This window comes from Lathamus discolor, chromosome 3 (assembly GCF_037157495.1).
Source record: "Lathamus discolor isolate bLatDis1 chromosome 3, bLatDis1.hap1, whole genome shotgun sequence".
NCBI classification, from domain to species: domain Eukaryota; kingdom Metazoa; phylum Chordata; class Aves; order Psittaciformes; family Psittacidae; genus Lathamus; species Lathamus discolor.
This window is the reverse complement of record NC_088886.1, coordinates 90,725,843-90,797,931: the sequence shown is the minus strand read 5'-3', so window position 1 is coordinate 90,797,931 and position 72,089 is coordinate 90,725,843. Positions and strand designations below refer to the sequence as shown.

The 72,089-nt window shown below is 35.2% G+C and overlaps 1 protein-coding gene across 17 annotated transcripts; it reads right to left on the bottom strand.

Moving 5' to 3' along the window:
- Positions 1–15,996: 15,996 nt before the first annotated feature.
- On the bottom strand, positions 15,997–71,017 carry LOC136011117 (sodium channel protein type 2 subunit alpha-like). Of its 17 annotated transcripts, XM_065672787.1 has the most exons (27): positions 70,751–71,017; positions 67,210–67,328; positions 66,235–66,324; positions 64,558–64,686; positions 63,774–63,865; positions 62,660–62,932; positions 62,304–62,367; positions 61,267–61,408; positions 60,915–61,121; positions 60,638–60,641; positions 60,248–60,531; positions 56,149–56,496; positions 54,546–54,678; positions 51,826–52,064; positions 48,752–48,925; positions 47,149–47,505; positions 45,576–46,061; positions 35,133–35,253; positions 34,394–34,548; positions 33,271–33,444; positions 27,318–27,440; positions 25,153–25,434; positions 22,324–22,377; positions 21,228–21,365; positions 19,444–19,548; positions 18,080–18,350; positions 15,997–17,189 (listed from the first exon to the last, which is right to left on the bottom strand). In XM_065672787.1, exons 1-27 carry the CDS (start codon positions 71,015–71,017, stop codon positions 15,997–15,999), a joined length of 6,024 nt encoding a protein of 2,007 aa, XP_065528859.1. The 17 variants fall into 17 exon arrangements, with proteins under 17 accessions (XP_065528859.1, XP_065528850.1, XP_065528854.1 ...); XM_065672778.1 differs by lacking the exons at positions 60,638–60,641; positions 63,774–63,865 and adding an exon at positions 63,962–64,053 and having other exon boundaries at positions 56,119–56,496; positions 60,248–60,547; XM_065672782.1 differs by lacking the exons at positions 60,638–60,641; positions 63,774–63,865 and adding an exon at positions 63,962–64,053 and having other exon boundaries at positions 56,131–56,496; positions 60,248–60,547.
- Between the last annotated feature and the right edge of the window lie 1,072 nt (positions 71,018–72,089).

Genomic DNA, 72,089 nt, shown 5'->3' with positions numbered 1-72,089 from the left:
CAAATGCCATAAAATAATTTGAGAGGATGTAGAAAGTGGGGCAATGTCTTCATCTCTCATTTTGACTCATTAAAACAACTACATAAGTTGTTGATAAAACTGGCTGCATATGTTTTACCAAATGCTAGATTGGAATTGTAGATACAAGTGATTGTTTTCTTGGAACAATTAAGAAGGTTGGCAAAGTGGCACTTGGTCACAGAAACCTCTTTTTTGGATCTGAAAGAGAAACAACAAACTTCAAACTTAGATACCATTGAGAATAATTGGTCTTGGATTCTATGAGAAAGGAGATAGCTGCTTCCTGTTTAGTGAAGTGAGGAGGGAGGATATAAGCAGGAAGATAGTGCCAAGGTGATCGTTTACTTGGGGAGAGTGATAGGTAAATTATAGCCTGTGGGACATGAACATGTTTCACTTGGAGTCAGTAGAGAAGCCAGAAATAACTTATCTTGACCTTTAAATTCTGTTTCCAGAATTAGAATTTGGAAAGGAAGGGAAAGGAACAAAACAACACAATTTAGTGAATGATTTATTTAAGTTTACTTGATTTGCAATCTGAGTAAATGTAACATGCATCAGAAGTACTGAAGCAATAATATTATTTTAGTGCAATTTTAAACTCATTTTCATCAGTGAAGGTTTGCAGTTGATCAAATTGATCTGAAATATATTTTATGTATTGTCTGTTAATTTTTTGCAGATAAAATACAAGGCTGTTGAATAGGCTGAAATTTCTTGTTTTGGTGTGTTTTGGGGATTTAGGGGTGGTTTGGGGTTTTTTCTTATTCTGGCAGAGATGTTCTTGATTACATTTGTCCTCTTATAATACTGTTGCCTTGCTTTAGAGATTATGTATCTTGAGTATGTGTATCACACATAGACCCCCTGAAGTCTTTTGAAATCAGAGCAGTTAATAGTTAATGACAGTTTATTATGCATTGTACTGTAATTCTGACTGCTGATCCTATTTGGAGAAATCTGTTTTGGGCTAAAAGTAGTTAACTTCATGAACCATGTTGATTTTTCCTTTACATTTTTCCTTTACAGCTGTAATGGTGGTATTTATTTATTTTCTCAAAAATTCATAATGTATGGTAAAAGGCATTGAATTAGAAAGTCATTTACACTGTTCTGTTTTGATACTGCTATTGAGATTTTACTAATGTTGTTACACTTGTTCAGGGATGATTTGGTTTCAAAATTTTTTGGCATCAGTTTCATACCTTTTCTTAAAAAAAAAAAAAGAAAAAACTTTTTTTGTTTTCTACATAGCTTGCTGTTTCTGTGTGCCAGAGGTTATCATGCACATCGCCTTTAGAATATGTTTACAATACTTAAGATAAGTGTTTGGGGGATGGATGTGGTGTTTTTGTAGCTCATCAATAGTAGAACTTACTGAAATTACAATATCTCTTGATAGAAATGAATCTGAAGTACACAGTATGACTCGGTTATTTGGACAGCCCTGGCTCATTATTTGCAGAGGAATAATCCCACATAATATACTGCAGATAGGGCCTAGCTATTTTGGAGGTTATTTCTCTTCTTTTGATTCATACAAAACTGAATTCACTACCTGTTTGCCATGGCAACTATCTCTCAATATACCTGTTGCCTTATCTGTATGAGTCATTCTTGACAGGAGTGATCTGACTTGTCCTAAATGGTGTGGAAGCATCCTTACACTACGTGATGGTTAGGCATGAGGCATGCTCACATGTAAAGTGGCAAGATAAACAGAATCCCTATATTCAGGTTACAGATTCAGATGTAATGTCTGTTTTGACCATGGGCAGATACCCATATATTCTCTACTACCCCTAAATGAGACATTGTTGCCACCTTTGTGTAACACTGTTGAATCCCTGTATATAAATTCTCTAAACTGTATTTTGTATATATAATAAATGTACATAATAAGGAAAGACAAATTTATAGATAGCTAAGGAAATTGATCTAGTTTGGTATCCTGTGGGAATTAGTTTGGTAAACTGTGGGAAGCGTTTTAAGAATATATTTATATTTATATTATATTTATATAATTATATATTATATATTTTATATATTATTTATATAATATATATAGATTATTTCTATTTATATATTTATATATATATATATGTATATATATTTATATAAAGGTATCACACCAAAATCAGTGTAGGATGCCATGATTGGTACAGGGAAATGGTGAGAATTTATATTCAAAATCATAACCCATATACAGAATTTGGATTTGCAAACAATACTTCATTTTTAAAGTGAACTGAACCAAAGTCTTAGCAGTAATTCCCTGGGATGATTTGTAGCTCAAAATCAATGTCTTTTTCAGTGTCTTCTTCTTTTTCTTTTCCATTTCTGATGATACTTAACTGAAATTAGGCAATGCCCCATGAAGTAACTGATAGAACACTCATGAAGTGTGGAGGAAACAATCCTGGGGGATTGTACAAATAAATTGTACATTTCTGCTGTGTCTGCCATACCTGAATTTGTATATCTCTTACAGCTTTTTCTTCTTTAAAAGTGAAAAAAGGAATCCCTGTCTTTGACCTGACTTGTATAATCCTTTTTTGCATGGGTAAGGAAGAATTTTGAGTGAACAGTCTACCAGGCTACTCTGCCATGGAAATATTTACTGTCATCGTTAAATCAAGCTTCTCTTGTTTGCTTGTGCCACTGCCTCCAAATCAGCTACACTGGAGGTGAGAGGTTACCCAAATGAGGTCTTCTGCTGATCTTGTCTTCCCTTTCATATAGTTTTTATACTAAGCCAGATTAATTCAAGGATTCAAAACCAACAGCATACCTTCAGTGTTGTCTTGTCTACCTTCTGCTAGGATTGTTATCTTTGGGTAAACAGTCAAAAGCTCTGTAGACTGTTTTCTCAGTCTGAAAATATATCCAAAATGTTCATTACAAAGTTATTTTCTTTCATTTTTTAAAATAGCTTTGTTTGTTTGTTTGGAAGGACACAATAAACTATTCAGCCATACTTTCTGTTGCTGTTTCTTCAGCCTTTTTTCTCACTCTCTTGAGTGAAGCTGACTATTTTGCTTTAGCCTATAATGATTCTGGGTTTTTAACCCAAGAATGAAGCTGATTCCTCAATCCTGTGTACGAAAAAAGTGAGTCTCTTCCACAGTTACACCGGTGACACACATCATGGCTCTAACTATCATGGTTTAAACCATCATTTGGGTAATAGATTCGTAGAATCATAGAATACCAGCTTGGAAGGGACTTCAGGGATCATCTGGTCCAACCTTTCTAGGCGTAACATGACCTAGACTAGATGTCCCAGCACCCTGTCTGGCTGAATCTTAAATGTGTCTAGTGTTGGGGAATGCATCACTTCCCTGGGGAGATTCTTCCAATGGCTGATTCTTCTCATCATGAAATATTTTCCTCTAGTGTCCAACTGGAATCTTCCTGGGATTAGTTTGTACCCATTGTCTTTTCAATGTGACTCATTGTAAAAAGGGAGTCTCCACCTTCTTTGTAGCCACCCTCTTAATACTGGAATATGGTGAATAGGATGTTCTCCCCTAAGCTTTCACTTCTCAATGAGTTTGTCTTATTGCTTTAATTTAAGTAACCTAACTACTTTTTAAAAACATAACCATAATTTTGATTTCTAATTGTTCAAAAAGTGAAAGGTATTAGACGTGTGACATCTCAATACCTAGAACATTACTCCTATCACTCCTGTGAAAGCATGACAGAAGACTGATAGCTTTGCAAATAGTAATTATGATCAGAGATGAGGAAAGGTGTCTTATTGAAAGGATTACATTGAGATACCTTATCTATATTTAAAGTAGAATCCATGTTCTACTGTTATTTTTACATAGAGTTTCCACGAGTCACAGCTGGAGAGATTTTTCATTAGAATGAAAACAAATAATGCATGTGAAGTATGATAGCAGTTTGGGAATTCCTGCCAGGGACCAAGATTTCACAACACTGTTGAAACTAGTCACCAACAGAACTAATGCAATTTAATGACATTGTTATGTACTAATGTAACAATATTCCACACAGGAAGGAAAGAAGGGCTGTTTGCATTTTAGAGCAATATTAAAGCACATCTGAGAATTTATCTTTTTCTTTGGTCGTAACTTTCTGACAGTTATATATATATGGACAAATCCTTTTGCTGTTTGTACCGTTGCAGATGTCATTTGGACTCTACTTTTGCACTGATGCTTGTTCTATGCCACATCCTATTTAACTGTCAGCCAAAGCAATAACAAAGTTTTTACCCAGCAACTCACAAAAGTGCACTTTACAACTTGGGTTAGGACTAAATGCAATAGTAGTTCCAGGTGGATTTAATTTATTAATAGGTAAGTTTATTAGCCAAAAATAAACCCAGAGTCTTATTTAAAGCTAGATAAAATTCATTGCTAGGTTTTCATTCCATTTCACATCGAAAAGATGACAGATTTTCTTGACTGATCTTTTTTCCTGTGTTTGGAAGAAGGAGTCTGACTTGTTTTCATCTTTTTCTTTCTTTTTTTTTTATTATGCTAATTTATATCATTGTTAAATCATTGTTTTTAACTGTATTGTTCAGAGTGACCAAGAGTCTAGCCTAGAGTGTCTGTCCAGCTAGAATTAGTACTGTATCTTGGGCAATGTAGCTCTGTGGTTACTTCTTCAGGGTGTATAATACTCATTCTGTATGTCTTAGCTACCAGATGGTGAATTGTATTTTCATCTCTCATTTTTCTTTCAGAAATATTTTACTGTCTAGTCTTAGGCAGTTAATATATAAATACAAGATACTAATTTGTCTGTAGCAAACAGCATAGTAGATAATAAAAAAGAGGTGTATTGTGGTATATACCCACAAGATGGCAGATTAACTTTAGCATATGTGACCTTCAGCATTTGCTGAATTTTGGTTTTACATATGAAGCCTTAATGTTTTATTGATTCCAGAAAGCCTCTGCCTGCCTGTTAAAGGGGTATATGCTGGAAATAGAGTGCATAGCACCTCCCCTTTGTGCAGTGGTATTAGTAAAAATTTAACCAATAACATATCTGAGAGCACTAAACAATTCTTTTTTCACCTAGCTACATCAAAACTCTGACTTCTCTGCTAACAATTTAAAATGGTAAAGTGTTTACAAATCATGTAGTAAAGGATGGAAGAACATCTAACCTGATTTCCTTTTATGACAAGGTGACCTGTTTAGTGGATGAGGGAAAGGCTGTGGGTGTTGCTCACATAGACTAGTAAACCTTTGACACTGTTTCCCACAGCATCCTCCTGGAGAAACTGGTGGTTCATGGCCTGGAAGGACATATACTTTGCTAGGTAAAAAACTGTCTGGATGGCCAAGTCAAAGGGTTGTGGTGAAGAGAATTAAATCCAGTTGGTGGCTGGTTAAAAGTGGTGCTCCCCAGGGCTCAGTATTGGGGCCAGTTCTGTTTAATAACTTTATCAACTATTAGGATGAGGGGATTGAGAGCACACTCAGTAAATTTGCAGATGACATCAAGCTGGGTGGGACTGTTGATCTGCTTGAGTGTAGGAATGCTCTGCTGATGGATCTGGACTGGCCTCAGTGCACTGATTCAGCCTAGTGTATGATGTTCAACAAAGCTTATTGCTGGGCCCTGCACCTGCATCACAACAACTCCATGCAATGCTACACTGAAAACCCCTAGCAGCCTGCATTTCTTTCCTGGGGAAACAAAGTATTCTGGGAAGAGAATGAGATAGTCGCTGTGTCTTGTCCAGTGTAAGGTCAAGCTAAAGCAGGGTCATACTTCCTCATCTGAGAGCTATGAGGTCCTGCTTAATTCCACAATGTATGTATAACCTGGAGGGATAGCCTAGATATATAGGATAAGAAGGAGGAGTTCTGTTTAGGCTGTCTCCTGTCTGTGCTGGGATGCATTTTGCCTGCTTATTTCATTATTTATACTGTTTACTTCTTCCCTTCACTGAGTGGTACCATGATAGTAGTTTAGCCAGTTTCTCTGTGATTTTTGATCAGCTGATGTTTAGAGTCTCATAAACGGGCAAAATGCTGCAATCTGGACACTCTTAACTGCAGGTGAACAGTATATAATTTCTGTGTGTTTCCCTTTCAATAAAAGCCATGTGTAATAACAATTGCAGCCCATTATAAAATCTGTTTCTGTAATGCCTGTGTTTTGTATGTTTGGACATAAAACATCCCTTTTATGATTTTTATGCTCAAAATTGCATTTTGAAGGACATGAAACATACATAAAACACTGGGGGTTTTAATTCATTTTCATAAGCCTTTATTAATTAATCTGGGACTTTCTTCAGATTTTATATCTTGAAAACTGTTTTCTTTTCATTGGTTTCTGTTTGGATCAGGTTATTTGGAAATGTGCTGTATGCATTCAGCAGCAGTAGCAAAACAAAGCTTTGTATTCTGGCTCATCGCCTCCATTGCAGGGGCAGACAGGTGGTGATGTCCTGTCACCATGACTACATGCAGCCTTTAGGGAGGGCTCTTGTAAGATGATAGTAATTCCTGAGTGGGGGAAGGGCATCAAGATATACTCCTCCTAGCTGTGGGCTCTTTTGTATGGGTTGCACTTGATAACAAGCCTACCCCTGTCGCATGCGTGTGTGCTCCCTGAAATGCAGGAATCAGAGAGTATGCATCACTGCAGACAGTGTAGGAGGGGCTGCTCACATTTACTATTTACAGTAAAAGTCTTTACATGGATTAGAAAGGCAAAAGAACAATTACAGTCACACTGTCTAAGCTTCTGCATTGTCTTACCCATAGATTTTCCCAGAGTTAGGCACTTCAGAAAGAAAGGTATACCGGTGCTGAGGTGAAAGGTTAAAATCTGGCAGTGGTTTAGGGCATTGGCCTAAATGGGAAGGAAGGGCTCTGTGGCTGTGACTACATCTAGTGACAGAAAGTAGCCATGCAGTAGTGGGAAGCGTTAGTGAGGGTAGATGGAAAAAGTCCTTCAGCTCTGTTCTCCCTCAGTGAGTCCCGGCGATTTAGGTAAGTAGAACTAAGAAGCTGTGCCTGGCACCCACAGACCACCAGCTTTCACTTGTGAAAGAGGTCTAATAATATTTGCAATGATTAAATGCGGTTTGACCTTGTTGATGTCATAGCTGAAAAATGGGATTGCCTCATCTTTGGCTTCAGATTTGAATGGCTTAAAAAATAATTTTTAAGTGGATTGCCAGTATTGTCCTTTTACATGTTTTTATGCATCCTGACCTGGCACAGCCTTATTTAAAATTCTGAGATCTGCCAAGACCACAGCTGGAGTTGGTGTTGCTGCAGGATACTTGTCATTTCAGTTCTACTGCTCCCCTGCAGCAGCACAGGTAAATGTCTCTGCTACTGGAGTGTTTGAGTAATGTGAGAGAAACTTGAGAGGGATGTAAAAGAGTTAAATAACATAAACCAAAAAATCACTACGGTCATAGAATTGTTTGGGTTGGAAAGGATCTTAAAGATCACCTTGTTCTAATCCCTCTGCCATGGGAAAGAACACCTTCCAGTAGACCAGGTTGCTCAAAGCCCCATCCAACCTGGCTATTGGACTTGAAGGGACAGAACAAGAAAAATGAAAGCTGGCCTTGTAGTTCAGAAGGGATTTTTTTTTTTGTTGTTTACATGACTGAAATTTTACTTTTAGGAAAATGCAGCTGTCACTCTATATGTCTACATGTAATACCTGGTTAAGATGAGTTCTGGAAAAGAGTTTGTAATCTGTGATGTTACTACTGTTATTCAGTGTTGGGATTTTCAGCCATAAATTCAGCCAGGAATGCTGTAAACAGAAAAAAAGAGAAGGTCTCCCTGATTCAAATTTAATGTGGGCTGACAGAAGGAATGAGAGTTTAGTGCATGAGGAGTGTAAAGAAGGGAAGAAACCCTTCCATTTGAATGGAAATTACATAGAACTGGCTAAAGAGAGGAAAAGACTAGTTAATCCTTCAAGTGTATAAGTCCCCATAGTGAGTGAATAAGAGTTACCACCTGGATTTTAATTTCACAAGGGAAGAGACTCTGTGTATGTTTTCAGTGCTGTGGAGGAGTGCGGGAGCAGTGGTGAACTGCAGAGAATGATTGGTCTCCTTTGTACTCCATTCTCAGATGCAGCAGTTCCTTCAGTCTGCTGTTTGCTCCTAATGATTCAAGAACAGAAAGAAGCAGTGACCTAGAAAACATAGAAATATCATCTTACTGTAAAATGTTTACAGTCTCTAGCTTTAGCTAGACAAATTCTGCAGAATGATGAATTGGGAACAGCCTTGCTAGTAAAGTGTCTTTTAAAATTATCAGTTACATATTTTAATCTGAAGTACAACAAGGAGTGTTCTTATATAGGCATATAATCTGAAAAATAGAAGTAGAATGATTAGAACAAAAAATACAGGCTTGCCAAATAGCTTTGACAATTTAGTAGCTCAGCCATCAAATTGCCCTGCCTACTCCATTGACAATTAAATAGCATAAGTTACCTGTCTAAAAAAACATTACTTGTTCTGGGCCAGTATTCTGAAACTAATAGAATAACGGGGGGCTTTGTATTTTAGTTACTTGCTAAGTTTTAGGACTTGTTCTTGCATGTCTGTCATGAAGACATACAAGGTGTCAACATAAATTCTGATGCACTCAAATCATGGTATGCAAAAAGTCTATAATCGTGCTGGGTCTGAGCATGAGCATGGGGAATTCCACTATAGGGCTGCCAAATGGAGGCCAAGTACCAATGGAGGCAAGGCCCTTTGCGCTCAGTATATATTTCTATGTGTATGGCCAGCCAGTGGAATTTTGCTTTATGTCTGCATTTGGAACTCTTGAAATTCTTTTGATGTATATCAGAAATCTGAAGGGCATGAGCAGAGGATGAAGGTAATTTAAATACCACTGCTGCCTTTCTGTATTTCCTACTGCACAGCTTGGACAAACCAGATAATTTATTCTCATTCTTTGAAAGAAAAGAAAAATAAAGGAAAACAAAATTGTGCTAAATGGACCAGTTACAGGTTTTTGTAAAAAATATATAAATGAAAATGCATGTGTAAATTAAGCATTTTAAAATATAGACTGGGTTAAAATGCTGCCTTATGAAATGAAGATAACAGTAAAATAAAAATAATTGCTTGTCCTCATTTCTGCACAAACTCTGCAACACATGAATTAAGGATGTGCCTGGTGCAGATGGGAGATGTTAGTAACATCCTTTCTACACAGCACACATTCATGGAAGTAGCATATGCTCTGCCAGTTTTGTCCCTTGTCACTTTCAGAATTTGAAAAGAATGTGCTGTTCCCTGATGCCTGGAGTTGCAGCAGCAAAATCCCATCCAAAAAATGAATGATACCTATGATATGTGTCCCACATGTTAGGATCTGACTATGCCAATTAAAGCCACCATCCCTTTATTCTTCTATAACTTTTTGTCCGTAAGTCTTTTTTTTTTTTTTTTTAATGTTAGTTAAGAGAGAATTTATACAGCTTTCCTGTTGCATACTTTCACAAGCTTCTCAGATCTTTATCTGCTTATTTGCATGAAGGGGTAGGATAAAGCCTTTGGTATTCAGCAGAGACAAAAAGCTGTTATTTTTTTCTGGGTCAATCAATTTTCTTCCTTAGATCAGAGCTGGGATCTCTGAAGTGTATACTGGAACTGAGCTTCCTGCTGTTGTAAGATTAGACCCATCACTGTCATCCCCCTGTAATAGCAACAAGAGAGAAAAATGTGAACAAGTGTATGTTTTTGTGACTGATGAACTCAGTCAATCAGTTTCAGTTCTCTGGGAAAGAAACTCATAATACAAACACTTAGAGTGTGTGTATGACATAATTAAAAAAACTGTGCATGTTATCTGTGAATATGACTGCTATTATACAGCATGCTGTTAAACTGCTTCTTTTGGTCTGCTGGATTTAATATCACTGCATTAGACTGAGGGACAAAACGTCATGACCCACTTTGGTTTAGGATGGCCAATTTCACTCATTAAGACTGTACTTTGCTTTCAGAAGGCATAGCCCCAGGTATGCGCTTACAGCAAAGCACAAGCAAACCCAACAGTGCTACATCAGAAAACTGGTGGGACAGAGTGTTTGTGATCCATGTACAGTCTATACAGGTTTTATAGTAAAGAGTAAATAACCCTCTGATACTGAAATTCTCATAAGGCTTGCAGTCTTACAAAAAAACTGTGCCATGTAGGGTCTAGTAAATGCATTTTGTATTTGTAATATGTGTTTACTATAACAATGAACGATACCTTTTAGGGCTGATAGCATTTTTCCTTTTGCCCCTTAATGTAGGTTATGAGAAAAAAAAAACATTAAATGGCTTTTATTATACAGGAATTCTACTTGAAGTGTAGAATACTTGGGAATGGATGCCTGCTTTACTGCTATAAATTGTTCATGATATGTCTTTTCTTATATGCATCAAACATAGCACTTGCTGCAGAGATGCATGTGATTCGTCTTCTGGGAGATGATAATTTGCTTCAGTCTACCTAGGCTACTGCTGTACAATTTATTTTCTTAGCTTAACTGAGGCTCATGTTGCATCATGTTTTCTTCTATGGGGGTGAAGTATTTAATTTGTAAAGTGGTGGAGAGTATGTGTTGCATTACAAAGACAGCACATGCCTGCTCTGTGGTGTTTAGTGGAAACAGATCACAGCACTCCACCATCCCCATTTACCTTATCCTCTTGTTATTAAATTGTACATGAACTAATTATAATCTTTTAGAAAGCATCCGATGTAACTTGCTCAGTAATTTGAACACATGAGTAATGAACTGTGGTTACTATTTGCTTTTGTCTATTTATAATGATTTTTTTCTGAGGTTTTCAGCTTGAGTCACATGGTGTTGTTTCTCTTTTATCTCTGGATAACCAAACATTCTTCAAACAGGCAACAAATAAAAATAATGAAAACATTTTACGTACTGGGTTTTGTTGTTACTTCAGTGTTTTGGTTTTTTTGTATTCTTTTTTTCCTGCTCAGATTTCTCTGTTTTTTTTAATTTATCTATCTAGATGAAGAACTAAAGAGATGAACATAAAAAAATCACAACAAATAGCACTTCAAGAGAATTAAGCTCTTCAATTTATAAATATTCAATGGTAACAATTCTTGTGGCAATAATAATAATGTGCCATGCAAGCCGTATACTGGAGATGAACCCTGAGTGAGGGCTTTCTTGATTTTATTAATTCCTATCATAAGTGTACTATCTAAATGATTGATTTTTTTTTTCTTTTTTCAATAAAGAAATTAATAATTGGCTAAGAAGTGCTGAGTACTTACAGTTTCCTTTAATGGATTAATGAGTTTCACAGTAAATACATTTGACTGCTGGGGATGTTAACTTGTCATAATGGCAGTCCTGTTTATTATAACTGTGGCCAATCTGCTCCTTTTTGGAGGAAGTGTTGGGGGGGTGGTGGGGGTTTGTGTGTGACTGGTTTTTTGGGTGGGTTTTTGATTTGGGTTTTTGGTTTGGTTTTTTTTTTTATGTTTTTGTTTGGTTTTGCTACCATGTACTGAGCTTCCTTCCTTTGTTAATATTACTTCAGTGCTGAATTAGCTTCAGTTAATTCTGCAGGCTCATTACTCTTTTATGAGTGTGCACATGTTAGTACTGCTGCATTAGCTCATGTGAGGCACTAGGACTTCTGGGAACACTTGCTTGGGAACACATTAAGCTGTGCTGCCTTGTGAATTAATTTGCAATGTACTGAACAGGAATATGTTTCATTTCTGGGCATCCATGTGGAAATTTTTTCATTTAAAAACTCGTTAAATAAAAGTAGCAAGTAATGAATTTATAAGAGTGACCTAGCTCTACTGTCAGCATTACTAATATTCTCATTATGGCAATACATAACAGATAAGAGGTTTAATACAGAGAAGAAGGCATTTTGTTTGGTTGGACACATTGCAAATTCACCTGTTCATGGACATGGATCAATAGAGTCATGAGGATTAAGTCATGAGGAATTTAGGAGCCAATAAGGGATATTCCTTTGACTGGAAACTGTGGAGAAGGGACTACACACACAATGGTAGTGGCAGTGTGGAATATAAAACCACACTTGAGTGGGATAACCATCACTACTGGATTGCTGAGTAGCATGGAGGGAGTTCTTTCAAATAGCATTTCTGTTCAAATGGTCTGGAAGCGGAGGAGTATGTAATGTGATATTTAAATTATACAAACTATTCGAATGAAAAAAACCCTGTTGATATATTTCTGTGGAAAAAGGAAAAGGTAGAAGGCAAGAAGTTCACAAAAACAGCAAAGGGTAATTAAAAGGACAGACATGCCCTCAAAGCAGTGAGCCTATTTATAGTCTAGGTTAAACCAAGACCCTCAGCTATTCCTGCTGGTCCAGGCCAAAAGCAGTGTCAATGTCTTCCCACATACAGTTCTTGGTAATGAAGTCGGGTACAGTAATCCTGCAGAGTACTGTAAGAGACTCCACGTTTCTGAAATCAATGATGAACTGTCATTCCTCATCAGAACACTTGCTAGCATGTTCACAGAGCAGAAGTTCTTCAAATTTTAGGTGATTTGAGCAGTGATATGAATAGGTATGAGTAAAATGGAATTACTAATTGTGAAGTCAGGGACCAAAGAAGCAGAAGAGCTCTAAAAGTCTCTGGAAGTAAATTGAATCATTTATGAGGTTAGATAAGGTAGTTAGAAGAGTGTTGGAATAAATAATGCACATAACTTTGAATTCAAAGATTTTCATATTGACATTAACAGAATGTGATTAGATGATTCTCTAATTTCAGCCTAGAGGCCAGGTACTTTTAAGGATGCCTGTGGAAGACAGTGTCTTGAGCTTTAATCCTGTATTCTTACAAGGCCAGGGACCAGGTCCAGGAACTAATCATATGAGCAGGCTAGGCAATTCCATGTGTTCTTGGTAAGGCATTTTTCTGGTGCAGGTAAAACCATTCATGCAAGCAAATACAAGTTCCCTATTTCATAGTGTACCAGCTCAGAGACCCGGCTGCAGTGATTGTTGATGCTTATCATATCAGAGATCTTAAGATTTAATATTTAGCCAAAGTATGGCTTATATGGCATAGTATCCAGAGATGATGAAAATGCTGAAAATATGGCAGTAAGCAAACTCCAGAAATATTCTACTTATTGCTAATTTTAAACTGTGTTATTTTAAATCAGATGATGTGTTTCAATGTACTACATCTTTCTGTCCTTGAACAGCATGAAGTCAAAAGTTATAGGGTCAAAATAAAAGTTGAGTCAAAAGTTATGGTATAGTATCTGGGCATTATGACTATGCAAAATACTTAACACAGCTGAGTTTCAGTGCAGACCCCTTCTTGGGAGATCAAGTGAAATGGTATTTATTACTTTTGAGAATTGCTGGAATAAAAAGAATCATGGTACAATTAAAACCAATTTTCATCTCTTTGTGGTGAGCCCTTTGGTTGAATGTTATAGAGGACCTAACAGATGAACTCTGTTGGAGAGTTTGTTTGCATATTTAAGACTCATAAAGTGTAAGCAGCTTTGGTAGCAGCAATGTGGCAAACTAAAACAATACCTTAGATAACAAGCACTGCCTTTATGCTTCAGAAGGGCTCTTGAGGGTTGACAGAAAGGCTGCTGGGGCAGAATGTGTAGGTGTCCTGTGTTATCCCCAGATGGCATGCTGGTGGCAAAGAAGTCAAAATCAATGGGGTGTGGTCAAAATTATCAGATTTTTTGTTTTACATAAAAATTAAAATGTGAAGAATAACATATTTGGTTCTAGTGATAAAGAGAACATTCTTTATTTGTACCAAAGCCAGTTTTTATCTTGCTTTAACCAAGAGAAGGACAGAGACAAAGAGGAAAAGAAAAAAACCCTAAACCAAAACCAAACAATAAAAAAATGAAATCTTTATTTTTTGGCTCATCTGTAATATTGTTTACGCTGTTTATGGTAATAGCAATTTCCTGCATGCATTTCACCAACACATTACAAGTCAAAAACATTTGTGAAAGAAAGATTCTACATTTAATGTTAGCTTGTGTATGAAACACAAAATGTCCTGATGTCCTTAATTATACAAATGTGCCATTTTGTTCTTGGGAAATATTGTGGATCCTAGTTTTACAAGTCTAGTGCAGCATGATTCAAAAAGAATAAGAATAGACTATGTAAACAGACACTGCAAGATAGCAATGATTTAATGAACAATGAGACTATCTTGGAACTTCTGATTCAAACAGCGCTAGAAATTCGCACATTCCTCTAATACTTTCCTTGCTATGTCCTGTTACCAGATATAACTATTTGGAAACAAGCTGGGTTCCAGATTTACACAATTTACTTCACATTGAAATATATTCAAATATAATATTAAAACAAGATAGTCTACGAATACTCATTTTTCTTCTCATAGTGTGATGATGCCAGTTTGAAATAACTGTGGTTAAAAAGTGAATGAGGAAAGAAATATAAGAAACAGTGATCTAAACTTGAAGACACTTTTCTTATATACAAAACTGTTGCCAATGTTATTTCTTTACATTATTTATATATGCTAACCATATTTTCAACAGGTTAAACAGTTTGCAGTACGGCCTGTACAGTCTGATTCTACACCATATAGTAGCCACTTCAATTTTAAAATGCAAAACTAAAGAAGCTCATAAATAGCTGCAAACTATTGCTTAATGATTTGAAAGAATGAGGTCTGCTTGGACAATTTGATTCACTTCACCACTGACACATGGCTTCCTATAGTGGAGACTGTCGGCAGTGGAAGGAGCAAGATACAGCAGCAAAAGCATTGACATGCATCAGTGATACTCTCCAAACTAACTATAATGACACAGAAGACAACATGTCCCATTGAGCTCTTGCAAATTACCCATACTGTGGTACATATCTGATGCAATTCAATGTGGCAAAGACATTTAATTCTATGCTCAAATATGCACAACAGTATACCATTAATATTTACATGGAAAAGGGTATTATTGATTCACTGGATGTCAGCTATAATGAAAGAAGGCAGTAACTCAAGTGTAATCCAGGAAAAAAATCCAGCTGTTGAAAAAAAAAAAAAGAGAAGAACTCTCAAGTATATGTTGGCAAAGCTGTTTTTCCAGTGCAGAAACCACACAATATTTTTTAACAGAACCAAGAACTTGTGCATGTTTAATGATTTGCATAAAAATAAGTCATTGCAGATTCCTGTAAATTAGGGGAGACTTTCCAGGCACATTAATCTGGATGCAGTCATACAAGTACTTAGAACACCTCAAGTTTAAGAGCAACCCTGAAACTTGGAAGTTCTTAAAATCTTTAGCTTTGTGCAATGTCATATTTTCATTTATGCATGATTGACAAGTGCAGCGTGCCTATGCAAATCACTTCCCTCTGTACATTATAGAGAATCTGAGAGTAGAACACCTGGTCCTCATACCTCTTTCCCCAACATAAAGCCTACTACAAAAATAGTCACATGTAATAGTAAACAACTTGTGAATTAAAAAATAATAAATACACTAATACTGCTTTTGTAAAAATCTGACAAATGTAGCAGTTGCATTACAAACAGTGAACAGAATTACTGTTCTATGTGTTTGCAGAATGTGAAACAAAAAATTATCGCTTTGCACTCAATTCATGCTCCATGTTCTCTGTGGAGCCACTTTTTCCCTCATTCTTAGCAGTGTCAGCTGTAGTGAAAACAGTAACCGCTTGTCAAGTTTGTTACCCTGATTCACAGAGTCACAGTTTGATGATGAAGGTTCACTGTTCTGTTATAGGCACTGACCTTAAGTATATATATAATGTATATATATGCACACACACACACGCGCGCGCACACACACACACATATATGTGTGTAAAAACTGTCAGTTTGGCATAAATCTCCTGCAGAAGTCCAATTGATGCTTCGTTCTCAAAGACTGTAAACAAGTTGTCCAACAAGCAGAATTCTTAGATCTTTATTTTTTATGTTCCCTGACATCTTTACCTTTGTAGTTCTTTTCTGCTTTGTCTTTTTCATATTTTTCTTTTTCTGGCTTTGTTACACTGTCATAAGAAGGTGGGGAAGTTGTAGAGGAACTCTCATCCGTCTTTTCTGGAGTGGAGTTCCCATTTAGTTTATCAATAATTATCTCTTTTATAACTGGTCCATCTCCTTCTTTGTTTTTATTTCTGTTATATATACTAGACACCTTTTTAACTTTTTGCCTTAAAAGGTAACACCTGTAAGCACGCTGAATAATGACAGCAGATACCTCCTCCTGTTTTCGTTTTAATGTGGTTGTAATTGGTTCGTAGGAGACTTTAGAAGGATTGGCTGCCATAAACCGATCTTCCATCTGTATTCTGAGGGCATCCATCTCCCCACTTTCCCCCAAAACACGCTTTGTGAAAGCAAACAAGATGTCAAGGCAGTGAATTCTGTCGCCGCTTACCATGGGCAGATCCATTGCAATGAGCTGGACTTTGTTTGGTTTCGCGATAAGAAGAGGAGGATCTAGTGAAGCTGCAAAATCTGACAGCTTACTGTATTCTATGAACTGTGTTGCATCGGGATCAAACTTCTCCCAGACTTCATAGAACATCTCAAAGTCATCCTCGCTCAAGGGTTCAGCGCTTTCTTCAGTAGCAACACTGAAGTTCTCCAAAATCACAGCAATGTACATGTTCACCACTACCAGAAATGATATGATAATGTAGCTGACAAAGAAGAAAATCCCAACAGAAGGGTTGCCGCAGTCACCTTTCACTGAGCTCCCTGGATGATCTTTATAGGGATCACAGTCTGGCTCCCCACTGTTAAGAATTGGGGCTAGCAAACCATCCCAGCCTGCAGATGTGGTAATTTGAAACAGGCAGATCATGCTGTTGCCAAACGTTTCAAAGTTGAACATGTCATCAATCCCAACTTCCCTCTTAACATAGGCAAAGTTGGACATGCCAAATATAGCATAGATAAACATGACCAGGAACAGCAGCAGACCAATGTTGAACAAAGCAGGAAGAGACATCATCAAAGCAAACAGCAGAGTGCGGATTCCCTTAGCGCCTTTAATGAGACGCAGGATTCGGCCAATTCTGGCAAGTCGGATGACTCTGAATAGCGTTGGGGACACAAAATACTTTTCAATCATCTCAGCTAAGAACATACCTAGGGAAAAAAAGTGAATATTTAAAATGCAATTTTAAATTCACTGATTCACTGCCCATAGAAAGATTTATTTATTGCTGTCTCCAAAACAATCAGTATAGGGAGCCTATAGTTATAGCAAAACATCATACAGGCCATTCCATTTTGTTGAAAGCACCTTCCTGATGTTGGAATATTATGTAGGAGAAGGAAAATAAGTAAAAGATGACTTGCTTATGGCAAGGTAATTAGGGTCTGCCTAAGTTTTCAGTTATTTCTAAAGCAGCTTGGAAAGAGAAATTTCTGGTTTAGACTAATTAGTTCTTGAAGCTGAGCCTATTACTACCTTCTTTTATGACCAATTATATGACTTAATTTCTGCAAATTAGTAATTTATTTTTCTTTACCTGAGTATCTACACTGTATCAACACAGCCTTGCTCAGGTGTATCACTCTTTAAGTTTTGTCACACAACTCATTCACACCTTGGAGAGTCATTAGCTTTTAGCTGACAGAAATCTAAATATTCACCAAATCCTTAGTTATCAAAAGCAAATAAAAATCTCACCCCATTCACATACTTTTCAGGTTTAGTACTGAAAACAAATTTGTGGTTAGTTCACATATACCACTAAACATTCCCTGATAATCTGATGTGCCAAATAGTTCCTTTATGTCTTCTGATGTGGAAGATGACAGAAAATAGTATAGAAGAGATAAAAATCTTACAAGCAACATTTCATATATTGTATGCTATAATGTATGAAGATCTGAATCAACATTTAAGTCATAAAGGAAACAGAAAAAATCATATTCATAACATTCAATAAAAATTCAATATCATAACATTCCTGAAACAAATGTTCCCTTTTCCTTCCACTAGTTCTTTCTTGAAAGGGAATTGCTCTTACCTACTATGGAGAGAATCACAACCACAAAATCAAAAATATTCCAGCCTAGAGTGAAGTAGTAATGGCGAAGTGAAATCAATTTCAGGACACATTCTCCAGTGAAAAGGATAATGAACACAAGGTTAATCCGGGATAAAATTGTTTCCATTTCTTTACTTTGGTCATCTGTTTCTACCATCATTGTGACCATGTTAAGGCAGATGAGTATCATGATGCTGATGTCAAATACTTGTTTGGTTACAAAATCAAAGACCATGCCTTGGAATTTGTTCTGCAAAACCAGAGATGGGATACAGTTTATAGTCTGAAAATATTTGTCTTTACAAATGCCAAATGGGAAAGCAGGCCCCTGCAAGATTTAGGAGTGCTGAGCAAGACCCGTTCATGACACAACTGTTAATATATACTAAACACATGTTGGTTTGTGTCTCACTCTGTGAGATTGTTTTGAGAGCAGATCAAGAAGTGTACCACTGTTGGCCGAAGGGATGGGAAGGGAAACAATGCAATAATAACAGTAATAACATTGACAATTGATTCTTTTGTTGTAAAAGAGGTGGTATAACTTGAAAGCCAGCAAGAGTACCAGCCAAATAGATACTTTTATTCTTAGCTGGTTTGTAATACTAATACCCAGAGAGGCCTCTCCGCTTTCTTAATCTAATTGTGCTTGGTGAGATCGTTAAAATGCTGAAGTTACATGTCTCCAACACACCATGACTGCAATATCCTAGTTTTTCTTTAGTACTTAGCTAAATGTTTATTGCCATATGTCTCTCCTCAGAAAGACTTATTTTTAACCACTTGGTGCATAAGGTGCAACAAGTATTTTATTTTTTCCAAACACTGTAGGAGTACAGTAAATAACAGTTTCTTATCTCAGAGACAAATTTATCCTAGTTTACGCTTTGTTCCCTAGGGCATCCTTTTATCCTGTAAGATTATCTGCATCTGTCTTTCTTATTAGGTGACCACTGCCCCCTTCTGTCTTCAGCAAGGGCCAGTGCCTCCTCATTTCCTACACATTAATGGGAGGAGAAAACAGAAAATTAAGTCTATCTGGAGGTAACAAGAACCAATAAATAATACAATCGACTGTAATTTTCTAGGACTTAGGGAATTATGAAATTTATAACATAAACCTTATTAAAACCTACAGTTCATATTTCCAAGTCTATGTTTTTAAATGAAACATGAATGTCTAGTCTACTGAATGAAGAAAAGAAGGGACAAATTCTACCTTTACAATAAAATAAATAGAAATAATATTTTCTTTCCAGACATATAACCTTTTCTTGTTGGCTAAAATCATATTTCCCAATGAATATTTAGTATTAGGGGTTTTAAAATCAAATCACTCTTACCACTGGCCTTGGTATAGGTTTCTGTGGCTTTTTGGATCCCAGTTTCTTCATTGCATTATAATATTTCTTCTGTTCTTCTGTCATAAATATGTCCTGACCTCCAAAGTAAACAAATAGTATCAAAACTAATTACTGCCATATCCATGCATACAACATTTAACTACAGTATGTCTCTCTGTAATATAATACTATAGTATGTCTCTTTGTAATATAGTATATTTGATTTAGATAATAAAAGTGTTGTTCAGGTATTTATAGTGTGGATGTTCATATGCATTCGTAAAAAAACAAAACCTCCCTTTTGTCAAGCTGACAGTTGAATTTTTCTTCATGCTCACTTTTGCTGACATGGCTAAAATGTCTATTTTACTATAAAATTACTATACTGATGCTGTTAAATAACTTGCTGATTTGGGGCATACAACACTGATTGGTTCCTCATGTGTCCTTAATTCTAGACAGACTTTGAAGATTACAGATAGCCAGATCTAAAATGGGGTAACTTTGAGGCACAAGTTGTGTCAGGGGACAGTATTTGGGTCTAATCTGAGGGGTTTAACCACCTTTGGTACAAAATTAAAAAAGTAATCCAAAACATGCCATAGCAAATTATTAATTAAAACATCACTAGAACCTTGACTAACTCAAATTAGCCTTTGTTTGCAGATGTGCATGCTGCCAGTTAGATGTGCAACTGACTGTCTGAATTTCAATATAAAGTAAATTGTGCTTACTGGTGAATCTGAACTAAGAAACATAATGCCAAAGTTTCTTTCTGCTAAACTGTGTATTGAAGTTCAAAGCATAACTGATAGAAACAGAGGAAGTAGCCTCAGATGTGTTTATGGCTCTTTTAAGAAGCTAAAGAATATTTTCACGAGGAAAAAATTCTGTAGTTCACAATTAACTTTAACCTTAGATTCTGTTTAGTACTGTTGCTTTCTACTTGGTTACTGGATAAAACCAAAACAAAACTACTTTTTCACAGCATACAGAGATTTAGAATGATCCTGATGTTCATTTTGGCAGCTGAAGGCTGAGAATCATGAGGCTTCAAAATATTTTAAATGTGATTATTTGTATTTTTTTATTTTTAAAATTATTAAAAAAACTATATGCATTATCCATATATTTTTAAGCAGACTTGTATGTCAAATGTATAGAAATAAATCTTCCTTTTATACCTTTGCAGTGTTATTGCTAATAAATTATAGATTGTATTTGTATCTAACAAGTTCATCTAATTTCTTACAAAACTGTTAGAAAAATAGCTCTTTTGTACACTTTTTTACTTGTATCTTTAAGCCTATTCATGTGAAGTCTGTCGAACTTACTATTAACCCACTATTTAATCAGTTTTCAGAACTATTATCTAGTGTATGAAAACAATCCCGTATTATATTAAGTGCCAACAGTTTATAAGTTTAATTAAAATTAATTTATCTTGATTTTTAAAAGTTAATTAAAAGGTTAATATGGCAGATATTATTACATCTAATCAGAAGAATAATGCACATTCCTTTTCTGCATTTTCATTTTAGCTCTTACACAATTTGCAAACTATTATGACCCAACTCCTGAATTGTCCCTTTTCACTTGTCAAAATGATGAAATGCAAAGGTCAAAATTACACGCACAGATTCAACACAGATTGTGTTAAAAAAGAGACATTTTTATTCAAGGACTCAAAATTACCTTTGATTTTTATTAGCTTTACATAAAAAAGTTATTAATTCGTTATAGTTAATAATTTACAGAACTATGGAAACATTTTAAATACTTATCTTCTTTTTTTGCTGGTTGAAGTTGTCTATGATGACACCAATGAAAAGGTTCAAGGTAAAGAATGATCCAAATATGATAAAGATGACAAAATAAAGATACATATACAAGTTATCCTCATACTTAGGTTGATCTTTTACCTGCAAAACATTATAAATTCTATTAACCATGGGAATATTAAATGTAAAAACACAGCGCATATAATTTATGAGTAGGTATATGCTAACTTACCTAGAAAATCTTTAAACTGTACTCAGTTATTAAAAAGACTAAACATGTCCATTCCACTCAATATTTGGAGAACTGGAGGTTGACAGAATGATTGCTGATATGGAATTTTAGACTAAATATGCACACAGATATGTTTATGTATGTACATATACACAAAGTTCCTTGTATAGAATGAAGAACCAATATGGGACTGAGAGCAGTCATTAATACTTAAAATTTTAACAGCACAAATCTAAATATTTTATATTATGTTCAGTATATTTTGATGTAACAGAATCAATCAATTTTACTATCACCTAAATCTCCCTGCAATTCTTTTGGGCTTACATGATTTAGTTCTGTAGCCAAGTTAAAATTCTAATTCCTAGAAAACAGATGTTCTTCAAACATAGAATGTAATTGCACTTAAATATATAGATAAAGGAAGTGCTCAGACCTAAATAAACAATGAAATGTAGTTACATATTATAAAACAAGATTAATATATTCAACATGTAATAATTACATTATATAATCTTAAATTAATACTCAAGATTACCAAAAGAAGTGGTCAAAACCCCTCTTCTTCTTTTCTAATTAACATTAGCTTTTTAAAAAAAGTCCCATTAAGTTAATTTATCTTATTGCCTAAACAGTTAATTAAGTTAATTTATCTTATTGCCTAAACAGAAGGGAGTAGGATTAATTTTTTCCACTACAAATTCTAAGATTCATGAAATTAGATTAAAGTTCCTTTCTAGACTAAATGTATCTAGAAAAATAGGTACTGGTGCTGATTATAATTCTTAATGTTATTGTATGTGTAGTTGTTTAAATTCTATACTCAGAGCATGGCCAACAGATGATATTTGAAAGTCTTACACTTACATCTCGTGAATCAACAGCAGCATACATAATATCCATCCATCCTTTGAAAGTAGCCTAGAAATAAAATACAGTTGTTTGTCTTTCCTATAAAAATTCATAATGTGGAAAATAAATAGGTCACAGCATTTGGGCCTTAACTTTTAGTAAAATAATATTTAAATATGTAAATCACATTTAATAACACAGGTATATTTTTATAATAATACTATTTTTGAGAAGTCATTTTTCAGTTATTAAAAGTCTCTGAAAGTCTCAGCGGGGGCAAAGTGTGTTTGGAGCTGCAGATTCTTGCTTTGCAGATTAAGAAGGGTAGACTTGGATAGACATTAACGCTGGAGCTATTCAAGTAAAATTTACTAGAGCCACTCATGCTGACAAAAATTTTATCAAGTGCACAGTATGAATTGATGGAGTCAGCAATACAACTTCTGAACATAGATATGAACATGCATCTGAATGCTTTTGCTATGGCTAAACTACCATGGTATTTTTAGAAAGGTTTTAATCCCACACAACTAAAAGGAATAGACTCTGTCAAAAAAATTATATACATATATATAATATATGTATATATATATGTGTATATATATATGTATATATATATACACATACATTGTTTCTTGAGGAATAAGATTTTCAGAAGACCAAACAGTGAACTATGAAAGAACTGGGATTAACTTCAGCAAAACTCTGGGCTGAGTTCCTAAAGAGACTTTGGGTAGAATAGAGGAAAATAAGATCTGTCATCATTGCTCTAAGGCAGTGATTTTCATGGACATGGAACATCCACTATCTGAGGAACACCAAAGGTTTGGTGTGACATGGCAGTTGAAAGCACAAGTGCCCACCCATTAGCCAGGGTTTCCAAGCTTATTCACAATAAAGAAAAAAAGAGCCAAAACACCTGTTAGATGAACAGATAAAAAAGACCTCTCCTAAGGAGATTCAGGAGCGGAATTATCCCAAGGGGTATATTTGCATCTGTGCTTTCCAGAAGTAGCTCTGATACTTTGGTACAGCTGTTACTTTCCACATCAGAAAACTTGCATTCCTGCAGTTTTTATGTCCTGAATCTTGCAGTGCAATGCACATATATATTAAGAAGGTATGCTTGAAGCCAGGCTTCATAGCTCTTTGTGGTTCGGTTGACAATTGGCAGCCATTTGGTGCACTTTGCATAGCAATATTAGAAGAGGATTAGAGTTCGGTAAGAGCAATAAACACAGAAGAGTGGAGGGAGAATGTTAAGGGATACATGCTCAAGAATCCTTTAATCTCTGCAGGAAAAGTAAAGGGCAGAAGGGAATATTTGGAAAAGAAAAGAATCAGAACAAAAAGACTAAAAGACAAGAATGAAAGGTTCACAGTTGTGATGTAGTAATTAAAGACCAACACTGTCTGCATGAATGACACGGATGACATTCAGACAGTTTCAAGAGACTAGAAGTTTTCTTTGTATATCATCAGAGTCAAGTATTGGTAATAAGATGGTTTAGTCTCTAGTGCAAGAGTAGAAATGCAATCTGGTCAGAGAATTAGGATCATCATTCAGTACTACTACTCAGCACATGAGAGTGCTGACTTTACAGACTTTGAATATGTAGTAGTAGTTAATACAATATGCCATGCAATACAATAACATCTAATACTTCACAAGGACAATACCAAATTAACATAAGTATATATGATTCTTTAACAAGCATTAATGGAATATAATAGTTATAAATCATTAGTATTTTTTTCATAAAAGTATTTTACATTTTCCTGTTTTAGCCATAGTTTAATGTCTTTGTAGTTTCATGTACTTCTTAATAAAATACATTTAGTTTTGTAGCAAGTACTGTTTATCTGCCGACATCAAGAGAAAGTGTTATATGATTAATCAGACCTAATACTCAAGTAGGATCTGTTTATTAATAACTATCCATATTCTTCCCATGGACAGCTTCTACTTCTCTTAGAGGATTTCAGACCTCTTACACAAGCATTATGATAATAAAGAATTGGCTCCAAGGTACATGAAACATTGGGTGCGCTAATCTCAGATCTTGCATTAGTTATTATTTCTTTCCCCAAACCCGCTTCCAGTTTTGGAAAATCAAGGCTCTATTAAACAAATATCTTCACTGGAGACACTGGGTTGGTATGTTTTTATTTTTACCATCTAACTTACATACTGGTTCCTTACATGAGCATAAGCATGAAGGAAAATCCATTTTACCTTGATCACACTTGAGAAAAGAAAAATTATTTCACAGTGCCAAAGTGCCTAGATTAATGGATTTTAACTCTGAAAGAATTTTGCTGTGGATGTGTAATGATCACAGAATCACCAAATCGTTAGGGTTGGAAGCAACCTCTGGAATTATAAGAGGCATTGGCAGTAATTTCTCAGTTCAGACCAGTTAGTTGTCTGCACTCTTTTAAGTCGCTGTCTGCCCTCCTGTCTTACAAGGTAACAGAGCTCATAAAGGAGGGCAGAGACCTTTTAAATAATTATAGGGACTTCTGAGCCTTGCCCACCATGGCAAGACACATGAAATACATTCCTGAAGTTTATATTGTGCAGCACTAAAAATATTCTTGTACCTTTTACATTTATTATTTTCACATTATTATCATCATGATGAGACTGTGTTCCCTAGCCTTGAAATGGAAAGTTACTTTATTATCATTAATACAAAAAATATAGGTAACAATGCAGTAGAATTATGTAAGCTGTACATCATTGCTATGAAGAAATTATTCCATTCCTTAACAGTCTTAAATTGCCCATTTTTTGCAGACTTCTTTAAAAAGAGCAAAGAGAAATTATATAAATTTACTTACTACTTGAAGAAGAGCAAGATATCCAGCTCCTACATTATCAAAGTTTACTTTCACATTTTTCCATCGGGCACTTTGATTGTTTTTTATGAGTTCCTCACACTGAGTATAATTGTTGACATCACTGACATCAAACATCTCACCAGTTGTGGTGTTGACACAATGATAGAATTTGCCAGCAAACAGATTTACTCCCATGATGCTGAAGATGAGCCAGAATATAAGACAAACCAGCAATACATTCATGATAGATGGAATTGCTCCTACAAGGGCATTTACAACCACCTAGTATACAAATTAGACAAAATAGCCACTTAGTTTGTGAGCAGAAAAATAAAAATACTTTAAAAATGTTTAAACAGTATTAATATGGAATGGACAGTTAAAATGCTACATTAAAAGTTATGGGGAAAAGTTATTTAAGATTTAATAAAAACACTAATGAGATTGCAAAAAGCAAGAAATAAAATAATATGCAAACCAACACAATGCAAAAGTCTGAAAAAAATCAAAAAGCAAATGAAAACCTGTTAGTGGCAAGATGGATTCTTAGAATTTGTGTGCTCTAGAGAAAAAGAGAGAAATAAATGTTAAATTCCAACAATACAAATCAAAATCTATGAATAGAAAATAAACCAGGAAAAGATCAAAGAATGATGATGTGGGAGACTCAATAAAAATGTCTACATGTAAAACTATCATTATGAATTACTTTATTCTCAGAAACTCTCTACATATATTGGCACCAGTGTATTTTAGCCTCTACATACAATGTAACATAATTAAGCATATCTAATTTACTTTTTGTTAACAGCATCTGCTGTAAGTCTTGGGTTTAAATTGCCTGGCTCACTGTAGTTGCTCTTACATTGTTTTTATTTGGTTGCATTTAATACAGTTGAGCTGATCTGTAAGGGCAAGCGCGGTAAAAGATAGATGAAATCCCTTTTACTTCTTGTGATTGAACTAAAAGAAAGCTGCAGATAATCACATGATAATTTCCTATTAAATCAGTAGAGGCTGCAGTAGGTTTTTGTGTATTGTTTTGAAAACAGCAGTATTTTTCAGTATACTAATTTGACTGGAAGTAGTCTAAAATCAATAGAGGTTTTGCCTATTTATTAGATAAAGACTTATGTGTTGTTGGCAATGCAAATCACCCCGTACACTGGCTCCTGTGGCACGTGTAGAATATCTCAGCCTCAACCCAGACAGGAACCGTACTATTTCTTTGGAAACTTAAGACCCATGACCAAACTGTAAACTTGTATTGCAGCATCTGGGTGTTTCGAGGCGAAAGATTAAAAGGAAATTTCTTAGTAACATTACCATATTAAATTTTTATGCATCAATTTTTCCAGGAAATAGCATAGTCTGCATTTTCAGCAGACAGCTTGCAATAGTTTGGGGAGTTGTGGGGTGGGTTTTTTTTGTCAGATTGCCAGAATATGAAGATAATAATTTCCTCAACAGGAAGGATTTAAACTGTGTAGGAAGAGAGGTAAGATGGCAGCAGATGCATTCATATAAAGTAAAGGACACTAGCTGAGAAAATTATTTCCCATCTCTCCTTTTCTATACTTCCAACCTCAAAGTTATCAGAGAACCTTTCCCTAATATTACAGCATTTATTAGGGGATTTTTTTTCCCCAGGCAGGTAGACAGGGAGCCGCAGGAAGGCTAGTTTCTGGTGTGTCACTGTTGTCAGTTTCTTCACCTTTTGTTTTGTTTTGCTTTGCTTTGCTTCGCTTTGCTTTATTTTGTTTTGTTTTCCAGCTAATCCTGTTCCACCTAAACTACCGACAAACTGGAAGAGAATAGAAGTGAGGTACAGAAACGTGTAACATAAAGTTCCCAGCTAAACTGGAGGAAAAACCTCCAACCCTCTGTTCTAAAATTTCTCATGTCTTTTTAATTTTCTATAGAGATCTACAAATCAATGGAAAACATAACTATGCAACAGTCAGCAGGCAAATTTAATGAGCTCAAAGTCTCATCTCCGAATGTAAGCTGTACACATCTTGTGTATAAGGACATGTTGGGAGGCTTTTTCCATACATTTTTGCATGCATTCCCATTCTGGAGTTCTTTGCAGAAGGCATGAGTATCAAATTTCTACATTACGTTTGTATGCATGTATTCATTCAGAATCATTCATTTTATCTCACCCTCATTCCTTCAAATCGTGACAAGGCTCTTAAAGGTCTTAAAGCTCGTAACGTCCGAAGCGATTTAATGGCACCAAGTTCAGAATAGCCCAAAGCATTGGCTATTAAACTAACCAATGAGACCTATAAAAAACACAGAAAAAATATTATTATGAAATTTGTTCTACACTGTTTAGTTAAAAAAATTACAGGCTCAATCAACAGAAATATCAACAGTGACACCATATATTGGAAATATTCAAGGCCCGCCTGGACAAGTTCCTGTGTGATGTACTGTAGGTTACCCTGCTCTTGCAGGGGGGTTGGACTAGATGATCTTTTGAGGTCCCTTCTAACCCTTGGGATTCTGTGATTCTGTGATTCTGTGCTTATAGTGACATTGGAGGCCAAATCCCACTATTTTCATACCTGCTGGAAGGTCAACAGGTCATATGAAGGCATCTTTGAAAAAGCAATATATGCTATTAAATGCCTGTTATAGCTAAGTAGGATTTAACAGTCAGATGGAAGCTCACTGTTGGTGAAGAATATAATTTTCAGTAGTACTTAAAGACAAAATAGCCATAGTTTCAGTAACTTCATTAAGGTTCAACCTTTCAAGCAATTTAAAATTCTGAATACATTAGGATAGTTTATTAACTAATTAAAATATTATTAATATCTATAATCACTAGTAATATGATAAATAATGTAGTGGTTAATTAGCTTTTGTTATAAATATTAATTCTAAGTTACTCAGTTTGTAGCAACAATAGCCAGGGTATCTATGAAATATATATTGACAGCACGTTTACTTTCTCACTTGCCTGACAACTCTTTTTTTTTTTTTCTCCCTTCTAAATATAGGGAAATATTATGGGATATATCTTAACAGATGCTGGCATTATAACAACAAGTTCTTTGTTATCAACAACAGTAGTGAGCTCCTGTTCGTGTTACTGGGATTTTATTACAAGCTAATCTACTTTAGGAAAGAGCAATTAATTTGCCTCTCAAATAGAATGGTATTTTAAACAGTGTTTAAATTTATTTCAATTTAATTTAATTTACTTTGAGCAGTTTTGCAGACAGGAGAAGGGAAATACACCCTACTTATTTTATTCAATTCTACCACCAAAAGCATAAATGAACATATTTCAGTTCTTGAGAAAATCCTTCAAATGTTCATTGCAAAATACCTGAGTCTAGAGGGTTTTTCAAATAATTTGCTTAACAGAAATAGGCATTCCCTGATAATGGTGGTAAGATTTTGCCCATTAGATGAAAAATTACTTTCCTATGTTACTTGTATCCGTAAAGAACAATTAGGTGAATCATAGAATAGTTAGGTTTGGAAAGGATCATCTAGTTCCAACCCCCCTGCCATAGGCAGGGACACCTTACACTAAACCATGCCACCCAAGGCTTCATCCAACCTGGCCTTGAACACTGCCAGGGATGGAGCATTCACAGCTTCCCTGGGCAACCCATTCCAGTGCCTCACCACCCTAACTGTAAAGAATTTCTTCCTTATATCCAATCTAAACTTCCCCTGTTTCAGTTTGAACCCGTTACCCCTTGTCCTGTCACTACAGTCCCTAATGAATCAGAAACACAAGCATTACAAAGTCATGTCTCAAAAGGACAATCTGAGAGCAGATAAAAATCAATTATTCATTACTATGATGCTATGTATATTCGTCTAACAAAAACTGTATTTTAGTGAATTCATATCACTGTAACTTTCAACTGGATTGCATGTAAGGATGTAATTCTTTTTATCAAAGGAAAGGCTTATTGCCATAATGGAAAAGTTTAAAGGAACTTTCTATGATTTACAAGCATGTTAAGAAGAAAATCTTACTTACTTTCTGTAACCTGCAACTTGTCTGTTCACTTACAAGAGATAACATTACTGTTTCGGCCATTACATGAATTACTGTCATTGATATTAATAATTGTCATTAATACAATTTATTTGCCCTGTGATTCTACAATTTTTTTATCAATTTTTAATATATTCCAGAGATAACAAGACATTAAATTCTAAGTATTATTAATAAAATGTTCATCATGATTCACTCAGATGAAGTGAGACACCCAGACATTTGGTATAATATCTTTACCTTTGGTGTGAAGACAGCACATTTTATGGATTAAAATGCATGCAGATACAGTAATTTAAAAAAATTAAAAGGAACTCAAATTTTTACATTCATCTCCTAAAACTGGAGTGTCAGATGTCCACATTTTTGTGTACAGATCTTCTAATTTTGCAAAAAATGTTTTGAAACTTAGCAGTCATAATTAGCCCTGCTCAAGATCTTCAGTTAGAGTTGTCGTCCAAGCCAGACCATCGGTCATACACTCCACATTGACTTTATTTCTATTTAAGCCTAAATTTTACTGCATGTGAATTCTGTGCTACTTGGTGGGGTAGCTTATAGATGTGATTTGATTAGAGCTCCTCAGTTCCAACACTGCTTATCATACCTTTCATGTAGTTTAAGTGTTTAGGTATTACACTTAACTAGGAATAAAAACAAACTGCAAGATGTAGGGGTAAAATAATAAACAAGCCACAACCAAAAAAAAAAAAAAAACCCAACCAAAAACATCCAAAGAAACAAAAAAAAAAAAGAAAAAAACCCTAAAGATTTTTCTTTCTATTGAGAAGTTAATGCTTTTTCTTGTTTCTTGAAAGATAGACACCTGGTTTTCCAGGTAAGCATTTTTGACATGCTCAGAGGCAGGATACTGCCCAGTATAGCCTTTCTTATGCCTTATGTAGCCTTTCTTATGTTATGGTCCTATGCTAAATAATATATTTTTTCAATATGTACTTGGTGAATAACTCTTAATTTATGATATTTTACTGGCAAGTATTCAAAATTAATTTTGTTTAGATGCATAATTGCAAGCTATGATTCTGTTCCCTAACTCACAGAACAAGAGCACTAGGTTTCATACATGCACCATCTGAATATCCCTTTGAATTAATTAACTAATTTCATTAATTTTTGGATTATCCAATGTTATCATAATATACAATGTTAGGATACACATAAAGACATATAAGACTATCTAGGAAGACAAAGTGACATCTCTTTCTGTATCTGGTCCCCCAACACATCAATATGCTCATCTTATTTCTTCTTATTTTGATTATGAAGTTGTCAAGGCAGTAGTTGCCCCTTACTCTGTGCATACAGCATTTAGCGTATTAGTATAATGTGACCCTGATCTTTTCCAGAATGTTGCTGCTGAGTTATTTATTCTGAAAAACTAATAAAAAGGTCAAGAGTATGGTTGAATTAAATTAACTGTTTTAACAAAAAGCATGAAATGTTTTTAGCTATATGAAGAAATATTATATAAGCCATTGACATGACCAACTTTCATGTACTATGCAATAAGCCAAATTGGAGGGCTTTCTTGCTACATTTAAATGTTCAAAAATTGTACCCACTGGAATTTTCTCAGGCATGAGCAATTTCAGGAAGGTCAAAGTCTTCCTTCCACTTATACATTCATTACTGACCCACAGTATTTGGCAAACATGTTTTGTTTTAAATATTATTTCCATTTCATTCAAGTACAATTTATTAACATAATAATTTAGAAATAAAGTGTCTATACCAAAATATAGGACTAGCTTATAAAGTTTAAGAATACATAACATAAACTATATCCACTTAACACTAAGATTACATATCCTATCAGAAAACTACACAAACAAATTTAATAACTGACAAACTCATTGGGTCTTCCCAGATTCTTTATCTCCTTCCCTGGTGTCCCATCTCCTAGCTTTGTATGTGGCAAAGACAACTTAGGCTCATTACAGCTGTACATCAAAACCTAGACAAAATAAACTTATGACAGATGGCTTCTAGAAAAAGGAGTAAGAGCAAAACCCAAGGCATAAGGTGACATGTTCTATAGCATCTAGTTGTACTGTGTTATGATATTGCTGTCTCAAGCCTTTACTGGATATCTCTGCCAGAATTAGTCTCCCCTTAAAAAGTATGTCCCTGCCTGTCAGCTGCTTGACCAAAATTCAGTCTCTTCCCTTAAACCACTGACCTAATTTACCGGATTGTGATTTTGGGTAGATAAGGCACTCCATGCAAATATCTGCTCCTTGCTGCAGATATTGCTGGTTCTAGCATAGGAGTGGGGCAGAAAGATGGCAAGATAAGGTAAAAAACTGAGGTAGCCAGAAGTACCAAGAGTCATCTGTCATGGCCGTAAACTGACACGAGCTGAAAATTGCCATTCCTTTGTGTAATTATTAAAACTAGTTTGGTCAAAACCACAGAGAGCAACTATGGCTATTTCTCACAGTGAGGGAGTTAGGTATATAAGATATTAAAGGTCAAAGCCATGAAGGACTATCAGTGTTTACTCTTGAATAAATTTAGAGAATGGAATTAAACAATTTGATTAACTTGAGTCACTTCCAATGAAGAAGGGTTCACTGGTGTTCTCACTGGGAGAATGCCACTGAATCATACCTGTTTAAACTGCCTATTAAAGCAGTGTAGAGTCTCTGCTTTTCTCTAGAAAGATAACATGAGTTAATATATTTCTTTTTAAGTAAGTGCTGCCTGTTGGTGTTGAGGGAAATGCTGCATTAGCCTTAGGCACTTTTTTTACTTCTTTCTGGAACACTGAGTATAATGCTTCAAAAGTAGAAGGGTCCAATCTCATTTAGTCATGATTTTAGTTATAAAATTAAAAATTATGGGTAAAAAGTTAGCAAAATAAGCTGCTTTACTTACGGTGATGTTTTTAATAATTCTGAGAACCTGCTCAGATAACAGCATCTCTAAGGCTAAACCATTATTAAGTGGAGTATGTCTTAGAATAATCTGTTTAGCTTAATGTTATGAAAAGAATAATTAAAACATGAGTTGTAGTTTATCTGAAAACAGTCTTAACATCATCTTGGAGAGGAGCATCTCTTCTGCATTAACATCCTCTTAAGGAAATTGTTCCAGTGTAGGTCTTCAGGACTGAGATAAACAGTATAACAAAACTAACTTGGGCAGTTTAAAAAGCTGAGGTCTTCCATGTTGAGTTATGGGCCAATCTAAATAGGTGTTTTTCTCTCTGGGAGTCAAAAATCTGATACATTTATATATTTTTAACAAATGAGTATTTATGGAACCAGGATTTATGCAAACTTCCCAATTAATATAGTAGCTTGGGAAGAAATAGCTATAAAGACACAGTTGCCCTGAAATGCCATCTCTCAGTTCCAAACTGTGGACATGTATAGCCAATGAACTAGGTCACATAATGTGTGAAGGCAAGAGACCAAAATATTCTGGGAGTAAAACCAGCTTTGATCCCTAAGCAAGGCCTTTGCACAGAAGTGTATCACAGCTGGGAAGGCAGCCAAGAAACCTTTTATTCTCTTCTGCCATAAACCCTGCCAAGTCACAGCCGTTTTAACTATTGCAGATTGGCAGCCCCTTAAAGCTAATTAATTTTTAGACCAGATAGTGACTGTGTTTCTGTTTTACTGAATATGATAACAGAATAGTTTTGTGGGACAAAGTACTGAGAAATCAGATGAAATCTGGACCAGATTTATTGTTTCACTTGCAAAGTTGCAGTGTTTGTAAGAGGAAACTTTCACAATACAGTGACTTATTTGCTAAGGAGTAAGGTAGAATGACGAGAGTTCATTAAAAATAGCATGTTTCAAAATTAGGTTTTCCTCATAAAATCTCAAGTTTGATACACCCTGGGTACAAAATTATTAACCATGAGGAAAGAACAAGCTGATGGCCAGCCATCCTTTTCCTTCTGGCATGTAAATCCACTTTAAATAATACATCCAGATCACTGTAGGCTATTACTAAGGCAGTAAGACTGCTTATCAGACTGCTTGGTAGTAAAGAGTTTTACAACATAAAGGACTTAACTACAGTAAATTTTACAATATTAAAGTCTGTGTACTTACATCAACAATCAGGAAGTCCAGCCAGCACCAGGCATTAGTAAAATATATTTGAAAACCATATGCTACCCATTTTAAAAGCATTTCTAAAATGAAAATATATGTAAAAACTTTGTCAGCATATTCCAGCATGGTCTTGATAGTTTTGCGCTGTTCAATGTATATATCTTCAAAAGCCTATGAAAAAAATATATTCAGGGATTACTAATGTTTTACAGAATACACATGATAAAAATAAGCTGTTTTTTCCCCTTGTTCTCTTCATATTTCCCATCTTGAACCACGCTACAAATTGGAGCAATTTGCCCTGTCTTAAGTTGGATATATATGTATGCATATACTAATGAATGAAGAAATAAACTCAAAGCACAAATTTTCATACAATGTGGTATTAAGAAATTTTCACATACACACACAAAAAAACCCACCCCATTCTTATACAAAATCTGTTCCAGATATGTACATTCCATTCTAGAAAGCAATTAGGTAGATTACATTTCTATCCTCCATCAATCAAACTTATGTCTAGCAGACAAACTAAAGAGCAATATATTTCCTAGAATGTGCACTTTGGTACTGTAGTGAATGTTAAGTAAAGCTGGAGAGGTGGGTAATGTAAATCTTGTTGGAAAGAGGTTGTTAGGTTTAATTTGTTGTCACACTCTTCCCTATCTTCTGCCTCCAAAAAGGAACAGAATGAAGTAATTATTTCTTTTTTTCCTTTGTATGGTCTTTCATAAGCAGAATCCAAGAAGTGGCTGAGCCTAGAAGGAATTAAGAACTGAAAATATAGCTGTATATTCAGTTTACAATGATCCTTTGTACTCAAATCTCTTGAACACGATGAAAATTCGCAGGCAATTTAAATCTTGGGTAGGTATATTGGCTTAAATGAAACTTCGCCAGCTTTACAATGGTAAATCAAAAGTACCACTAAAAGTGCATGTGAAAGTTGACAAATTGTTCAAGTTTGGGCCAAGATTCATTCCATCCTGAAATGATGGAATGCAGGTAGTTTTATTCAGCTCCAAGTAAAACAAGTCTTTCCGAAGCAAATCTAAATTTTGCTGTTGCTTCTAAGGAGATATCGAAATATTTCAGCATCTGCAGTTTTTTTTCTACTTACTAGTGCACCACTGCTGAGGAGAATCATGAAGACAATGAAAGTCTCAAACCAGTTGTGCTCAACTATGCTGTAGCAGGTTTTTCTAAGATTCCACCAAATTTTTCCTTTGCCATCCTCTATACTTACTTGACAACACGGAAATTTCTTCACACAACCTGCATTAGATTAAGAGACATTAAGATCCAAAACCAAATTATTTCAAAGTCAATATTTACTGTGGTATAAACATTGTTAGAAGCATTAACAAATTTTATAATTTTCTAAATTAAACACTGGTGTCCTCTTTTATAGGATGCTATCAGAATTTAGATAAGTAATTTGAAGACAAACCAGACAATAGTGAACATACAGTATGAGTAAACAATCAAAATAAAACCACTGATATTTTTGACTGTTGGCATGTAAACTGTTCCATTTGTTGATGGACTATCACAAAGATGAATTTGTTCCAAATTCCAGGGGCCCTTCCAAATCAGTGTGAAGTGTTTTAAAAGTAGAAAAGTTAATAAAGTTTCTTAGTTACAAGATGTACACAGTGGCCAGGCAGATAACGTTACTAAAAGCCTAGGGAAACTATGTTTTGATTTTCATCTGATTTCTACCATTCTAGGTTGAGTATTTTCTTTTGATCGTTGAGGTCAGGAAGGTCCACCAGATTTGAAAGTCCCAAGAATTTAAATATGCCTAGTAATAATGCCATTTTACTAATACATCTCTTAAAGCACAGTTATTCTACAACCTTCTGTAAAACAGGCTTCTGGTTCAAGAGCTTCTTCACTTTCAATTTCTGCTTGCTCGCCCTCTCCAGGAGGAGCAATATCAACTGTGCTGCCTTCTGATGAACTGGATGCATTTAGTTTCTGCAAATAAAGTTCCACAGAACAATTTTTTCTCATTAGATACATATAATGTAAAAATTGATATTGAATCAAATCATGCCAGTCTGACTTTTGAAGAATGCTAAATTTATACTTACAAATGTGCATCACCATAAGTAAAAACATAGTAATGACATGTGCATTATATAGTTCTGCTTCCCAGTTTATCTTCTCATAGGGAACAATTAAATATAACTTGTCTACTAACCTGGTCCACGTATAAGACTTCTGAAGTATTCTCAGTAGTATTAAAACTGGAGTAGTATTAATACTTGTATGTACCACACTCTCAAATTACTTCATTTTACTGGGTTACACTGAAAATGTGTCTCAATTTTCCCAGCGAAATGAACTAACAGAAAGCTCCATATATATCTTCATGTCCTCTACAGATGGTGTTTTCATAAACATACACCATATCTGGATTAAAAATTTGTAAATTTAATGGCATTTAATGCCAAATTTCTGCACAATTTCATTTTTGCAGAAAGCATAAATTACCAGATCCTAAATACCATCTTTGCATTCCAGTCTTCTGTGCATGCTGAGAGACCCCTGAGGTCCTTTCCTCAAGTCCTTTCCATCCTAAATTTTTCTGTCATTCTACTACTTTTGTTTTCAGTAAAATACTACATTCCTTACTACAGTAAAAGCTTAGATAAAGCAACTGAAATTAGGTAACTTTTTACCAAGTACATTGAAATTTGGATCAGGTCAAGCTGTTTATCAGACATGCAAGACTGCCCATAATTTTGTCCTTTTAAGAAAGCATATTTTGAAAGGACAAACTTGCCAAAGATGCACACAACTAATGCAATAATCAGACATAGAGTTGTAACTTGTATTCAGTTGTCAGTACTGTGTGTCCTTATTCGGTTCCATCCAAACTACATTGTCTTTTACTGTGAAATAAGTCTTGTAATCAGAAAGCAACATTAAAAAAAACACATCAGTGGAATATTTCCAGTTTATACCATGTAGCAGCAATACACAGGAATTTTGAGGGGGATGGAGAAGGCAGCTGTAACTAAATCGTTCAAATTGTACAGGCATTGACGTAACAAAAGGGCATTTGGTCATAGACTATAGATTTATAGTTTCAGCTAAGCAGATCTGGTCATGCCCTTTGAGCTATATGAAGACCTTTCAATAAAAATTTTTTGAGGGAATGCTTATTACAAGTTACTTTTCACGTTCAGTTTTCAAAATAGTGACCTTTTCAGAATACATATAAAGAAATACTGCTCAGATGATTTGAATGATTTTGCAACAAGTAATAAAGATAAACTCTTTATAGAGGCATTTCCATGTAGTCTCTTCTTCAGAGACACTGCTGCAAATTAAAACTACTTATTTAGCTCTTCAGCCCCTTCAGGAAAAAGCATCAGGAACTAAGGGCATTTTTTCTGACAGAAATTTGGTAAATGGCACATATATCTTCATATAGTTTGGTAAGCAATTCTTTCCTCATATTCAGCTCTTACATGACATGAACAAAGTTTAAAAAAATATTAATGCTGGGTGATGGATAATTTCAGGGTTAAGTTTCAAGAAGCTGCCCTTCACACACATGTGCAAATGCAGTCATTACAGGGTCACTCACACTCAGGCTGCATGGCTGTTACTGCATTGTGACCAAAACCAAAGGACTTGTTGCATAATAATAGAAAAGATTTCTGACAAGCACACAGGTATGAGTTTGAAAAACATTCTTTCTCTTCCTAAATATTATGATCCATCACACATGGAAAATCGTGCTGACAAATGTGAAAAGATTTGGATAAATACATTGAGATTTGGATGTTGGTTAATTTTTGCTTAGTAAACTTGTAAAAAATATAATGTTTTCTTTTTCATACTGATCTTCCTCTGTAATTTCCAAAACTTATGTAAGTAAAATAATTACAGCCATATTGCCTCTAAATGGCATCATTTTATTACTGGTCATGGAGATCAATAAGTCTGAAATAAAATATCATGTACTTCCCGTTGTGAGAGTATTTTAAACTTTGCTTTCTGTATTACATTTACAGACCAAAATAAACATTAATGTACACTCTATTGAGCATTATTAGCACACCACCTTATTATACACACATAAGGCTCTCTTTTATAAAGGAAATAAGATTTGTGAATTAACTTTATTGTTATATATCATTGTAATACAAAGAAATACAAGTCTTAAACTTGTCACTGAAATTATAGGCAGTTTCTTCATTAAATAAAAACCAAATATTGTTAAAATAAGAATCTGTCACATTCAATTTAGGAAAATTAAAACTAATTCATGGCCTGATCCATCATCATTAAATCAGTTACTGACTTAACAGTAGCAGGATAGAAGTTCATAGTAGGCATCAATTATTAATCTATATGAATGCCAATTACAGAATTAAAAGGCACTCAATCTTCTGCATCTTCCCATGTAAACTCTGCTGCAGGTAGTCCTGTCAGCATAGTTACTAAAAAACAAGTGATAGAAGTGCAGTTTATAATCACTGCAAACAAAACCTGCTATAATTCTCATCAATTTCTTTTCGCATAAATCGTCCTATTCAGTTTTTTCCACATTATTTTAAACAACCATATTATAAAAAGAAACTCATTAAGTTAATAAAAGTCCTCTTTGCTTCAAGACCCAATATTAGAAAAGAATCATTACATTTTAAATAAGGTGACTTTAATGATGGGTTTTTTTTCTAGCAATAAAACCAATAAAGCTAATTGGAAACTCAATATACGTCATGGATTAACACAATCTTCTTTTCACCTCATAAATGTGATTATCAGCCCCTTGAACATGCCATGCCCTATAAATACTTATTTGCTACTTCAGTGATATTACATTTTCCTCTACAAGGATACAACTGAAAGCAATTGCTTATGATGCAGCATTCTCAAGGCCCGAATCACCAAAACAACATGCTTGACTACAGCAGAAGCCTGAGCAGTACTGTGGAAGTCACACACAAAAATAAAACAGAAAATAAGACTACCTCAATGGGATTTTTTGTTTGTTTGTTTGTTTGTTTTCTGAAAATAGCATTGTGTATAAATATTATTGCATAGGATATTAAAAAAAAAATCCATAAAACCCAAACAAACAAAAGCTTCATCACCAACCCAAATACTTGGTTAATATATGTATAAACAGCCTCCATTCTGTCCTTTCAGAGCAGTGCATCTCTTTTAGCTTCGATCATTAAAACAAGCTTTGACCAACAGCATGTTAATGTGCCCATTTACAGGAAAATGCATTCACCTAAGGCCTGGTCTTGCTCTCATTTGATTTTATTCTAGATTTCAATAAGAGCAAGAGCAGGATACTAAAATTTTAAGCTTTACAAACGGCTTCATGATTCAAGTGACAATTAAATAAAGGGATTCAGCCATTACAAATTGCCTTTAGTAATTCAGCCATGTGGTTTTATCCTTTGAGTCTTGGAAGCTGCACTGTAATTGAGTGACAGAATATAAAATAATGGGGATCAAGGATTCCAAAGTGATTCTAAACTGACTTTCAATCTCAGATGTTATGATATTTGACTTCTATATAATATTAAGGAAGCCACTTTAAAAATCTATTTCCTTAGAGTTTTATTTAATGTTCAAAGCATATCTTGGTTTAAAATTTAATCAGTAAAATCTAAGAATTTTCAGAATAAACATCAATATTAATTTCTTTTAGCATCTCTGGAAAATTTATATGACAGTATAATATAAGTAGATCATACTAAACTATAATCAATAGTACAAAATGAACTATTTCGTTATCCTTTTGAAGCCAGTGAGACTCTGCCTGAAGGAAACAGCTTTGCATTTTGCTGTAGGACTGAAATCTCAATCCCAACAAAATTTTGACACCTAGTTTTACTAGGATAGCTTGGCCTCCTTAGTTTCATGCAATATTTGGTGTCCCTGTTCCTGAAAGCTCTGCCAGTTATGTATCATGGAGATTATACTTGCCTATAATTAAAAAATCAAAAACAAAACCAAAAATCCCCAAAACGTAGGGTTAATATACATGGAATTTTATAAAAAATTATGCTGGCTACTCCATAGTCTTTCTAATCTACACCAAGTGAAGTCCTCTAACTCAGTCACAGACTGCTATCATGGAACACCACTGTTTATGAAGGAGTTTAAAATTTAAGAAAAGGCCATTTGTAAAATGCTTTGCTTTGAGAGATTTTTAAGGGGGATTATTTGCTAAATATAATTTTAGCAATTATGAAACTGTTTACTCTGCTTACAGTTCATAAAACTCAATATATGCACTGCCCAAATGAATATAAAATGTAGTTTGTAGCATCTTTAAGATTTGCATTACAGTGCATAGTAGTTTTAAAAGTATAGTGGTATAATGTGTATGCAAGTAGCTACTGCAATAGTTTAAATATTATTCATGAAGGAGCTGAAGTTGTGGCAGTAATCATTATAAAAATCACTTACACATTTCCTTACATATTTACATTTATAAGGGCTGAATCAAAAAGGGCTGTTTTTAAAAAAAAAAAAAACTATGCATGCTCCCTTTTTCTTTGGCCTCTTTAACGTATAACATTCCAGTACTGTTATGATCCATACTTCAAAACCTGTAGACCATGCAGTTATTGCTAAAGACTGTATTAAAATATTCAGAAAAATCATTAGCAGGTTAAAAAATGTATGTTGGGGTTGCCAGTCCCACCTGACCATGCTGTGATGTGAGTCTCATGACTCAGCAGAGAGCAGCTGTGCATGTTTTTACTGTCTTGCAATGGATAGGGAAGGTACATAGCTGAATAGCATGCAGGCCAGTCAAAATCCATTATAAAGTGATTATATATATATATACATATATATGTATAACTTGCTTAGGTAACCTGTGTGAAAGTGGTGACACGTTGCTCTACCTGGTTAAAAAGCACCAGAGCTGCATTCTTGATTGCTCCAGCTTGGTTTTACCCCTGTGAGAAGAATGGTAGGTAGTGAAGTTCAAGACACAGGATCTCTAGTTTTCCTCTTTTTGGAATCTCTAATTCAAACATGGCTTTAACACAATTAAAACAGAATTATTAAATATTTTATGATCAGTTGGCAAAAAGGGAAATACATACCACCTGAAATGTTCAACAAACTTTTTCTACAGAACTTGTTTATTTTAGAGAAAAAATAAATGCAGAAGCTAGACCTAATAAACCACACTCTGAAATGGTGATTCATAAATAAAAATAGAATTAATTCAATTAATAAAAACATGATTAGCGGATTTGGAAAGTATTCCAGTATTTATATAGTACTTAATGCATATTAATAAAATTTTAAGGGTTTTATTTTTTTTGTTTAATGTTCTAGTCTTCATTTAAGTGACTATGTGATTATCTCTTTTATTTGAAAAAAATGTACATGCAGTAAGAAAAATACGCTGAAGATGTATGTCTTCCCATTCCTCCTTCATCCCCTAATAATAGCGATAAAATTTCTGGGTCTGAATGAAAAGCAACCTCTATAATTTCTGTTTAAATGGAATGTCATGATGTACATATTGTATAAGTTTAGATTTAGTATGCTATATACTTCCAAGTCTGTACTCTCTCTCTAATTCTCAGAAGAGGATTGGATTGGTGTCTGGATGGAGGCCCATCAGTGTGTCCAGAGATGTGGTCTCATTCATTAAGTATCCACAGCTAGTCCATAACTTAAAGAATCTGTGGCTTCTGAAGACACCATTCTAGAATTGGTCAGTTATAGAAAACAGAAATTTAGATTGTTGGATATTTTAAAAGGAACGTGATAAAAAAATCATCCAACAAACTGATCAAATCACTGCAGGGCATGGTTTGGCTAAGAAATTTATTGAAGCCCAATGACAATGCTTAACTTTGGGAAATGCAGTAAGTATGTTCCTGTCTTCACCTAGTGACAAAATCACTAGTGATGCCAATCTGAAAACTGAACTTATTCCTTGTTTTGAAAATTTAGTGGATTAGGTGATGAAGGATATTTTTGATTTTGTTAAAAGCACCAGTTGCAATTTCAGAAGTTAATTGAGCAGTCTTACTTCTCCACTGTGAATTTGTACTTACTGTACATATACTGTAGATAGAAAGGCTTTTGAAATTCTGAATGATAGAGGCCTGTAGGTGTATGTATTTCTTTAGTTGTGAAATAAACTTTCCATAACTGATGAACACCTTTGAAATTACTTCTCCATGTTGAAATCCAAACCGTATTCATAAAATCATGATTCAGATAGAATGAGCAGTTGTTTAGGCAGTACAGAAATACAAGTAAGGAATTTTATTAACAGAGTCTATTGATTTCACTGACTAGCAGGCATACATTATAACAGAAACAGCAGCCCCAATGCTAAACTTAATCAAATTATTCTCTTTAGTTACTTCTAATTTTCTTACTATCTTCATAGTTAAGTATCTTGAGTATCTTATTTTCAGAGCAGAAATCAGTTATTTCTGATGGTTATTTCACTGAGTGTCACCTCTATTTTCTGTAGTAGATATTAAAAAAAACCCTCCTTCAAAGTATCAATGAAATGTTTGCTTCTTTCAGGTACTTTCTGCCAACTATTATTATAAAGTAGTGGGTAACTTAGAAATCTAATAAACGTTATTGTTCTGTTTCATCCAAATGGAGACTTCCAAAAATTTCTAATGATACATATGAGAAAGATCTTCTTTTGGTCTGAAACATGCAATCAGGCTCCAGAATAAATTCTGGAGCAGATTTGGCAAGTTACTAACTAGCAAATTAATTAGAAAGTGTTTCGATGAAGGAAGACGGGCAGTAAGAAAAATTACAATTTGTTCCTCACTCGCCTGCTCTATAGCCTTGCTCTTGGAACAATCCTTATTGAGGAATATGCCCTGTTCTTGGCATGTTCCTCACGGGCACACAGCCTCTGCCTCAGCTGTAGCATGACCTGTTATTGCTGACAGACTTTAAATAATCGTTCTGCTCTTAGCATTAGTGACAGTCAGTAAGACACCAAAAATGGGCCATTTTGCAGTTCCTGTGCAGATCTAGTTTCCATCAACTCTGTTGTTAAATAAAAAGTTCTTAAAGAGGATACCTCCTGAGGGTATTGTAAGTGCTAAGTACTGCCACAGTTAAGGGAAATTTCCCTGGCTGCCACAGCCAGGGAGATACCTGCCTCATCTCTTACCCTTTCTTTTGAAGACTAGGCCTTCTCCTAGCAGAAATGTTGTCTCAGTGGTATCCCTTGAGAGGGAAAATAAATGATGGTGTGCTGTTCTAGAGAGGTAACGTAAACACTGCACTAATATACTCCTCAAAAGACAATCAGGAGGCAGCAAAAGATTCAACAGTACTGTTGACTTGGTAGGAGAAGATTGGGAATCTTCACAAATTCCTATCACACACCGGAACATTTGTTCTTGTATTACTGAAGTGGATTGTTATACATACACTGAAATAAAAAAAGAGCATACAATCCTTCTCCTAAAAATAATCCAGAAGGAATGGATTAAGGAAACCAGAACAGAAACTGCAAGTAATAGAGAATTAATAGTTTTCAGGGTACTGGTAATAAATTCCTGTCTTATTACATACCATTCACAACATTCACACTTGAACTGTATGAATACCTGCCAAACAATTAAATGCTAAACAGCTGTGTGTGAGTAGAACTTGCAGGAAGCACTATTGCTCCTGCTTCACAATGGTAGTGATTATTACAGTCTACAGAAAACTTGAGGCTCCACGTTAAGTCCTAAGTTTATCCTATACCCATTGAAAATTTCTGTACAAGTTCTTAAGATAAACACCATCCATCATTTACTGGCAGATTTCCTACAGTCACCTGAAATTTTCAAATTCTTATAGAGACTTTTGAATTTGGTTTCTCTTCCTGAAGACATACAGATACAGCTAAAATCTGTAAAACAAGGCAAAATCCCTTTTGATTCATTATGGTCCTGAAACTTCAGGATGGCCTTAGAAGAAAAAAGCATGTCTGAACTGAGCAAAGATGGGAACGAACAGAGAAATTCACTTGTGAAGTCACCTTGAAACTGGTATAATTCAGAACTTCTCAGCACAGCAAGGGCTTTTACTGCATTTTCATAGGATGTATTTACATCATATATTCACTTGAAAAGCAGAGGAGTTTCTGCCTTTGCATTGTATTTTGTTTTGTCTTCAGCTGTTCTGATAGAATAGATAGCAACACGCCACAAACTGAATCATTCAGTCTCTCTTAAAGAAGAAATGAACAAATAACACCTACGGGATGATGTTACTTAATTTGCACCACTCCAGTGACATGCCTGATAGAACAGACCCACAAGCACTGCAGCAGTGAAACTGGTAAAGACTGCCAGGGGAAGAAGAGCCAGGTGTGGATGGGAACTTCCCAAGCCAGCTCTGCTGCTGACCAGGGCTGACATGCCACGTAACCGCACATTTAGCATCTGCACAGCTTATAAGCATACCAACTTCCTAATGCATATTACAAACACTTTTTAAAGTAACATATTCAGGAAGTGTTAGGCATGTAACTTCATAAGATGGAGTTACTTGGAAGGCACTCAACACTGTATTTATTAAAAAAAACCCAGAAGGAAAGCAGAAAAAACTTAGTAAAAAGTCATTTTAACAAACATCAGAATACATGAAAATACTTGGAAGTCTTTCTAAGTCTTTTGCTAATGGAAAAGACAACTTTTATTAGAACAGCTTATGTGAAAAATACTTAATTTTCAGACCCAAAGTCATTCTGAAAACTTTTTTTTTTTCTATACTAGTTGATCACATAAATTATATCACTTTACACTTCCTGTGTCTCTTATAATCTTAAATTGTCATGGAAAAGCACTACTGCTATACTGTCTTATGTATGTGCATTAAAAATATTTGTCTCATAACTGAGCAACTCAGTCTGATGACTGATTGATAGAATGTCTTGCTCTTAATCTTACAATTGTTATGCAAAATAACCTTCTTTGCAGCTGCAAGTAAACACACACTTCAGATGTTTCTTTATGTTCTTTAGCAAAAAAACCCACAACAAACCCAAACATACTATGATTAACTGGATTAAGGTTATCCATTAATGTTATGTGATGTAGCTTGCTATTGCTGAGGAATACAGCATTATTTTGGGTAGCATGGTTTAGTGAGAGGTGTCCCTGCCCATGGCAGGGGGTTTGGAACTAGGTGATCTTAAGGTCCTTTCCAACCCTAACTATTCTATGATTTGCAAATATGGCAGTTCTACAGCTATGATAGAGTCATGAACACAGGGCTTCTTAATAGAAGAGCTTTCTTTATGGTAAACAAATCCTTTTGTATTAATGAGTTAATCACATAACATCATAGCTTCTCATTTAATTGAAAACATTTACCAATGGTCCTTATCCCTTAAACCTCACAGTTCCTACATTTCTAATAGCATTGAATATAATTATATTCTGCTATATGTATTTATTAGCTAAATGCTAAATTAGCTAAATCTGATGCATTCATTAGCTTGTCATTGATCATTATTCCAACATACAGAGTTTTCATTGAGCACCATTACAACCTGTTCATGATCACTTCTGGTATTTGAGCCCCTTACATTTTGAGGCACATGGCTTCTGATTTTTAGACCAACTTGTTTCTTTTTGCACAATAATTACAGCATAAGGCTTTTCCAGTAAACTGTTTCCAGATGCATCTATATTACAAGATTATTCTGCTTCCCAGGATATTTTGAGATGCTGCTTTACCATGACATTGGTTGGTATCTGGATTACTTCAATTCAGCCAGCCATAGTCTATGAACCCAAAATCCATGAGAATATTACTCACAAAACTTTTTAGATAATCCAGAATATATCACTGATTTATGGTGTGTTAGGGTTCATTTTTAGAACTAAGCTATATATATAATTGTTTTCTCCACTTACATTTCATGGAGTATGCAAAGATGTATATATTTAATTTTTCTTTAGCCTTCTACAATTCCATAAATACTGATTCCGTAAATCCTGATCGCATTATAGGTACTACAGAAAGAATGCTTTATGAAATGTGGGCTAGTCCTAAAAACCTCATAAAGTTGTTAAAGAAACAATCATATTTAAAGTTATACATCTGCCAAATGCTAATAAACAAGAGTATTAAAAATGCAAACTGTAAGGATCCACTAGTGTACCATCACACAGGGTATTTTTTTTACAATTATCATTACATTAAATGCTCAAATACAAAATATATTTATATGGGATAACACAGTTTTTAAACAATTCTAAATATATAAATGCATAGCAATGCAATTGTTAAGATTAAAAAAATCCTACCTGTTTGCTTTCTTCCATATCAGATTCACTGCTAAATTCTTCTGTATTTAAATTTTCAAAATCTGATTCTCCAACTGCAATGGGCACTGTCACAGTGAGACCCGGGTTGTTTATGAATGACATGTAATCGTTTTCATCGATTACGCATTTTTCCACACTGCTGCCTGTTCCTACACCACTGGTGGTTCCATTCCCATCTTTAAGATAATTCATATCTTTGTTTATTTCAACAGCAGTATGATTGGAAATGCAGCTGCCTTTCTTGTTGTTTAGCTCTTCAAGCGCTTTGATTTCCTCTAAAGCTTTCTGCTTTCTAATGAAGACTTTTTGGATGAACTCCTGTATCTTTTTTTTAACATAATCTATTCCCTTCTGTATCCTTGCCACAGCAATCTGGAGATTGTTCATTTCATTATCATCATCGGTAGCAGCAAGGTTGTCTGAACTAAATGAGCTCAGCAGCAAGGCCAGAAATAGGTTCAATACCTAAAAGATGAGAAAATACAGCTGTAGAGTAAATACACACATGTAAGAAGTGGTGGACTTAGCAGTGCCAGGTTAACAGTTGGACTTAATGATTTTAAATATCTTTTCTAATTCAAATGATCCTGTGATTCTAAAAGAAGAGTAGAGCAGGTTACTGATCATAAGTACCTGTCTGGGGCTCTGCACATTTCTGCTGATATAATATCAAGATTGCAAGGTCATGTAGATAACTAGGATAAGAACATTTTTAATTCTGTTTTATAGAAATTTAAATTGTGTTAAAATGTATCACTAAAGGGAAATAATTTTGACAGGTAATGAATTACAGTTTTTTAGGCATATCAGAATTAACTGCAGGGATTAACAGTATATGACACTTTAAAGTAAAAGTGTAAATGGTGCATTCCAGTTACAATCCTGATTTCTAAGAAGTTCTCACCAATTCAATATTTACTAATTGAAGCTTTGGCATTTTAACTTGTTTGCTTGAATTAAATTTTTTCTATAAAGGTTTCTTCTATAATTTTGAGTTAGAAGCTTTCAAACATATTTTTAGGATGTCCACTCACTCTGTATTTTGTTTTCTTTTTTTTTATACCTAAACAGGCCAAAAAGTTCAGTACTTACATTCAAGAGATTCTATATAAGAACAGCTACATTATACTTTAAGTCAGAAGCATTAGTGCTGGAATCAGCTTTCCTGGGTGTGAGAAAGCTAGATTTTTTTTCTCTGAGGATGCAGCTGGCCAAAAGCTGATGCAGCATAAGCTTTATTATTTCAAGAGTAGTTAGGAAGACATTTGGATTTAAACAGCACCTCTAAAATAGCTGCAGCACTCCAGTGATAGGGTGTTTGATTTGACATTTTGGTATATTCCTAAACTCTTGAACCCCTAGTAAGAGTACTCCAGTGTATGAAAATGAGTGAAAAGGGGGAAAACAGAATCATCTTATGTTTTTATCTAAAATCTAGCACATTCAGATTTATTTTTTAATTATAAACAGAATTATGACATTCTCATTGCCTAGTTGTAGCTTATGTACAGCTTTGCATTAGAGTTAATGCTCAAAAACATTCATCACGTACCACAAGGTTTCCAATCACCATGACCAGCATGAAAACAATAAGGCACATGGTTTGGCCTGCAACCTCCATGCAGTCCCACATTGTTTCTATCCATTCTCCACATAGCACTCGGAATACAATCAGGAAAGAGTGGAAAAAGTCATGCATGTGCCAGCGTGGAAGTTCACAGTCACTGGAGATCTTGCAGACACATTCCTTGTAGCTTTTCCCAAACAGCTGCATCCCAACCACAGCGAAAATGAACACAATGATGGCCAGCACCAGGGTCAGATTCCCCAGAGCCCCCACTGAGTTGCCAATAATCTTAATCAGCATATTTAGAGTTGGCCAAGATTTTGCCAATTTGAAAACTCGCAACTGAAAAACAAAAACGCACAGGAATAAACAGTGTTAGCTATGAAACAGAAGCTAGGTTCAAGTGGTTCAGCAGATTAATTTGTTCTTCAGTAGGAGTGTGTTATTATTTTAATAGAAAGGAGGGAGAATGGAGTTATTTTCCTAAACTTCAGTCTTCAACATTTCATCTTAGTGATGCACATAGGAAAAAAAAAAACCCAAATTTGTGTTTGTAGCACATTTGATTTTAATATTTTTAAACACCCACTTACAGATGATTACTGAACAATTCTTAAAGGCATTTTAGAAGTTTTTACTCTTCATCACCGTCACTACACCCTCTTTTCTGGTTTGGTTCCATGTTTCCCTCAGTGCCACATAAGGTCTTCCAGGCTGAGAGAACAATTATTTAAGCAACAATTTGATGCTGATATTGTGATGCTCATTTAAATTATAAACATTAACTTAAAAATAATATTCAGTAACCAAACTGTGGTATATGAAGTTGGGTACCATTGCAACTGGCCCTAATAAACTAAGTCACAAGCTAAGTCACTACTTTCTGCTCTCTATATTAAGAATTAACCTAGATTTTCAAGTAATGTAATATTAGTAATATAGACTTCTAAACCATGAATGTTGTGCCTCCAGTAAACATACCTATAAATTAGCTTCTGTATGATGCTAACTGCTATAAAAAAGACATTTCTAGTAGAAGCTCAATATTTCAATTCAAGTGTCATGCTTAAATCTGACTTTACTCAGATTGACTCTGTTACATGCAATGGACTTACTAAGTGTTTATTCTCGGTGCCCATTGAAATAAATGTTGTGAAGAGAGGATCTGCTTAGGCGCTTTATGTGTAACGAACAGTAATGTTCACAATGAAAAGACTAAAAATGTTATGATTCTTTATGCTGGTGGAAATATGTATATTTTCAGAGATAATCAGCTTGGATGAATATTGATGAAATCAGTATAATAAAAATTTACAAAATTCTCAAACAGGTAGCATTTATTCTTTTGCTGGCAAAGGATATCAGTAGGATAATTTGATACCAAAACATATCGAAGGACATCAATTGACAAACACCTTAAACTTGTACTTACCAAAAATGGCTTGCAAATTAGGTATATATGAAAAATAGTGTGAGCCATATAAGTATATATCTTTACAATGCTGGAACTTGTTACAGAAATCAGCACTTTTTTTTTCTTTTTTTTAAAGACAATTGCATGCAGGTATTTAATTATCAAGGTATTTACCAATCTGAATGACCGAAGAACAGATAATCCTTCAACATTTGCAAGACCAAGCTCCATTAAACTAAGGCTAACGATAATACCATCAAAAATATTCCAGCCTTCTTGGAAATAATAATAAGGATCCATGGCAATTATCTTTAGTACCATTTCAGCTGTGAATATCCCAGTGAATACCTAAAACAAAATGTAATTAATTAGTTGAGTTGTTACGAGAAATTTATATACCTGAGTAAATATTTCTAATAAAGCTTGAGTTGTTATAACTGTTACTTTTACCTGTCACTTTTACCTGTCACTATAAAAACCAGCTGACTGCTATCTCCAAATGGCATTGAAGTATTTCTAAACACTGAAATCTGATCATTAAAAACAAATTACTAAATCAGGATAGCTAAAGGAAGGCAGAGATTTGATAAACCTATAAAAAGCTATTCACCAGTCAGCAGCTCAGCTCTGGTTCATATCTGACTGATATTGCTGGACTATCCATCCAGAAGATGATGTGTTATGATCCAGTGTTTTCAGTTCTGTTTCTAGAGAACAGTCCCAGTAAAGCAGAAGAAGACTCGACAGTATTTTTTTTTTTCCTTGCTCACAGTCTAAGCAGAAGTGGTTTAGAAACTAAAGTTCGACTCTTGAAGGACAGACTCTCTAAGGTCTGTCTTTTAAGTCACAGTTGAAAAGTGTAAGTGGAATAGACAGGGGAAGTTGGAGTTTCTTGCAGAGCTTTTTGTAAGGACATTGAGGTTTCACACACAGCTACTCTTCTGTGTGACAGCTATTTTCTTTTGGGAAAAAGAGCTTCAAGGTGATAATGTTTGAAATATCTCAAAGTGCCAAACGTGAAATTATCAGTGCTCCTTAGAATTTTAATGTCTAGAATTTAACCCATATAAATTTCTTGCAATGAGTATTGACCAGTACTTTGTGCAGCATAAAAAGAAGTTTTGGAGCATAATGCAAAACCACTAAAAACATGTCAATATTCTGCACAATACTCAAAGTATATCCTAGATAATCCAAAAGCCTACTAAACATACTCTGTCATTGCCTCGTGACAGTTCTTTACCCAGCTTGTCTTCAGTCTTCCTACAGTGAGTTTTATGGAAGCAAAGCTGACTTTTTACAACACTTTATAACTACACTCATGACTTCCTTTTTATTTAAGATTAGGAGGTGGATATAATGTTGTGGAAACATTCACCACTGTCAAAGTGTAAAAGTTTATACTTTTGAGAAAACAGAAGTAGGAAACACTTCACTATTAAACCGAGATATGAGAGATGTTACCATATATTCAGAAGCATGTAACAGATATTGCTATGCTTGGTAAAGAGAATGCAACAAAGAAGATTATTCTTGACAAAACTGTCATATTTTACAAAAGAAAAAAATGGGGAAAAGGCAAAGAAAACCTTTATTTTATTTTAAAATAGTTCCTTCACAAAATAACCCATTCCATCCATAAACTACTTTTTCATGAGCATAACTGCAACCCCAAATACAGAAATATGTATTTTAACAGAAGTAAACTCAAGTTTTCTTACAATTACTTCGGACTTTTGAATAATGAGTGGCTTTTAGTATTATGAAAATGATCATTGTGTTTTAGAACTATTTCTTCTCATTAAAATGCTGCAGGAAAGGCAGTCATATTTGTCATATTTAATTTATCCTCAAACAGACCGTGATGTCACAAGCAAAGAGTAAATTAACATATTTTGAATGGAAATCACAAAATCAAGGTTAATAGATTAGTACAGTGAGGAACAGAGAATTTAAATGAAACCAGCAGGAATAGTATTCACTGCATGTATGTAATAGTCATAATTAAATATACTGGTTTGTTACAAAGGTAGTTAAAAATATGACTGCTGCTAGCTTAGAGTAGAAGAAATAAGCATGAGATGGGAAAAGGCAGACGACGTTGGAAGTGTAAATATTTGGAGAGAAATATTTCTAAAAATATGGCAGAGCCACATTTTAAAATACAATATTCTGTAATCTGTGATGAATATAAGAATATCCCAGTAATTAGATCTTTGTGCAGGAGAAAGAAAACCATAATGCACAAAAGAACACATAGGTAGTAAGTACAATTTTAGCTCAATTTTTTGAAAAAGTCAGAGGGATATAATACCAGGAGATAGAAGGAAAGTGTTTAGACTTTTGAGCGTACTCTGCCCGAGAAATCTATTGCTCTATTTAAACATTAGCAGATTTACAAAAACTAATCTTTTTGAGTGATTAGTTCAGAAAACTTGGTTGGTTTTGATTTTCAGGACTGCATGCTGTGTCAGTCAGTCCAGACCTCTCCTGTGTAAACTATTGGTACTTATGTACCAATTAAAAATGTGTAAGTCTTCTTCTGAAACAGTTGCAAGGTTCTGTCTTCTGCTTCCTGAGCATTAGAAGCAAATGGAGAAAAACAGACAAGGATATTTGAGTGTTATGCCACACTTAGGTATCTGCTCAGAAACAGAATTACATGTAACCCTGTATCTCTGGATCAGCTTGAATCAGGAAACGCATAACTAATAATGTTTCAGATACAAGGTGCTTTTTTGTTAGAGAATAATCTTCCAGTTTATTAAGTACTTTTTAGTTACCTAAAAAGGCAAGGACTATAGTAACAAGAAATGTACTTTCCTTTCTTGGAAAAGTAGTGTAACTGAAAATATATCAAAGAGGAATTCTGCCATCTGAATATTTCATTACATTCTGACAGAAGAAAAATATTTTCTGTGATGAAATATCAGTACTTGGGTAAAAATTAGATAATCTACCATAACATTTTAAAGAAAAAGCCCAAGGCAGACCTCAAGAAATCTGACAAGCCAGTGAAGACTGCACTTCTCACAGGTTCAGTTGTACCATTATAGTAAGTACAAAATAGATTAATGAAACGTAAAGGCTTCAGCAAAAATCACTTTATCTATGAAAAACATATATACAGTTTCTAAACTGATTATACAAAAAAATCTGGAACAAATTTAAAACAATTGCAATGCATTTATGCATTTCTTCTTTTAGAAAAGGTATTTTTAACAAGTAGTGCATAACAAACCACTTACCAGGTTCCCCACAGAAAGGACACTGCTAAACTGTTCTGTCATTGGGTAATGTTCCATGGCCATAAACAATGTGTTTAAAACAATGCAAATAGTTATAGCAAGATCAACAAATGGATCCATCACAACTAAATTGACAAGATGTTTCACTTTTAACCACGGATTCCAGCAATCCCAGATCAAGAAAGTATTTGCAAATCTGTACCAGCATGGTGGGCATTTCTGCCTGGATTCCTCAAGCTCTGAAAAAAATAAAATAATAGAAAAACATTAACAAATAATGACAATAACAAATTACATCCTCTGAAAGTTCTTGTTTTAAATATGTACAAAGATTAAATCATTCAAAGAAACAGCTCACATTAATGTGTGTTTTCCTTCACCTATGTTTAGCCATCTTAAAGTTGAGTATCTAATTTATTTAAGCTTCTCTACAATCAGTAGACAGTGAAATTATCTCTGAAGAGTGAATGACCTCAGATATCTATGTAACGAGAGAAATGTGTTTGTCTCTTTCCCATGCAAGTAGGGAGAGTCTAGACATTTAGTTTAAGTCAGTTGACTTGCTTATAGTAGATGTCTTTTGGATATTAAAAGTTAACATGACTCCATCGTCAGTTGTATAAGCTTCATAAAATATGAAATTTTTGTGTTAAATATGTGACATGCATACATATTTTGATTTGAGCTACTAAAAGCATTATATTTGCTACTACACTGATCCACTACAGTATCATAACAGATAAATGATTTGGTGTGCATACCTATCACTGATTATTTGAATCAATATTTTTAACATATGGAATGCCTGTTTTCTTATTTTAAAAATTATCACTTGACTTGTACAGATGTGGTGTCTATCCATTGAGAAACAAAACAATGTTAATATTAGCAGAACAACTCTGCCCTCAATTAGAATCTTTACAAACTGTTTTCTTCCATTTCACTGTCAATATTGTCAAGGTTACAGAGGAAAAGTAACTTCTACTGAGTTAATAATAGAAAGAATGGATCTCTAATGTGATGGGATGTTTGAGGGCAGCCCAGAAAGAAGACTGATATTTGCTTAAGTGTGAAATACTTAAACTACAAAATACATGAGAAATGGACACAACTGTTTCGATAAAATTTCTGCATAGTGGCATCAACCCAAATCTGAAATTTGTCAGTTTTCAGATATCGCTTAGAGCACAGGAAGTCTCTATCATCATGACACTTCTAGATGATTTTGCTAAAATGGCAAACATAGAATCATAGAATAGTTAGGGTGAGAAAGGACCTTAAGATCATCTAGTTCCAACCCCACTGCCATGGGCAAGGAGACCTCACACTAGACCATGTCGCCCAAGGCCCTGTCCAACCTGGCCTTGAAAACACACTGAATTAGAGTATTTGCTAGTAAGGATTTAGTGCTAAGTTCTACGCTTTGAGGACCAGTGGACTGATTTTTGCCTCTAATATTGTCCTGTATGGGTGGAATTACAGGAAGTTAGAAAGTCACTTGCCACAGATCTCAAATTCATCGAAACCAGCAAGCTCTCCCCTCACATCATACTGTAGCCTCCACACACGAAAGGGTATTGTCAGTAGAGAAAGTCTTCTGTAATATTAACATGTTTTTTTCTGGCCAGAATAATGGAAGGACAAAGTATTCAACTGAACAAGAGTGTAGCACCCTCTAAGGAGATACCCTACCTATCTGGGAGGAGAGCTAAGAATTGTATAACAAGAATCAAGAGGTACTAACACTTCCTGTTTGCACTAAAGTAAGAAGATATACTCAGAAAGGCACATGTTTGTGAGAATGGTTTGTGAATACTTTTAGAAGAAAATAGGCAAAATAAACCTTGTATTTCTGACCACAGTTGGTTTGGTATCTCTTTATTTATCTGAGAACAAAGGGCTTCAGAACCCCCTTTAAAAAGGTATATTTCAATTCTGGCTTAAATTAATCTTAAAAACACTGTAAATTTTATTGGTAATTTCTTGCCCTTTTAGAATATGTGTTGTAGGACACCCTCAGGGTTTGTGTGACTGCAGCAGCTGTCACACTGTGGCAGTATCCAGTAGATAGATCCTTTAAGTTTATAAAGGCATATGTTTGAAGCGTGAGTGTACTCAGTTTCCATTAAGTAAGCAAAACAATTCTTACAATGCAAGCTTTTTTGTATATTAAATATTTTTTTAATCTTTGATATACTTACATATGAAAGTTTAAGCAATGCTCGAGGAAGGCAGTTCATGTGCATTACCATGGGTTGATTACAGTTGACTGTTTTCTTTAAAACTATCTTTTTCATTCCAATTTCCTATTGTCTATCCTTAGATATTAAATCTAAGGAAAATATCTGTTCTAGGACATCACTGCCTTTATCATAGCAATTTGTGTGTATCTTAATTGATTTTTTCTGTTGATATCTTATAGGAAGAAAATCCCTGTATTCTCTGTTTGGGGACATGTCAGTCCCCTTACTATAATTATTTTGGGTCTGTTAGTCCACTCAATAGCATAATAATTTGGAACGTGCCACAAAAAAATAAATGACTAAGCATTCAGAATGTGTAAATGGTCTTAGAAATGCTCAAAAGCCTTCTATATCTGATGTACAGTGATTTCACTTGTCCAGTTTTACATTTAAAAAGGAAAATACGTAAATAATTGCTCTGTACATATGGTTAGCTGAAATTACTGAACTGCCTGTCAGACAAAATGCATCAAATACCTTCCATTGTATTTGTAAGTATGCTGGCTATACTCAGTGCTCTTTGTCTCGCAGCAGAATCTTCTAGCATTTCCATGGAAATTTGATAAGAACTCAGTCTTCTTTTTCTTATCTCTGTTTCTGTAGTGGTGCCCTGTAAATGAAATACAGAGGAATTAAACCATCCTTTCAACAAAAATTAACAATATTTACTATATAAGTATTGTAGTGATAATAAAAATCGAGTTTGTGCAGCACATTATACTTTCTTGCATACTTCATTTTTCTGTTCATGTAGGAATTACTTTGTTCTTTCTTGAGGAACTCAGTGGGAATTTTGTACAGTTCCTCAAATAATCAACTGAGGGACAACATACCAAGGCAATGTCAGACCAAAGGTGATCCTTATTTAAATCATAGAATCATAGAATGGTTTGTCTTGGAAGTGATCTTAAAGATCACCTAATTATCTAATTATTAAAGCAATAACGCCTAATTCTGATTTCAATGTGTCTAATGTGTCACTACTCTCTGGCATATAGCTGCCTTTGTTTTGGTTTTCTTCTGGAGTGTGGCCTAGGGATCTAAACACAGGAGTACAATTAAAAAGTTCCTAAATCTTGGTGCCTGCTCTACCACCAAGTCTGTGACTCATGGAAACCACACGCTCTTTTTCTCATTACTCTGTTCCTACCCAGAAAAAGAATAAAAAAGCCTGCAGAACTCATAAGGGATTTCAAGGTTATCTTAGTATGAAGATGAAAAAACATTTTCAAGCATTTACTAGTGCTATTTCTTTAGTGAAGACTCTTGAGTTAAATGGTTAATTTCAAGTGAAAGTATTTCTGAAATAGAAATATATGCACATAACCTCTACGGTAATCTGACTGAATTTCTGGTATGAAGGTCTGTATCAAGATAGCAGAGAAACAAAAAAGTAAAAAGAAATGTGTAATAGAAGTAGTGAAATTTCAATACTTATTTATGATGAAAACATTTTTCAGAGTAATTACAGTGGTATTATAGCTACCAAAATGCCGTAGTGAATCCATACTAAAATACTATCAATTAAAAAATTTGGTTTTTTGAAAGCTTGAAAGAACATCTTAGCCTACAGCAGTCTGAAACTGGGACTGAAATGTAAAGTAATTGCAAAGATACATAGAAATTATACGTATTTTTCTCATGAAAGTTAAGAGAAAAATTTCTTCAAGATAAATTCAGTAAGGGGTATTTCTACGAATTGTCACGGGAGTAGTAACTGCATTCTGCTTAATTTTGCAGGTGTTTCCCTCTGCATTTTTCCATGTTATATCCTTAGTTATATATCAAATGTCTGCCTTTGTTGATGAGGTGAGACTAAATAGAAATTGTCAAATTCAGTTTATGGGGTTTTTTTCTTTCCATGTACAGATCTCTTGCTGAAAGCAGGGAGAATACGATACTTTACTGAAGCTTACACATAGCAGGTTGAGGACTTTTTTCTTTACGCTCTGCTGTTTAGAAACCATTGCAAGGTACTTCTCACAGCTGTAAGAAATGATAAGGCATGCAGAGGTGTGCAGTAAGATAAAAAAACATGCCTGAACAAAACTGTAATAATTACTGATTTACTTCTAAGTACCTCTGGTACAAGCTGACCAGCAGGTGAAGTTAAAGGTGAAGGTCCTCCAACTAAGGAAACTACTCCATTGCAATCCACAGTGCTGTGCATCTTCCCATTTACTGGAAGGGCCGGTACCATTCTAGATGACACACTGGCTTGACTAATGTTACTGTTGCGTCGTTCTCCATGTCTATTTGGAACAAAGAGTGAATCTCTTCTGCTCTCATTGTCTTCAAGAGTGCTGTGCTCATCATCAGCAAAGTCATTTTCTGATCCTACATCCTTTGCATGACCTCTGAAACTGAAAATGCTTGTTTTGCTGTTGCGCCTTGGAGAAAACAGGGAGCCTCGAATGCTTAGCAAAGACTGTAAAAGATTAAAAACAAAACAGCATTAGAACTGAATTCTAAGTTTGTGACTTTTCAAGGAAAAGTTACAGTGCTGGAGGAAGAATAGTCACTTCTTTCTTCAATGGTATCAGTGTGTCCATTAGAGCAATGTGCTTATTAGGGGACCTAAAGTGGAGGTGAAAAATTCTTTTTAAGGACTGAGGAAAAGTTGTGCAGGAGACATAAGTAAGGTTGGACAGGCTGAATTGGTATGAATCCATGACTCTGCTGGAGACAGTTCTCAACTTCCCTGTCAAGGCTTTGCAGGTATTTGTCTTTTATTCCTCCTATTAGAGGACAGAACTAAAAATCTTTACTTTTCTTCTCTTCCTCATCACCTGGATTCCCCTGGGTAATAACTGATAATGCTCACTGATCATTGCTTTCTAGTTTATTTCCTAGAGGCAGAGGTGTTCTTAAGTTTGGTATTAAATTCGTTCTAAGTTCATGTAAAGAATTTGTCTCCCCTCTTCACAATAGGCTCAATAGCATGGGAACAGCATATGCAGTACTCTAGACGACAGAGGCAACAGCTTGGGGAAGTGTGAACATGACTAGCAGTACTCTTGGGCATAGCATTCTGGGGGCTGTGCCCACTGGCACACCTACCAGAAGGTACCGCTTGGCCACCAGGCGGCTCATTGCAAGCATTCACCGGGGACACAGTTACATAAAGATGCTCTTACAAATGAGAAAAATAAATCAGTGGTGGTTGGTAATTCATCTTTTAATTACAGTAGAAGCTGGTTAATGGAATGTTCTTCTCCCTTGCTACACATTTTATTAACAGCATTCATGAATAAATAAAATGAGTACTAATTGTGGAAAAGAGAAACCTTGCATTAAGCTTCTTTCAATTCTGCATTTGTACAAATATTCACATCTTAGTACATCAAAAACTTGGTTTCAGATGATTCTCAATTTTTCACTAGTTTTACAGGTGGAAAGTGCTTGTATGTAATAGCAGTGTTTTTTATCCCGGGATAATTAAAGTGAAAGCAAAAACTACATTATAATATATAAGCCTATATTAATACTGTGAAAACCAATCCCTGAATACATATATATACAGATCCACAAGTATCTTGGGATGTACATACTAAGATTTATACGTACGCAAACATAATGTGTGTGCTGAACTGGTAGTACTGGCGGGTGTTCACCATTATGAGATGTATTTTTTCTGCTTTTACAGCTACCCCAAATTTTAATAATTTGGGATGAAATCTTGTATGCTGGCTGTCAGCCTCAGGCTGAGTTACTTGAAGAATATCAGCCAAATGGTTTTGCTAACCCATTTACGTAAACTTGGCTGGAGAAAAAGTGCTGTTTTGCTTATGATGAAAGATAATTTTATCCAAAAAGAAGCTCTAGCTGCTAGAGACCATGATACTGAATTCTGACAAAGTGGTAAACTAATTACTTCACCCTTTGTACATTTCTTTGTAAATGTCTTTAGTCAACCTACAGTCCTTTGAAAAACCACATGCTCGCTAGGTTTCATCTGACTACCACTGCTGCCTTTGCTTTTTTAGAGAATGTTTCCGTGGCTGCTATGTATGTTTGTAGCCCAATCTTTCAAATATGCATTATCATGCTCTGAGCACAGCTAAATGGATTAGGCCCCTCAGGGATCTGGGAGGAGTACTGCTCTGCAAGTCCCCCCTGGATTGAGATAAAAGAGAGAAACCAGAATGGCTGCAATTCCAACACATATAGAGGCAGAAACACATGTGTCTACATGCTTCTGGAAAGTAATGTCTGAAAGGGAAGCTTGGCTCTTCTTGCAGGCTGCATCATTCATTTGCATGTGGAATATCGTGTCAAAGGACAAAACCTCTACAGGGGCCAAGTGGGCAGATCATCTCCACTCACCATTCTACAACACTGTTTCACAGTCTGCCACCCTGTTTCACCAGGGAGCTCACTGCACAGTTGTGGTGGTGCACCCCCCCCACCCCCTCCCCTGGATCTCTCCACAAGAATTCCTATTAGGCCCTAGCTTTTGCACAGGTACAAGGAGTTGGACAGCTGGGTGCTCCCTGGCCATAGCATGAACAATAATTGCTTAGCAAAGGTGGAAAGAAGCACACAGCTATCAGGAAGTTTGGATACTCCCTGATTGCATCAGTTCTTTTGGGATGATAAATCATTCCCTGACAAACTGAAACAACCAACATAGAATTGAGGCCAGGATGAAGATTTACTAATGAATAAAGCCAATCACCTTATGACCCTATAAATAATGGTCCCAAGAGAGCTCTCCTGAACTGCAGTGGGCTGCGACTGGTATCTCCCTCTGCATGGGATGCCGCTCAGAGCCTGTAAACTCTCAAGTTCATGAAATAGCGGGTCATCTGCCTGGGTTGTTATTTCTGCTCACTGACACTCAACCTTCTGAGAAAAATGACATGGTATGGACACGTACATAGATATCTAAGTGAGGCAGGACTGTACGGTCTAAGATAAGGTCTTTGGCTGCAGCTCCTTTTTATCAGCCTGACTCAAAGCCTGTTCCAATTAATGAAAGATTTTTTAGAGCAGTGTTGGCCCAAAACTGATAGTACATTTTATTAGATTGGAGATACACCTTTACAATATTACTCAAAGGAGTTGCAATAGGTTTAATAATTTTTCTTACATTTTATTTTTTTCTTATCCAAAGAACCTAGTCATTCTTTTTAATTATAATAAACATCACTTTCTTAGAAATGCAAATGTATCCTTTACAGACCAGGCATCATCCTTTATACTAGACTATTACTGAGGCTTTGTCTTTGTATTTCTGTGTGAATTATTTCTGCCACTGAATCTCATGTTTTATATGAGTCTGTAAACTAACACGTTTGAGATGAACATTAAATAGGACAAACATTGGTCATTAAACGTGGCTAGTATTAGTACGTACATGTCTACTGCCTGAGACCAATGATCATGTCAAAGAATGCATCTGAGTGACTTTTCTGCAATTACCATAACTGCGTGTAGACTTGAAATATGCAAGTTATCCTCAAGTGATGGAAGAGATCCTTTGATTTAAGGGAACTTTGAAGTTTGGATTAAATGATTTCCAGAGATCCTTCCTAAACTACTTTTTTCTGTCATTGCAACGACTCTCCATCTTGTATAATGAATTTCTAATGAAAAAGAAGAGTAGAACTAAATTCTTATAAGCCCAAATCATCCCTATGTAGTGTGACTTTGTTGCGGAGTACTGGAGCTATTTTTCTCATTATCTGCCATTTAAAGATGCTAATTAAGGAAAACAATAGCAACTAATGGTAGTGTGGAATTTCTTACGCAGAGTATTCTCATGATGTGGTCTGCTAAACCCCCCTCATATTTGTACAGTTTTGAAATGAATGCAGTACAGAGAACCTATCGTTGATTAATGCAAATATATGAGTATTAATCAAAGAGTCTTTGATTTTTTTCTTTAGTCTACTAGATACATCTTTAGAAGTACATTTTCAGAAATCTTTTAATTAAATTTACAATACCTATGCTATGTTCCTTTTATGGCTTTGCTGGTACAGTGGGTCAAACCGTATCGAATTCTTAACACTGTTAACAGTACTAACATGTTCTTTTCCTTCACTCACCTTTTACATAACTACCAATGTGTAAAGCTGTTGTAGTGTCAGTCAAAACCAAATTAGAGTAGTCATACAGAATCACAGAATCCCAAGGGTTGGAAGGGACCTCAAAACCAAAACAGGGTCCTGTACCTGGTGAGGAGATGTGAACCTTTTTTCATATGACAGTTGATTTCCTTCTGTGGAGAAGCGGAAACTTTTCCTTCTGATGCTGTCTTCTGACTCAGACTTGGGGAACTTATCGATATCTGCTTTGTCCTCTGCTTCAGACATTTCTTTCTGTCTTCTTTTCTTCCTTCTGTTTCTTCTTTCTTTAGCACTCTTTGAGCTCAACTTTGATGCTTCTGAAGAACTTTCCAAGAGTTCTCCTAATCCCCCTACACCACTGAAATCTCTTGATGCAACTGATGCTGCTGCTACTGCTGCTGTTGCCTGTGAGGTTACAAAGGAAGGTATTCCTAGTAAGCCAAAAATGAACGTTTTACAGCCTTTACCAACTATTTTTATTATCACTGTGGTAACACTGCTGGTCGTACACCCCTGAGTATGCAAATATACACAAATAAATTGAACTGAAGGCAAACTGAGTTGTATAGCTCCTCATTGTTTAGTAGCATGAGCTACTTGAAACATCGACTTCATCATAATAGTGATATCACTGTTCCTTACAGACCAGCTGCACAAGACACTGGTCTAAAATTCTGTAACTCATTGCACAACTTATACCTGTTGTAATTCATAAAATTATTATCCTTGCCTTAAAAACAAGGCTGTTCAGAAAGTAAATTTCTGTCCTTACCTGGGCTTCTTCTTGTTGCTTTTTCAGTTGTTCGAGCATCTGTTGAAATTCTGCTTCTTTCTGCTCTGCTTCTTCCATGGTGGCTTGATTCTGTTCTTCGTAGGCCATGGCAACCACAGCCAGGATCAAGTTGATCAGATAGAAAGACCCCAGAAAAATCACGAGAACAAAAAATATCATGTATGTTTTCCCAGCAGCACGCAGTGTCTAGGGAGTAGAAAAAATATCTAAATATTATTCTGCCACTTTGTTAGTACAACAGCATTATGCTTTCAACTCACGTACAAATAAGCCTATTTATATAATTTATTGTGTAACCTACAGTTTCCTTTTTGTCATAAAAATTTCTTACCAGCTGATACAGGTTTTCCCAGAAGTCCTGAGTCATTAGACGAAAGAGAGACAGAAAAGCCCAACTGAAGGTGTCAAAACTTGTGTAGCCATAGTTGGGGTTTCTACCAGCTTTCACACAGATATATCCCTCTGGACACTGCCTATGTGAAAACCAAACAGGAGGTACTTAGTCATAACTTTTATTTCCTCTGCAGCAGATCTGTTATCTTCTGGAACAATGTGCATTATTTTTTCTACAAGAAAGCCATGAATTACAGTTAAATTCATTCAGAAAAAAAGTCCTAAGAAACGAACTAACAAGCCTGTAAATGAAAGATATCCTTTCCATCCATTCACTGGTTGAAATGACCTAAATACCTAAATTCTCCTTAGTCACATATTGCATATAGATTCCTTATTCCAAATGAATTTCCTGGCAGAAATAAATAATTGCTAAAATACTTCTAAGGTTACAGACAGATTAAGCAATATTATTAACTAAATCCAATTGTACTGTTAAGGATCTCCCACATAATGCTGAGATTATTTTTTTTTTAATAAGCGTCTTCACTGTTGCCAGTTAGGTATTGGAGTTCAGCTAACAATTCCAGGCTCATAATTGGGCATGTATGTATGGCAAAATTTGCCAGTAACGAAGAACAGGTAAAGCTTATTAAAAAAAAAAAAAACAAACATCTGGAACTATGAAGCCACTACTGCGCTTTCTTAATATTTTGTATATTCTCTTTCCTGGTTCTGACCTTTGCTTTCATCCTACTTTCTTCGATCAGTACATCTCCAAAATAGATTTTACGAGAGTTCATATTTCATCATTAACACCAACATCACTTTCCAACTGAGCAAGAAGAAAGGCTGTTAATGAGTATTTTGTTTAGCCAGAGAGTAAAATATTTTGACTTAAGTAAGAAATCATTGTTTAGCAGTAAAACTGTGTAAGTTCTGTAACTGCTAAATATGGAGTTGAAACTGCACTGAGTAGGTTCCATGTTACTGCTTTTTCTACAGAATATGAGAGGATTTTTGAAAGGGTCTTACCCTGCATCAGAGCTATTACCACAAAGTAGGGCATCTCTTTGTCCTTCCAAAATGTAAAAGTGAGCTGTGTAGAAAGCATTAGAAATAAATGTGAATAACTCAAATTAACCTGAAAGTACTACAAAGTAAAATAAAATTAAATTGTAATAAAATCAAAGTGGGCAGCTGCTGGTCGCTTTGTAGTTGGTTTAGGAACTCTTCTGCTTATTTTCTACTGTATGTATTTGATCTCAGTGACTGTAAGCAATTCTACATAAGGCAGAAATACAAACTGTTCAATGTTCTTTGTTTGATCACGAATAGTTGCATACTATAGCCACAAATATATTAAGAATAGTTATATCAGAAATTCTTACATTCATCCTCAATGTAATTCTTCCAGTTAAATGTGCTCACTGTCATATTAATAAGTGTACCATTTTCATCTATGGTGCTGTTGAAGTAGGAAATAACATTTATTTCAAAAGTAGAATTGTCTGGAGGCCACTGCAGGCATTTATTCCTCAAGTTGCCCATGAACAGCTGCAGCCCTATTAGTGCAAATACACTCAGACAAAATACAGTCAGGATCATTACGTCCGAGAGCTTCTTCACAGACTGAATTAGGGCTCCTACAATAGTCTTTAGGCCTGCGAAGAGAAAAGATCCATAGATTTGTCAAGAGTATCTTTGCCCTTGCCATGTAATTAGGATATCATGCAGACACTTAAAAAGAAATTCCTTTTTATTTTTCAAAAAGTAAAGCTTCATGAACAGCCTCAGAGCTTGTGATGATGAATGAAAGAAAAAGATTACTTTTATGAATATGCAATGTACATATATTCCATTACATTGGACATATACTGTTATTCTCAAGCAGGAAATTTTATCAATAATGCTTTCCTGTTATAGATTTAATTTTATTTTTTTATTTTTTCTCTGCATTTAATATTCTGCCAATAATTCAGTTTCCAGTTAATATTAACTATGACTTCACAACAGTATGAAGATAGTATGAGATAGAAAGTCAAGTAATTTTGAGGAAAAAAAAATCACTTGCATTTGATAAACTTTCCTGCGCAATATTTATCTCCTTTTTGTTAGCTGCTTTTGTTGTTACTTGGTTGTCTTTAATGTTAATTCTAAGTGGTAAAATAAAGGAAAACATTCAAAATCAAGAAAGCCATAGCAGTAAAGCTTTTTAAATGTACAGCAATTTCTTGTGATAAAATGCAGAAAACCAAAGCAAAATAACCCATAGGCTTCATATTTTATGTTTCATGCAAGAATCTGTTAAACTCAAAGGCTGATTTTGCAAAATAAAGGAAGCTAATGCTGGAAAGGCAAAGCATCATAATCCAGGCTGATGATCCATGCCTTTTTTTTTTCCTTTGGCAACATGAGCAGCGAACAGCAAGACTTATGCTCAAAAGAAGTGAATTCAACTTCAATGGAACGAAAGTCAGCCTCTGTGTTTAACCTCGCTCTCACCTGGAATGACTGATATTGTTTTCAAAGCTCGGAGAACTCTGAATGTTCTCAACGCTGAGACATTGCCCAGGTCCACAAACTCTGTCACATATCTGTAATAGGGGAGTTCACACACAAACACAATGACAGCACACAAATAACAGTTGGAGATATGAGGGGCCTAACACCTTACACCAACTACTTCTTACCTGGAATTACAGAAATAGTTTTCAAAGCTCTCAATACTCTGAAAGTTCGAAGAGCTGAAACATTGCCTAGGTTTACAAATTCTGTTACATACCTGTAGGATTAAATCACAGTTATTCAGAATTGAGGCAGAGCTTATACTAATTATGTGGGTCTTCAAAACCTCTGTGGCAATATTAGCACTCATACTTCAAAATTTGCCTGTCTCTTCAGTACACCTCACTTTTATAATTATAAATTTTCATCATTCTGTTTAAATTTCATTGAAGTGAAACTCACTGATTTGTATTTGAACAGCTAATTAAACTAATTAGCTTGTCATAGGATGGAGATATGAAGTCAAAGGGATGACTTCCATTCTTGTGAGCAAATAATGTAGGACATGAAATTAGTGTCCCTCAGCAGTTAATTACATTATGGCTAACATTCCATACTAGCTCCTGCTGTATATTACTTTATGAGTACTAAAATGTGGGATATGTTGTCTAAACTTCACAGGTTTCAGAAAATAAACACTTTTAAATAAATATATTTATTATTATATTGTTTGTCACTAATTTCATGCCTTAAAAGCTTAAAAAATTCTTGAGCCACTTACGCCATTAAAATGACACTGAAGTCAAGCCAGTTCCATGGGTCTCGCAGAAAAGTAAAACCTTCTAAGCAGAAGCCCCTTGCAAGAATTTTGATAAGTGATTCAAAGGTATAAATTCCAGTGAAAGTGTATCTGAAAAGCATCAGAGCAGGAATAATGGATTTTTGCATATCTATGTTTATAGACAGTGCCATTCGTTATCAAATATGTCTTGCAAGAAAAGAAAAGCATTTAGAAGTAAAAGGAGAAAATCATTAACTTTACTAGACCCAAACACTTAAGAATGTAATTGTAGATGAAATTTGAACCTGATACATATATATTGTTAATTTTCTAAAACATTGATTCAATCTCACTTTTTGTGCAGGGCTGCCTCTTGGCTTTTATTCAAAAATCAGGTGTCTAAATATTACGAAGAACTACAACAAAATAATACTTTTCAGGTCAAAATCAGAGTTTTGTCAAAATCAGTTGTGGATAATAACTACACTCATTCTTATAATACAGGTTTATTTCATAAATGTTCATTAAATATAGCAAAGCATGCCCAGACTGTTATTCTTGAAGATGTGGATTGTGATTACCAATTCACCTGGCGTGGCAACTACCATTCATTTAAAAACATAGAATAGTCAGTTATAAGCAGTGAAATGCAAGGACTTCCTGAGACCCATGTGGGTCTGTGGGGACCTCTACAATAAAAGAAATCTACCTACAGATGCTACTGGTCTCCTTTCAGACTCTCAGCCATAGTCACAGTTGAGCATCCTGGGAAGTGGCGAATATTAGTGCAGTTTCTAAATACAGTATTCAAAGTAAGATTTCTTAATGCAGTGAAATAAAGCAATATAAATCAGTAACGGCTTTTGGAGAACAAGAGGGAATACAGTGGTTAGACCCAGGTTTTTCATGAGTCGTACTACTTCAAAGAAAAATATAATCTTCAGAGGAAAATGCATATCTGTTTGAGAACATGTATGACAATGAACAAGAAAAAGAAATGGATACTTTCTGGTTTCCTCACTTCTATCAGCTTTTTGTTACTCCTTCATAGGGCCCTTTCCTCAGCAGTTCGAGTTTCTTGTGATTTGGGTGTTGCATGTGTTTGCTGTAGCTGGCGCTTGTAAGTACACATCAGTGAGCCACAATAGATAATAGAATAGTATTGTAGAATGTTTTGGGCTGGAAGGGACCTTAATGATCATCTAGTTCAAACACCCCTGTGCCAAGGCATGGATGCCTTCCACTAGACCAAGTTACTCAAAGCCCCATCCAGTCCAGACTTGAACACTTCCAGGAATGGGTCATCCACTGTGCTAAGATCATGGATACTCAAGCAATATATAGTTGGCCTCACCAATAGCATGCAACAGTTTCACACAGACATTTGTAGTTCTGGAGCTCCTTTTCCAATTTACAGCTCAGAATACCCAAGGACGAGAACTCGTGTTCATACTTCACAGTAGAACTTAAGATATTCCTCAGACATAGTTTTCAAGAACAAGGTATTAAACCATTTAAATTATTCAGAGGAAACCAGAAAGATATTGATATCTTGGAATCTGATCCTTCATAACTCTGGAATGCCTATTCTGGCATGTAACTATCCATAAAGGCTTCTGAATCACGCAAAAACAAAGACATTAAAAAAAAAAAAGAGAATAAAAATGTGTGACTTACTCTACATTCTTTGTCCAGTCTGGAGGGTTACTCATGGTCATAAATACACAGTTGGTCAAAATAGTGCACATGATAAGCATGCTGAATAATGTAGGTTATAGTCAAGGCATGTAAGTCAAGTAAGTTTGACAGTTTTATAGCACTGAAATAATTAAAAAAATTAAGAGTATAAAAATATGTATAAACAATGAGACATTCTAAATCAAATCTGAAATTAAAGCTTTGCACATGATTTTATCTATTTTAAATGGTAAGCCATCTGGCATGTTATGATGCAGTTACTGTAAAACAATGCATTACTTTTATAATTCTGGTAGGTTTAGGATTTAAATGAAATTTAAACGAAATTTAAACACATCCTTAAGTCTGTAAAAATATGAAATGAGTACCCAAGCGTAATTACTGAAGCCAGGCGGATCATTTTAAAAGATCTTTAGACAGAGGCTGCTTGTTTACGCCCAAGTTGTTCTTTGGACATGACTGAAATATATTTGAAAATATGCTCCTTTATTCTGACTTGGATCTTTTATAGGACACCTACCCTAGTGCTGAAAACACAGCGCTGAAAAAGTATGCCTGAAAAGCAGCTTTTTACTCATGCTCTTTTGTCCTTGCTAAGTGTTTCTAGTTCATGACAAGTGCTACTGGTCTTGGTAAAAGTGTGACCTTAGATATGTTCAAGTGCAATGTTTTGTTACTAATTTAGACTTCGCTGCAGGGCTTAGTAGGGATCAGGTCTCCTTTTGTATATAAAGCCTGATACTTAAACTCTGACAGCTTAAGAGGTTCAGTAGAGAATTCTCTCAGTGGGAATGAAGATCATAATGCAATTCACATGTGATATTTCTGCTTTTAAAGTATGACCATCATAGTATACCCATACATAATATGTTTATCAATATGAAAAGTATTATTTCAGCAATTTAATACTTTTAAATGGCAACCCTTAAATCAACATGAATTATAAAAGGATATGAATGTACCAAAATCTTGATGGCAATTTTTCTGATGGGATTAAAAGGAGTTAAAATGTACAAGGCAGACGTGGCACTGAATCGGAAAATTGCCTTTCCCTTATTCAATACTATGAAAGTCTGAAAAAAAGAAATACAAAATTAAAATGCAGCATTGACTACATAAATGTCATTACCTCCTTCTAAAGTATTCCATTCTCCATGTGGGAGGTTCAAGTTTCATCCTACTGTCTACCTGTGGTAGGAAAATAACTGATTTCTATTAATACACTGTATTAAGCCTTCCACAGCCAATTCTCCAATTTGCTGAATTCTCCAGCATGTGGACTGAACTCTGATGTTATTAAAATTGGTGTGAATTATCAACATCAATGTCAGTTTATCAGTAATAGAAAAATTGGCATTTCATCACTAAAATATTTTCAATTTCCTTTCTAACAAAGTCTTTGATTAAATTCAGAATTTCAAATTAATCAAATACATTTTATCTCATGAGCAAACAAGCAACAAAACCAGCAAAAGGGCAGTTCCAAGCACCAGTCTGTATTTGGAACAAACACTTGACAATTATATACACATATATATGGTGACAAGGACAAACACCTGTTACTAAACAATTAACCATAATTTAAAAATATATTTTCTTTGATTTTTGATTTTTAAATACTACCAATATCAATTATATGTCTTCAGAAAATGTATCTGTGAAAAAAAATAAAAAGGATTAATAAATTTCCAGCTGACATCATTCTGAGCAGTCAAACATATGCCAGAATTTGGCATCTTGTAACAACAAATCCTTTCTTCAAAAAAATGCTGATTTCATTTTTAATAATATTCTCTTATTTTTCCCTACATGTGAGCACAAAATTTAGGTACTTATTATGTCTTAAAATTTGACCTGATAAACATACAGTTCATGTTCATTTCACTCGGTTCCTGTTGCCAGTCATTGCCTAAGTGTTTTCATTTTTATTTCAAGTGTATTTGTGCGTGAAGTTTACTTGCATCTTTGGTACTCTTTGAAATTTCTTCAGGACATGACTATTCTTTATTCCTTTTGCTCTTTGTCAATGGTAATGGCTCTCCTTTGTGTCATCATAATAGATTCTTTGTTAGGCTCTCAGCAGAGCTATACAGTATCACTGCTCTCCATGCTGATTTCCATTCTCTGTAAAAACTTGGCTGTGATCAGAAAAATGCTGCCCTCTCCGCAGTCTTTATTGCCTATCTGGTCTGCCATCTCTGGCAGAGAAAGCAGACCTCTCTACAGTGGGAAAGGAATGTTCCCAGTTCCTGTTCACAGAATACCGTCAAGCACAGCACTGAGGACAACAGAGAATGGACTCACACTCATTGGTATTTCTCTCTCCCCTAAACTCCTTCACCCAGCCAGAAATGCTAGAAAGATGTTGCCTATCCCAAGCTCACTGCTGCAGCAGATCCCGAAGACAGACTATGATTCACATATGATTTTCCCTTCACTGACAAGTCCATGATTAAGAGTAGAGCAGGGATGACTAATTCTAGTTCATCAATTAAGATGTCCACTTGTTTTCTGTTGAGCACAGTAGGCTGGTAAATAACATAAATACAGATGTCTTGTAACAAAAGATTATGCAAGTTTACTAGTTACTCTCATAAACTAGCAAGTCCATCAATAGTCTGAGTTTTTACACTTTTGCTCAAAAAATCTGACTACTTTTTCTGATCGTTGGAGGTTAGAAAATACACTTCAGTACTTCAGGTCTTCTCTGATACTTCATTTATAGAAGACTTGTTTAGAAAAACCTATTCCTCAACTTATTTATGCAACTTTATTCCTGTTTTATTTACAGCTAATGGAGAAAAGGGCTTAGTGCACACCATTATATTGTAAGTTGGAATCTGCATGGAACTGCTGGTATAAATGAAAATAACCCTTGGCCACTCTCCTTCTCTGAGCTTTCACTTCTTTAAATTTCCTTCCTAATGCTAATATTTGTATCGACAGCACTGTTACACAATGTTAATGTAGGTTATACAATTACGTATGGATTCTGCTTAATTTTCTATTTCTACTACTGAAGCCACAATTTTAAAAACAGTTTTGTGAACCAAACTCAACCACAAATTTAGTCACAAAGTTGAGAGTACTCTTAGCATGACTTTTTCCTAACAGAGTGAGGTTTTTTTTACAGTTTAAAATGTTTTATGTCTTCATTCTTTTATAGTTGCTCAATGTCAAGTGTCTTATCTCGACTGCAGCCTGGAATGCTTCAAACCATCATCAGAGCAACTGTGTCTGTTTCCTTCTGTATTTCAGAGAGACAGGAAAAGATAATCCCAAGCACTTGTCCATAAAACACCTTCTGCATTTTTGAATTTAGGGTTATTATCCACAGCTTCGTCTGCCTCCACTGTCCTTATGACATTTTGCAGGTTTATCAGGAACTGAAAGAACATCTTGGTGCTGCTAAAGGAGCATACAGTACTAAGCAGATAAAGAGTACAGATGAGAGAGAACCTGCTGTCAGATGTACCTTTTACTAATGTGCGCAGGATACAAGGTATTTTTAACTAGCTCCAGGCGGCACTATTTCAGATCCTGGAGGAGTTTAGCCCAGTCCACAACTGATCTCAGCTGCAGTGATATACTTATTTGTCAAGGGGCAAATATTTTACATGAACTGATCTGCTTGAACTAGCCTTTCTATTTCCAAGTCCCTAGCTTGTGGGTCATGTGAAAATGAGGACTCTGTATGGCTGTGCTAATCAGAAGGGGAAGTACACCTCTTAAGAATTTACATTCTTCATGGAGCACAACCATGCTATTAGAGGTCCAGTTGTGTTACAGACTTGCACATGTAACTCAGGCACATAACTTTTCTCTCACAACGTGCAACTCTTCACTCTGCTTTTTCTGTCTGAAAGCTCTCAATTAGTCTTCGGAAGAACAAAACTGTCTTTTTTTTGATTCCTTCCTCAAAACCCAGCTTTTCTGTGGTGTCTGCCACAGACTTCTAATTGACAGCTGTGCAGCAGAGATCCGTCATAGCAATCCCAAGCACCTAAACAACAGTGTTCATTGTTGTACTTTTATATGACCCAAAATATACAGAGTCTCTATATGCTGCCTATATAGGGATATATATATTTTATATGTACATATATACAGCTATAACAGAAGAATACAGCTACAGTTCTTTATTTCACTGACATGAATGGATGCAATCCGGTTATCCACAACCATTTCCACTGCAAAACCTTGCTTGGAACAGCTCACTTGTCATACCCAGTCTTACTACTACATTGAAATCAGGAAAAGTTCAGCCATGTTCTCAAATTCAGGCATACTCAAGGAATTGTATCTTCCTTGCAATGATGTAAATAACAAGTAACTGTTGAAGGAATCACAATATAGAAGGGCATAGATCAGTTCTGTCAAATGAAAGGAGGTTTCTGTGTATTTAGTGGCTTGATGGGTCAAACCATATTTTGTGATTAAAGTTTTCTAGTGTAGAAAATTATATTCTATTTCGTGCAAAAGATTATTAACTCACTTTTTTATTGATATAATATGGGTCCAGGTCTTCCAAAGGTTCAGACACCATTCCTGGAGGTATGTCACCATAAATAAATGGCAGTGTCTTTCCTGCCTCCAGGTCACTGTTTGGTTTTGGACCATTTTCATCATCATCATCTGTATGTTCTTGTTTGGGCTTTTTAGCTTTTTCTTCTGCACAACGCTTCTCAGTAGCTGTGAGAGAATCTCTAGTAAAATAGCGGAAGCTTTCAGGTCCTGGTGGTACCAGCAGTGCCTGTGCCATGTTTTCATCCTGCAAATTTAATTACTTTTAGCCTCTTGCATAAGAATGACCTAGAAAAGAAAATTAGATAATTTAGGTAAGCTATTTGTACCAACAGAAAAGAATAAAAATTTGCTCAGAAACCCTTTCCAGGCCTGAAACGGAAGCAGTGTATTTCAAGGCTGAATGAAAGAAAAAAAAACAACTGCTCAGAATTTATTCAGATATTTTACAAATAATTTTTCAGCTTTTTCCTTCTGTTCTAGAAAAATACATTACTTCTGCCCACAAACACTACCTTGCCTATGTCCTTAGACTTGCCCAGTTAGAGCAAAATACGTATATTAGTGTTTTAAAAGTGTATCTTTTTTAACAGCAAGTATAAATGCATATTCTATGAGGTACTCTTGAAAATTGTAAACCTATATTTTACTAATCAATACTCTTTTTCGATTTTTTTCAAGTATTAATTAAACTTTACAAGTGTAAATCTTTTTAATAAATGAAAAAAGCTTGTTTTTATAATTAATGCTGTTCAAATGACAGCAACTGAACTATGGAAGCAACAAGTGCAATTCCTTCTTACTGACAGTTTACCACAATGAAGGGTAATGTTAGATACCAAAGCAGGTTAGGCTGCATTTATTGACTGTCTGTGAGCTGTGAATCGAACCAACAGGCCTTTTAAGTAAAAGGAAATAGGATGTACAGTTAAGATTAGGCAGGAGAGAATCCTGCTCCTGATTCTTTGCAAGGCAAGTGCCATAATACTATTTCAGACTGAAACTAGCTTGAAATCTAACTCTGGTTCCCCATGAATGTCTTTGGTGCCAGTACTGGATGATGTCCCTGCTGCTACAACAGCCCTGCAGAGTTCCCACTCTCTGCACCAAACTCTCCATTGTAGAACAGGTCTCTTTACAAAGCCCTTCAGGGCATCAGCTGAAAGTAATGTTCTTTTCTCTCTTACAAGTCCTTCTGCAGCAGGATCAGTTGCTTAAACTTCTGCACAGTGTAGAGGTTTGAATGGCTGGAGGGAGAGGATGGCAGAAGGCAGACATCTTGTTAAGGAGCAGCGCCACCGAGTAAGAAA

Bases quoted from the DNA above. Each gene is read 5' to 3' on its own strand.
- LOC136011117 (XM_065672778.1), bottom strand. From the start codon at position 71,017: ATGGCACAGGCACTGCTGGTACCACCAGGACCTGAAAGCTTCCGCTAT. The intron at 67,329-70,750 runs GTGAGTTAATAA...TCTTTTTTTCAG, and splicing joins CATATTATATCAATAAAAAA to ACTTTCATAGTATTGAATAA. The intron at 46,062-47,148 runs GTACGTGATGAA...CTCATCTTTTAG, and splicing joins TGGTGATTGGAAACCTTGTG to GTATTGAACCTATTTCTGGC.